The sequence below is a fragment of the Pseudorasbora parva genome, chromosome 3, assembly GCF_024679245.1.
Source record: "Pseudorasbora parva isolate DD20220531a chromosome 3, ASM2467924v1, whole genome shotgun sequence".
NCBI lineage: Eukaryota > Metazoa > Chordata > Actinopteri > Cypriniformes > Gobionidae > Pseudorasbora > Pseudorasbora parva.
In genome coordinates, this window is record NC_090174.1 from 6,228,430 (window position 1) to 6,289,377 (window position 60,948).

At 40.5% G+C, this 60,948-nt stretch overlaps 3 protein-coding genes and 1 pseudogene across 7 annotated transcripts; all 4 read left to right on the top strand.

Annotated features, from left to right (window-relative positions):
- Positions 1 to 27,847: 27,847 nt before the first annotated feature.
- gsx1 (GS homeobox 1) lies at positions 27,848 to 29,586 on the top strand. Its single transcript, XM_067439902.1, has 2 exons — positions 27,848 to 28,627; positions 28,741 to 29,586. Exons 1-2 carry the CDS (start codon positions 28,249 to 28,251, stop codon positions 29,091 to 29,093), a joined length of 732 nt encoding a protein of 243 aa, XP_067296003.1. The 5' UTR covers positions 27,848 to 28,248; the 3' UTR covers positions 29,094 to 29,586.
- Positions 29,587 to 37,263: 7,677 nt separating this feature from the next.
- Positions 37,264 to 47,099, top strand: abhd10a (abhydrolase domain containing 10, depalmitoylase a). Of its 2 annotated transcripts, none has more exons than XM_067437679.1 (5): positions 37,264 to 37,437; positions 37,986 to 38,169; positions 42,065 to 42,176; positions 42,453 to 42,590; positions 45,056 to 47,099. In XM_067437679.1, exons 1-5 carry the CDS (start codon positions 37,353 to 37,355, stop codon positions 45,395 to 45,397), a joined length of 861 nt encoding a protein of 286 aa, XP_067293780.1. In that variant the 5' UTR covers positions 37,264 to 37,352; the 3' UTR covers positions 45,398 to 47,099. The 2 variants fall into 2 exon arrangements, with proteins under 2 accessions (XP_067293780.1, XP_067293781.1); XM_067437680.1 differs by lacking the exon at positions 37,264 to 37,437 and adding an exon at positions 37,553 to 37,740.
- Positions 47,100 to 47,867: 768 nt separating this feature from the next.
- On the top strand, positions 47,868 to 59,585 carry LOC137070491 (uncharacterized protein C3orf85-like). Of its 4 annotated transcripts, XM_067437684.1 has the most exons (7): positions 47,868 to 48,841; positions 50,063 to 50,158; positions 54,047 to 54,101; positions 55,380 to 55,459; positions 55,565 to 55,689; positions 59,074 to 59,159; positions 59,252 to 59,585. In XM_067437684.1, exons 4-7 carry the CDS (start codon positions 55,414 to 55,416, stop codon positions 59,325 to 59,327), a joined length of 333 nt encoding a protein of 110 aa, XP_067293785.1. In that variant the 5' UTR covers positions 47,868 to 48,841; positions 50,063 to 50,158; positions 54,047 to 54,101; positions 55,380 to 55,413; the 3' UTR covers positions 59,328 to 59,585. The 4 variants fall into 4 exon arrangements, with proteins under 4 accessions (XP_067293785.1, XP_067293788.1, XP_067293784.1 ...); XM_067437687.1 differs by lacking the exon at positions 50,063 to 50,158 and having other exon boundaries at positions 47,891 to 47,912; XM_067437683.1 differs by lacking the exon at positions 47,868 to 48,841 and having other exon boundaries at positions 49,806 to 50,158.
- On the top strand, positions 49,022 to 49,138 carry LOC137072206 (5S ribosomal RNA; annotated as a pseudogene).
- Positions 59,586 to 60,948: the final 1,363 nt, after the last annotated feature.

Consider the following 60,948-nt stretch of genomic DNA (forward strand, 5'->3'; position numbering starts at 1 on the left):
TGTAAACATCGAGACAGCATATATAACATCGAAAGATTTGATGACTGAGTAAATCCTGCGTATGATGCCCAAGTTGCACGTTTTTCTGTTGGACACCTGCATAAGGAATAAGTGTAATTTACTGTACGTAAAACTCAACAATCATGCTGATCCGTGTGGATAGATGGTAGTGCGGTATCTAACACAATTATGGTATTCGTATTTAAAGTACACGAAGAACATGCTACACATTGAATAACTAATGCAGTTTGCACATTTTTTGGTTCGCTTGTGAGTCCAAATACTCAATGGGGCCGCTATCCTTGAGTTTTCATTTGAATTTGCGTAGGTGTTTGTATGCACATGACACACTCTCCGTACAGCCCTCATCTCCAAGACACAACACGCACTCTCAAATACGCAAAAAAAGTGAAGGATGGGTGACTTTTATTGGTCCAGCAATAAAAGAGTCTGATGAAAGAAGAAAGGGTCCAAAAGAGAGAAAGAGGCATTCAGAGGGAGGGGCAGAGGAGTGTGAAACAAGGTCTCATCCATCAGTGGTGTGGAGGAGCGACATTCCAGCACTGTTAAACGGGAGGACACACTCACTCACTGCCACAATGGAGGGGGGGCAGCTGGGCTGCAGCTGGGAGGAGCGAGGAGTCAAAGCACAACCTCCCTCACCTCCTTCTTTAGCTTTCTGTTCTTCTCACAGCCAATTCAGCTAACTCTATGGCCATGACCAATGTAAATTTCAGATGCTCAAAGCATGCATACCAGCAATAGGCTCTTTGAAGACTTTGATATTTGGCTTTTGGCTGTCTTTGCTGAAGATTCTGACTTTCAGTCAATGGGATTGTGGCTTGTTGATTGGCTTGGTGCTTATTATGCAGTTGTTTGTGTGTATTTTAGAAGTACCTTTGGGAAATGTCCTCCCATCTCTCCAAATGTTGCATTTGCAACGAGATTCCTTGTTTCTCCTCGTCTCACTCTCTTTAGCTCCCGTCCATCGTTTGGAAAGCCGATTCAGCCGACTCTATGGCCATGACCAATGTAAATTTAGGATGCTGAAAGCGTGCACGCTGGCGACGAGTTCTTTGAAGACTTTGATATTTAAGTAAGCATTCTGGTCAATTGTATTGGGTTTGATGATTGGGTTAGTGCTGAGGTTTGGATAGAAAGTTAAAAGTTTATGTCGCAGTGTTATGCAGTTTTTTTTTTGTATGTTTTCTAGATCGAGAATTGAAACTTGTGACCGAGATTCTTTTCATTTGTCCTGATTTCTCACTCCCATCGCTCAGTGAGCCGAATCGGTTAACGCTATATAGACATGACAGTGACGTCAACTTCAGACATTCAGACGTGCTTGCTAGCAATGGCCTATTTTAAGACTTTGATATTTGACTTTTTGCTGGGGTTTTTTGAGTATTGTGGTGTGATGATTGTTTTTCAGGTGAGATTCTGTTCAAAATCTTGTAAGAGTCTTTTGTTGGGTTATTGTAGAACCAACACTGGAACATTTTATTTCACCTCTATTCACGTTGTCTATGAGATCAAGATGTTTCTCTCGTTTGTCCTTATTTCTCAGTCTGTAAATCCTGGGTTCAGCTGTTTAAAAAGTTTAATTTGAAAATCTCATGTTTTGCTCTATAGGATCATCTATACTTTTGTGCTGGTTCTTCAAAGCGATATTGGATTCCGTAACGCTGATCCAGATACAAAGTTTTGCAATTGATCAAATCTGGATTATCGTTGCTCTAATAAAGCTATATGTCACAATATAGGCCTAACAGGTAGGATAGTCAGAGTAAATGGTTTTTAAAAACATGCAAAATCATGTGCGTTTTTATTTATTTATTGGGGAAATGTGTTTCCATCTTAGTTTATCTGCATGTCTTTCTTGTTTATGTGCATTTTAAAGGCGGCATGAAATCAAATTTTACAATGTGTATTTTTATATAGAATATTGTAGTTACAACAAATGTTACTATGAATGATTTATCTGTGTACTTCATTCATTAAAAAAAAAATATTTACCCTTTTAATCACATACCTTAACCTTAGCCTAGAAATCTAGACGCACCCTAGCGGCAGCAAATCTAATCTGCCGCGAGTGTCGTCTAGCAACTCTCAATACCCTTCTGAGCTGTAAATGCCAAACTCTGGACTGGCCAATCACATTGTGTATAGAGTCGGTGGGCGGGGCTTAACATAGTGACGGCCGAGTTGCGTTTGCATGCTTCTAGTAAACACAGAAACTGGCGAACGCCGGCGGTCTTTCGAATCAGCTTTGACCGCGACTCTGGAAGACTTGGAGTTAAGCTTTTCTCTGAGAAAAGAACAAAGAACGGCACTGAAGGCATTCTTAAGAAGGGAAGATATGCTCTGAGTTTTGCCGACTGGTTGTAGCGCTATCCTATCGCGTGCAGAGGGAGTTTGAAAGACAACCGTTTATCCCACCCCTCGGATTGAGCCCTGTCAATGGTGAGTTTCCAGACCAAGCATCTTGATGTCAGCTTGTCAGGCTACATTAACCTCCCATCGCCCTTCAAAACGACTTCTCTTCTCTCCTGTCATGTGCTATGGCGCGAGGGCGGGGCTATCGCGCTCTGTCTCATTTCTGCCCCGCCTCTCAGGCTCAGACGCCTGTCGCTGAGGCCATTCAAATCGGACTCCATTTTGTTAGCAACGCCCAACTTCCAACGATCCAATCAATTCCAGGAGGATTAAATCAAGCCTAATTTTCGCTTCACTCGGATATACATCACAATAAGGAGAAAAAGACGATCTCAACTTCTATTTCATGCCGACTTTAAGAATGTATGCTCATCTTGGTGTTTCTTTCCAGCGTTTTTTTTTTAATTTTATTAAATGCAATAACCCAAACTTCTCATGAAAATATGTGGATGGAGACAGCTATTGTGGTCATGGAAATTCTCAAATAATGCATACCAATGAGGGGCTCTTTAAAAACCTTTTTCAGTGATTGAATCATGTGGGTGTCAGTAAATTGGTTTAAATGATTGTTTAATGGTTGGTTTGGTGTTAAAAAGCTAAACCAAGTTATATCATACAGTTGCCTGTGTAAAAATTAATCTTGGACAAGGTGAGTCCTTTGCACTGCCGTAGGACCAAGATTCCTCTTGTTTGTCTTTCCCTAACTCGTGTGTGTGTGTGTGTGTGTGTGTGTGTGTGTGTGTGTGTGTGTGTGTGTGTGTGTGTGTGTTTGTGTGTGTGTGTGTGTGTGTGTGTGTGTGTGTGTGTGTGTGTGTGTGTGTGTGTGTGTGTGTGTGTGTGTGTGTGTGTGTGTGTGTGTGTGTGTGTGTGTGTTTGTGTTAATGTTTTGCCAATCTGAAGAGTGATTCCTCAGCTCTTGGTGATGAGGGACTGGTGGATGTATGTCTGTGCATATTTAAGCGAGTGTTTGGTCAAATTGTAGGGAGCAGGTGATGGCTTTTTGGAGTGCACCCTTTCACACCCCTCTTATTTTGCGGTTGAGCAGCGTGAAGAGGTGGGAGAGGCAAAGGGCCTCCATCCTTCTCTCTCATGGGGCTGCACCTGCCCAAAGAGAGAGAGAGGGAGTGTGTATGTGTGTCTGAAGCTAAGGGTGAGAGAAATGCTGAACTCTGACCAACTGACCTCAGAGCCTTGCTAATGGCAGCCTGCCCTGCATAACTGTAATGCACACAGATGTGCTGATCATGTGAAGATTAACCGATGCCGTACGTTAAAGTGATTTTAAACAGGTAAGAGATATTAAGCACAACAGGGAGCAAATCTCTGAAATCTATGGTAAAGTACTGTAGCATACAGAATCTCATGACTCATTGTTTTTGTTTGTTTTTTAAAAGGGGACATCAGCAATATGACAAAAGACACCAATGTTTAAAATAATTGCATGATAGAAATCAGAACAGTCAAGTCTTCTGCCAATAGTAATGTTTTATTAGCCAAACTGTTAGCTTATTAATAACCAGTCGCTGTAGAACTTAATATATACACTGTAAGAAAAAGGCTGTAAAAAAGAAAGGTAAAAAGTTGCTCATTGAGTGTTTACATTGATTTAACTCATCAAAATAAGTTACGGGTCACGCTTTAGTTTACAGTCCAATTCTCACTATTAAATACACCTTTTGCCTTGTTAAACTCCTATACTGCTTATTAATAGTTAGTAGGGTAGTTGTTAAGTTTAGATATTGGGTGATTAAGGGATGAAGAATATGATCAAGCAGAATAAGGCATTATGTGCTTTATACAAACTAATAAACAGCCAATATCCTAGTAATATGCATGCTAATAAGCAACTAGTTAATAGTGAGAACTGAACCCTAAACTAAAGTGTTACGGCAACTTTTTAAGTCAGTTTTATGTCATTTAAGTTGAAGAGACTTAAAGTGTTAGTTCACCCAAAAATGAAATTGATGTCATTAATGACTCCCCCTAATGTCGTTCCACACCCGTAAGACCTCCGTTCATCTTCAGAGCACAGTTAAAGATATTTTATATTTAGTCCAAGAGCGTATCTAAGTGAATGCACACTATACTGTCGATGTCCAGAAAGGGAATAAAAACATCATCAAAGTAGTCCATATGAGACATCAGTTGGTTAATTAGAATCTCTTGAAGCATCGAAAATACATTTTGGTCCAAAAATAACAAAAACTACGATTTTATTCAGCATTGTCTTCTCTTCCTTGTTTGTGTTCAATCCTCAAATAAAGATTAAAACGGTTGTGAATCAGTGAATCGATCAATGATTTGGATCGCCAATGTCACGTGATTTCAGCAGTTTGGCACGCGATTCGAATCATTGATCGATTCACTGATTCACAACCGTTTGAATCTTTATTTGAGGATTGAACACAAACAAGGAAGAGAAGACAATGCTTTATAAAATCGTAGTTTTTGTTATTTTTGGAACAAAATGTTAGCCTGATGTGGTCATACTCAATTCTAGTCAAAATATGAGTCTGAAACTGCTCTATTGGGCTGTGATTATGGGGCGTGTTTCAACCGAACCAGGAAAGACATCGACTGGATAGACCTACAACCAATCAGAGCAAAGGAGCAGGGGGGACATGAGGACACAAATGTGTATAATGACATGGGTATGACACAGGTATTACAAGGAGAGGGTGAAATATGAGGACATTGGCCATGTTTTCAAAATGCTTATAAATCATATAGGATGAGTTTTTTTGAGAAAGTAAAAATGCAGAATGTTTCCTGTGATGGGTAGGTTTAGGGGCAGGGGCAGTGTAGGGGGATAGAAAATACGGTTTGTACAGTATAAAAACCATTACACCTATGGGGGGTCCCCACAAAGATAGTGAACCAGACGTGTGGGTGTGTGTGTGTGCGTGCGTGCGTGCGTGCGCGCTTGTGACTCTCTAGCTTCGCCCACTACACGCCTGGACAAGCTCGATTGTTTTCGGAAAGAATCTGTACAGCGTATCTGTCTGTTATAAATATGATAAACTAATGACTTTTCAGAGATATGAAGGAAGCAATACTACTCTATAGGGCTCAAGATTAACACGAGACTGGCAGAAACTGTGTGTGTTATGTACCCTTTAGTTTAGGCGAACTACAGTACAGTCCCATGATTTCAACATCACCACCCTTAAGCTTCAGTCAACTCTTTCAGTCTGTATTTAAAAAAAAAAAATTACCTTGAAAGTTTGGGCCCTATTTTAACGATCTGAAACGCAAGTGTCAAAGCGCGAAGCGCAAGTAACTTTGTGGGCGGGTCTCGGCGCTGTCGCTATTTTCCCGGCGGGATAAATGGCTCTTGCGCCCGGCGCAAATCTAAAATGGGTTGGTCTGAAGTAGCTTCATTATTCATAAGTGTGGTTTGGGCGTAACGTGAATAAACCAATCAGAGCGTCATCCAACATTCCCTTTAAAAGCAGGTGCACAAGTTCCATTATTGATTGCGATTATTATGGCGTATTTACCAGGCGCACGCCAGGAGCGGTTCACAGCCGACGTGACTGATGTTCTTGTAAGAGCAGTGAAAGACAGATGTCCTTATATACATATATGTCTTGCCACTATTGGGCAAACAGGTCTGATCCTTAATTTCTACAATTAGCCTGAATAATTTGTAAGCTAGATTTATGCCTATTTTTGCACATCTTCGTGACATACCACAATGATTTCCGTCATCTCATGTGTTAATATTATTTTAGTGTAACAATTTATGATTTGCAAAAATAGCTGTTGCATCTGCGTAGATTACATGAGCAAAGTGTATGCGCGTTGTGCACGCTATACATTATGGTCAAGCATGCGCCCTTAAAATAGCATAATGAACAACGTGCCACTGACTTTAGACTAGGTTTTTTCTGGTCAGTGGCACAATTGTTTAATGGAACAGCAAAATAGCACCAAGGATTGTTTGCGCCGGAACACGCATCTTTTTTTGCGCTGAACCGCCCAGGGAGCGCAAGTTCATTCACTAGTTTAGCGACGTGCTTCTGTGGAGGGAAAAGCGTGCTTTGCGTGGGTGCAAAATAGGAATGACACATGCGTTAGTGTACAAAGTCAATTGCGCTGGGTGCAAAATAGGGCCCTTTGAGTTTTAATCATCTTAATAATATATCTAAATTTTGACGTATGCTAGACAAATGCAGAACAGTGCATTCATGACCTTAAGGCTAGATTATTGTAATGCTCTACTGAGTGGTTGCCCTGCTCGCTTAATAAACAAACTCCAACTGACTGTCAAAAACTGACTGTCAACTGGTTGTCAAAAACGCAGCAACTAGGTTTCTTACTAGAACCAGGAAGTATGACCATATTAGCTCAGTTCTGTCAACACTTTAAAATGAGTCGATCTTGTATAACTTAAATGAAATATACAGTGAACTTGGATGTTTAAGTAATTTCAAAAATTGCTTAACTTATTTTGATTATATAAGGCAATGAAAAAACATATAGAGATTATAGAGATAAACAGACTTCCCACATATAACCAATGTAATTACAGTCTTTTTGAGGGTCACTGGGGTGTGTGGTGTGCAGTACTGGAGAATTATGATTTACTCAAGTTTTATTGCTTCTGTTCAGATATTTAGGGATTAGGGTTTACCAAAACTTGCTTACAAAAAAAATGGTCATAGTCATCATTCAAGTGCACGTTTTGTTTGTAAAGTGGACAGTACTCTCTGTGTGTTGTTTCTCTGGTGTGGTCTGTGCATGAGAACGCTGGCCGCAGGATACAATACTCATTTATAAGGTCTGTCGTTCTCATGATGGGCTGTCATGGCGATGCCGGCGGCTCTTGTTATGTCAGACAAACTGGGTACAAATGGGGTATTATTTGCCACACAGAGGTCCGTTCGGGCTTCATCTGGATCTGGGTCTGTGTCATTGCACCCCTGGTCTACTCTGGTCCACTGAAAGCTGGTTTCCAGGGTGATATAGAGGAGGAGGGGGTCGTCAGTGCCCCTCCTCAGGACTGCGTCCCGCCGCGTGTCGACCCCTCAATAGAGCGCATCTGCAGAAAGGCAGGGAGCCTCTGCTTTTGCCCACTGACCCGTTCATACTGCAGCCACACAAAAACACACCCAACAAATTTTATACCCCAAGCACAGGCCTTCCCTGCAACACCGCCTGTTGTCATAACTCAACACACACACGAGAGAGAGAGAGAGAGAGAGAGAGAGAGAGAGAGAGAGAGAGAGAGAGAGAGAGAGAGAGAGAGAGAGAGAGAGAGAGAGAGAGAGAGAGAGAGAGAGAGAGAGAGAGAAAGCGGTTGCCCTGGTCATTAGTAAAGGGGGAAAAGTCAGATGCAGGAATGAAAGAAACTAGGGAGAAAAAAAATCAAAGGAAAACTTAAACAAAAGGCAGCTCCAAAACACAAAACACTCCATGGAGATTTGGGAAGAAAAGGGGATATTGGGTTATGAAAATGAATCAGGGGGCTTTTATTGCACATGCAAATGGGGCTTTTTAGTTTTCTCATTTATTACCCTGAGAGAGAAGCTTTCAGGCCGCTGTCCGTACAGCCATCTCTACATCGACTCTGATATACACAGCCCAGCTATAGCACTGCGCTGGGAACTAACATTTTGTCAAAAATGTGTGTGTAAAATAATATGAAAATAATATATTTGCTTTAAAAAAAATAATAGACAGTTCACCCAAAAACAAAAATTCTATCATTTATTCACTCTCATTTCATTTCAAACCTGTATGACATTTTCTTCTGTTTAAATGATGACTGAATTTTCATTTTTGGGTGAACTGTCCCTTTAAGAGATTTATGTAAGTATATGGGTGAGGCTAATTAAATGTAAAAACTCATGTAAAAAATATATATATATATATATATATATATATATATATATATATATATATATATATATCATCTTTTATTGAAAAAATTGATCAAACTTTGATAATTACCTTAACCTTTAACAACTGAGAAGATGAATTAAAATTTTATTAAAATGGCCTGTCATATAGGTCAAATTGACAATATAGCATATACGAGAGTCAAATTGGACAACTACAGGATCTCAAGATCACTAATTTAACAGTTCATCTATTGCCAAAATCATGAACAATATAGATATACATGTATTGAAAATATTCAAATCCAGAATCAGAATGCTTTTGTGCATAAAAATGTCTGTCAAAACCAACACGTTGAATAATGTTCACTAACTTGGCAACGTTTTTCAATTCAATTGGCATTTATTCTCTTTAGCACGCAATGTGAAGTATTTCACTCAGTTCCCTGATCATTCTGACTAATACATATGTGAGTTATGTCTTATGTATGTTATCGTTTCTGAGAGACAGCATGCTGAAGCTGCTCATTTTCTCCTTCTCAGAAACTGATGGCGCAGTCCAAACATCCGGTCGTGTGGGTTTGAAATGCGTGAACTCACTGGACCTCTGCTTCTTGAAAATACTGTGTATTGTTCATGTTATTTTTTTGACAGACATCGTTGTTGGGATATTCAAATTAATTAAAAAAAACAGATGCCTCATAAAGTAATAATTATATATATTTTTAGCCGGCAAGTGTTCGGTGAAATAATCGATGCCCATGAGTGTGTTATGTCAATGTTTTTTTATTTCTAATATATGCAGAATGTAGATTTTGACAGACATGATAGCATGCGTGAGGTGTAGACTGTTTGATTTTTTTATAATTATAAAACGGGTTGCACTTTATTTCGATGGTCTACTTTAGACATTCTACTAACTGTAACCTTGCAACTACATGTCAACTAACTCTCAGTAGAATAGTATTTGTTAGATTAGGGTTAGGTGTTAGGGTTAACAGATGAAGCTGGCATGTGCAAAGTTTTTTACAGTCAGATCATCAAAATAAAGTGTTAGAAGATATTAAACAGGCAGTCTACTAATACTCAAATGAGAGTTAGTTGGCATTTAGTACCAAAGTCACTTAGTTCTATAGTATGTCTATAGATTGTATACAGTGGAACATCAAAATAAAGTGTTACCATAGACATTCTTAATGCTTTTTGTGTAGTTCATTGTACATATTTTACAGAATTAAATGTATTTCGTGGCTCAAACTAATTACATAATACTCAAAGACTGACATGTTTGGCTTGTCAAAAATGTTACATTTAGCTGTCGCAGTTGACTAAAAAAAAATCAGGGAAGGAGTGGTTTTGATGCACATTTTTTTTTTATTGCCTCTTAAACAATAATCTTTTATTTAAACCAATGAAAATGCAGACCCATTGTATCAGAGGCCAGCTAGTAGTTGCTGTGTGATTAATGCTGTGTTCACACTGCCTGATTTTATCCCCAATTTTTAATCGCCGACAGGTTTTGTGCAATCCCCGACAATTGCACAAAATCATAGGCAAATCAGTACTCGTGCACGCGAGTGACAATCATGTGAATGATCAAAGACGCAATCAGAGAGAATCGCCGTCACCCACAAGATATTTGGCATGCTAATGCCGAGTTCACACTGTCCGATTTTAGCCCCGATTTTGACTCGCCGACAGGTTTTGCGAAATAGCCAAGAAATGCCCGAAATCATAGGCAAATAGGTGCTCGTGCACGCGAGTGACAATCACACAGTGTGAATGATCAAAGACGCGACCAGTGAGAATCGCAGACGAGTCGCCGACGCCCACAAGATATTTGGCATGCTAAATATCTGGACCTGTCGGCGATTCATGCTGTGAAAATTACATCAGCGATTACCGACAGCCAATGAGAGAGTGAGATACAGGGCAGCAGAGGTTCAGGGAGGAGTTATAGACAGATTATCAGCATTTTAATAGATATGTATTTGCAATTCTATCAAACAGAAACAAAGCCCAAACATTTGCACGTCCAGCCGCAGCAGCAGCACATTACAAAATGATTTATTTACCTCAAACTCTCTTTGCAGAACACAATCCTTGCTCCCTCTGTCTCTCCAACAATTTCCTCCACCACAATCTTTTTTCTTCTTCTCCACAATTTGGAGCAAACTTTTTGCAGTTTATCATTTTTAATAACAATTCCAAGTGTCGCGCGAAAACTCTGGTGTGACGCACGTGATCTTGTGTTGTTTATTTGTCACATTGCAAGTGTTTTTAGTTGGGGAACATAGTTTGCGCACCGGAGAGAAAAGAGATTGTTCCTCTTATAAAGTCATGCAGTGTGAAACCTCTTGTCTCTGATCCATCGTGCAGTGTGAACACAGCAGTGACTGAATGATACCCCAGATAGTCATGCAGTGTAAAAAGAGCAGTGACCCGAACAGTTTGAAAATCGTACAGTCTGAACTCGGCTTAAACCTCACTCCTCTGATCTCAAAAGACTCTAGCGACTAATGCTAGAGCTTGGAGCATCCGACTCTCATGTTGGTGGACCCGGGTTTGAGTCCCGCTTGAAGCAGGCGGTTCGAACAGGAGGGGTTACACCTGTGTTACTAATAATAATAATAATAATAATTCATTACATTTATATAGCACTTAAAAGCACTTTACATAGAAGGGGGAATCTCCTCAACCACCACCAATGTGCAGCACCCACCTGGATGATGCGACGGCAGCCATATTGCGCCAGAACGCTCACCACACACCAGCTGAAAAATAGTGAAAAATCACTTTTTAAAGCCCATAAATCACCCAGTGTTCAGAGTAGTTCCCTCTGTCATTATGAAAATATACGAACAGGCATAGTATGTATAATAAACATTTTCAAATGTTTTGAAGGAATTTTCAACAGAACACAATATGTGTTTTCAATGATTTTATGCATGCGAATTTCATATTAATAAATTGTGTAATATCACATATGTATATATAATAATCCGAATTATATGCACCCTGCTAAAGGTAGAACTGGCATCGGCCACTGATACACCCATTTCTGTATCACAAGTTTAACATTAATTTTGGAATTAAATAATGCTCCTTTTATTAATTCTGCATTGGAACAATAACAGCTCCCAAATGCCCTGTGTTATGCGGTGAAATTTAACACAGGCAGTGTTGGTGGTAACGCATTACAGCCAGTGTTGGGAAAGTTACTTTGAAAAGTAATGCATTACAATATTGTGTTAATCCCTTAAAAAGTAACTGATTGTGTTACTTAGTTACTTTTTGAAAAAAGTATAATGCATTACTTCTCACTTGGGCTGGGCTGAGTTGAGCTTGTTTTATTTTTGGGCAAATGTAAAGGCGCTTTCACATCAAAACTGAAATAATAAGGCCGAAGGAAATGTAAAATCATGCGTGTACAGTACAGCAAAAAAATCGTCTCGGTTATGTATGGTAACCCTCGTTCCCTAAAGGTCTGGACTTGTCTATGGAAGAAGGCTCACTGGGGGAAATGCATATTTGCGCAGGCCCCGGGGCCAGCTGTATGCCAGCGGATCCGTGCCGAGGGTCCCCTCGGTCAAAGAAAAAAACAACTGGGAGTGGGCCGGGGCAGCAAACAGGTCTACCTGTGCGGCCCTGGAGCAATCCCAAATCAGCTGGACCACCTGGGGATGGTCTCCACTCTCCCGGAAGCACTGGCTGTCGTGAGAGCTCGTCGGCCGCACGATTGAGCAGGCCTGGAATGTGAGTGGCACGAAGTGACCTCAGATAATTCTGACTCCATAACAGGAGGTGGCGGGCGAGTTGCAGACCACCCTGTTTGTTGATGTACGCTACGGCCGCAGTGCTGTCCGTACGGACCAGAACGTGCTTGCCCTGGAGCGGCGTCTTGAAGCGGCTCATGGCAAGACGAACTGCTAACAACTCTAGGCAGTTGATGTGCGATTGCAGTTGAGGCCCCGTCCACAGACCTGAAACTGCAAGCCTGTTGTACGTGGCACCCCAGCCGGTGGATGAGGCATCCGTGGAGACAATCGCATGCCTGGACACCTGTTCTAGGGGCACCCTTGCCCGTAGAAACCCAGGGTCCGACCACGGGCTGAAGGTTTGGCGGCACCTCAGTGTGACTAAGACACGGAGGGATCCGCTGTGCCACGCCCACCTCGGGACTCAGCCGTGTAGCCAGCGTTGAAGCGGTCTCATATGGAGCAACCCAAGCGGCGTAACCACAGCTACGGATGCCATATGCCCCAGGAGCCTCTGAAATTGTTTCTGTGGGACCGCTGTCCTGTGTTTGAATGAATTCAAGCAGTTCAACACGTACTGGACGCGCTCCTCAGTGAGGCGCGCTGTCAGGGCGACCGAATCCAGCTCCATACCGAGAAAAGAGATCCTCTGCGTCAGGCAGAGTTTGCTCTTCTCCCAGTTGACCCGAAGCCCCAACTGGCTGAGGTGCTTGAGCACCATTTCCCTGTGTTTGCACAACTGCTCTCGTGACTGAGCTAGAATCAGCCAGTCATCGAGGTAGTTGAGAATGCGAACACCACGCTTTCTCATGGGAACAATGACCGCCTCCGTGACTTTCCTGAAGACACGGGGCGACAGGGAGAGCCCGAAGGACCTTATACTGATATGCTCGTCCATCGAACGCAAAGCGTAAAAACGGTCTGTGTCAAGGGAGAATCGAGACATGAAAGTACGCGTCCTTCAGGTTGATCGCTGCAAACCAATCTTGGGAACGGATGCACCTGAAGATGCGTTTCTGCGTTAGCATTCTGTACGGTAGCCTGTGAAGGGACCGGTTCAAGAACCGCAGATCCAAAATTGGCCGTAACCCGCCACTCTTCTTGGGTATAATGAAGTACGGGCTGTAAAAGCCGGTCTTCATATTGGCTCGATCGTGTCCTTTGCCAGTAGGACTGCGATCTCTGCCTGAAGCACCGGGGCGCCCTCCTTCGACACAGAGGTGAAGTGAACGCCCCTGAACTTGGGGGGACACCGGGCAAACTGAATCGCATAGCCGAGTCTGATGGTGCGGATGAGCCAGCGGGATGGGCTGGGGAGCGCTACCCAGGCCCCCAGCGACTGCACCAGCGGGACCAACGGCACCACAGACGTACCCGCAGCGGGGCAGCGCAGCGGCATGCAGGGACCCGACCCGGACGGCGCAGAGGCGGCCCATGGTCGGGTCTGCATGCACGTGGCAACACTTACCTGCTTCAGCTGAGGATTGGCGATTGGAGAGGCACCTGAGGGTGACGAGGCATGGAAGCTTCAAACACCACCAAGCGCGCCTTCTTGGCACCCAGAGATTTTGGAAACTACTCTTTTTGTGAAGTTTTGGGTACCACTGGGGCCAGTGGCGGGACAGATGTAAATGTCACAGGGGAGCCCCCCGGCCCTCCTCCGGGGGGAGGAAGTGGTGCTGCTGCCACTTCCTGTCGAGCAGGATCCTCCATCTCTGGGTGGCCCGTCTCGGGGTCTCTTACGACAACGCTTGCCACCTGGCTTGGCAGCGGCCTGAGCGGGCTGGATGTCCTTCCCTCAGCGGGCTCCACGCCTACGCCCGGGTGGAGGCTGCTGCTGGGCTGCGGCGGGAGCAGGGGTGGCGCTGGGTGGGCGCCCTCGGCAACGAGCAGGCGGAGGTGTTGCCAGCAGGCAGCAGCGGACCGCCGGGGCAGGATGGCCTCCGTCTGCTTCTGGGCAGCCGAGAACTGCTGGGCAAAGCTGAGTCCAGGAACCGGGTCTTATCGGTCTCCCTCATATCGGCCAGGTTGAGCCAGAGATGCCGCTCCTGGACCACCAAGGTGGACATCGCCTGGCCAATAGCACGGGCGATGGTTTTCGTCGCCCGTAGGGCGAGGTCCGTCGCCGTCCGGAGCTCTGGGCCAGGACTACCCTCGTGCATGTACATGAGCGCCTGTGCTTGGTGCACCTGCAGCAGCGCCATGGCATGCAAGGCAGACGCGGCCTGGACAGGGGACCTATAGGCCTTCACGGTCAGACATGAAGAGAACCTACAGGCCCTGGACGGGAGCTTAGGGTCCCCGCGCCAGCTAGAGGCGGACATCAGACACAGTTGCATCGCGACGGCCCGCTCCACCGGCGGGAGACACTCATACCCCCTGGCCTGCCCGCCGTCAAGGGTAGTGAGGGGGGAGGAGCCACTAGGTCGCCCACGGGCGCTAAACGGTGCTTTCCACGACCTAGTCAGCTCCTCATGCACCTCCGGGAAGAAAGGCACCGGGGCGGGATGCTGAGAACCAGCACGGCCCGCCCCGAGAAACCAATCGTCCAACCTAGAAGGTTCGGGACGTGGTGGAGGGTTCCACTCAAGCCCGACCTTTTCGGCGGCCCGGGAAAGCATAGCGGTCAACTCCGGGTCCGACTCGATTGTTGCCACTCTCCCAGAGGGAGGCAGTACAGCCGAATCTTCATCCCCAGAGGACTGAAACTTCCCCTCCGATGCAGTGATCGACATCGGCTCGTCCGCGGGTGCCCCAAAGGACACCATCGGCCGCGCAGGTAGGGGGGCGACGGGGTCCTCCGGAAGCACCACCGGTTTTGGCGCTTATGAGGGATTAGGGTCCCGCAGAGGCTCACTCGATGGGTTTGCCCTAACCGTGATCCTCAGGTCACCCCGGCAATCCGTCAAAGTAGGTCTGTTCTGCTGGGCAGGAATAGACCTAAATCGAATTATGGGTAGGGGGACTCCACCTTCCTGAAGGTAGGCGAGTCTCGACCTAAGCGCCGAGATAGTCATGTTCCCGCAGTGAGAACATGAGCTATCCACAAATGCCGCCTCAGCGTGCTCTAAGCCCAGGCACGTGATACAGCTTTTGTGACCGTCAGCAGGCGACAGGGAATGACCGCATCCAGAAACGCACGGGTGGAAAGACATCCTGAAAAGGACGGCACGTCACCCGTGTAGCTCTTTTGTGAGGAAATTTGCTCTTTTAGTGCTGAAGCACCCAGGAATCGACCGCGGCAGAATAACAGGGTTTGTATGCAGCCTGTTTCTGCTCTCACCAGAAAAGTAACACGCCCACCGAACCAACTGTGTTTGGTGTGTGTGTTGTGTAATTTGCTCAGTTTCTCAGTTTGCTGTGAAAACAGCAGCTCTCTCAGCAGCAGTGAGATCGCGGTCGCGCTGTCTTGTGCCGTCTGGCCAACACAAGAGCAATTTCCCCCGGCATACGCTTTCTCTCTCTCTCTTGCAGATAGAAGGCAGTCAGATGCTTCATCAACGCCGTTCGGCTCCGAAGTGAATGACAACAGTGCGTGGCGATTGCTTCTGCTTTATACCCGCGGAGCGGGGCGGGGCGGGGTGTGATATGCAAAGCACGCTCGCCAATGTTCATTGGCCCGTTTTCTATATCTCGAAGCTGATAGGGGCTCCCAGAAGTGATCCCCGTTGAACGTGAACGACTGAAAGGGAACTAAAGTCATTTTGCTGATGGTTTAACTGATTCATTGAAGGTTTGCAGTAAGAACATTGGTCAAGAAAGTAAGATTAAATGCATTAAAATGTTTATTTGTATTTGAAAAGTGTATTTGAAAAGTAACTCCAATATTTTTTTGTAAATTTAAAAGCCCTTTAAAAGGGACCTCAATGTCTATGGTGGTGACGGCCTTGCAAGTAGGGTACAACGGGGCTAAAGGCTCCACGGGGTAAATGGCACCTTTGATTTTATTTTCCTCTAAACCAGGCAGCTAGATGGCCCTTTCTAAAACATCCACTTTTCAAGATGCATGTGGAAATTTGTCTGATCTTTGAGGTGATCATGGACAGCAGTGCAAATGTTGTTCTGTACTCATTTAAAGGGATGATGAATTGAGAAATCAACTTTCCCTTGACCCTTTGATATTAAAAGGTCTTGGTAATATAAGAATATCCTGTAAGTTTCGGAACTGAAAACTTCCTTGTTAGTCAAGGAAAAGCTTTTACACCAGGCCCAGAAAACAAGGCTCTCAAATCAATGATGTATTAGAAGGGGGAAACGCCGCCTCTACAGATAAATGTGTAAGCAGCTTCTGTAGCCCCGCCCACCAACTGGTGGAGCTAAACGATCAACAAACATGCCAAAGATAGCAAGATAATCATTTGTAAACAAGACACAGGCTGACACTGGATTTGCAGACATTTGAGATTAAAACACAATGCTGTGCTTCTATATTGGATCCAACAGGAATGGTGCAACACATTTATGTGAGTGTTTTTTATGTGTTTTTTATGTGATAGTATTGCATTGTTACAGATTGTTTTAATTATATGTACGCGTCTAACAGAACATACCTTAGCACGCTGTTAAAGGCTGAAGATTTTTTTTTATTTGTTGGTTCATTGCGATTCGGGATCAGACTCTGACATATATGGGGCAGGGCTCGCAAAGCCCAGTGTCCCAGGGCTGTGTGTTTTCGAGACGGGCTACCAAAACGTAAGCACGTCGGCAGGGCGGTGAATTTTTAATAGTAAAATAACGTTAATTTCTTGATCTGCGTTGTTCACTCTCTTGACTTGATATTTGAAGAGTGCGTGTGCTTGTGTGTGTGTGGTTTGTGCTTATATCCACCGATTGGGCAGGCCAAGTAATAAAAAAATAAATCAATCAATCGCAGGTGGATGAGAAATAAATCATTGTGTTTGTTTGATAAATACGTTTTGAGAGCCCTGCCAGATAATTATTCCGGTTGCCGCTTTCAAAACAGACTCCGCTCTATAAGTGATTGCAGTACCAGTTTTGACCACAATCTTACATACCCACCCTTTAATATAATATTTGATGTTTTTAAAAATGTTGTAGATTTATGTAGCAAATAAGAATTGCTACAATTATTAAATATATATTTTGAGACAAAAGTATTCTTTATGATTTTCAGTTTTGTTCAAGCTAATTAAAGCAACAGTTTTTCAATAACAGCAGAATGTGTAAAAGTATGGTATTTTGGGTAAAAGGCACCATATTTAACATGATAAACAGCCGCTGACTTTTCCATTTGTTGAAATGATATGGTTAGATTCAGATTGTGAATATCATATTTTAAGTTGGATGTCGACCTTAGAGATAATCACCATATTTATATTGAAATCATCCCACTTAAAAAATAACTTTAATCACATAATATAATGAAATATAATTTATTGTTACTACTGTAAATCTATATTAAATTTGTACGGGATCTCCTTCAATACTTTCAGAATAAATGATTGTGTTTCAATAATACTAGTTCAAACTTTGCTTAAGTGATTGTTTTGAACAAGTATTAACTTAGACAAAATAAAAAACATATAATTTTACCGAAGGTATTTGTGCATTTATTCGATTTTTAAACCAAATTGACTACTTTTATGATTCATTTTCACACTAAATCTGTTGCTCCATAACATTCAATACAAACATATTATTTTCTTTTTCTGCAATACACTATGGGAGTATTGAAAAGCACATATTTCTTAAGGTGCCTTTAGCCCCATTGTATGTCAGAAACTGATTAATTAATATTTTCAGGTTTTCGGGTAACCTACAAAAGTACCATTTTTCTTTTTCTTTTTTATTTAGCAGAAATGGTTCTTTAAGTAACGGCAGATGTAAAAACAGTGAAATCAATTGTTTTAAGCGTGGACATCAGACAGCAGGTGATTCGAATCAAACTCCCTCCCATCCGTCACCCTTTATTCCTATCCTGTACCACCCTTTTGATCCCTGTTTCTACTCCTCCCACCATCTCTTCCCACAAGAGGAAAAGAATACGTGCGAGGAAGATGCTGCAGGACAGGTCATTAAAGGAAGATTTAAGGAAATAAAATAAAAAAGGGACATGATGAGAAAAGTCAAACCCAGCTTTATGTTTGCCACAACCATCTGAAGACCTTCTCAGACTGGCTTTGCTTGGCCAGTCACTCTTAAGAGGTGGAAAATGTGGTTTGCATTCCTTGACTTTTGTTGTGCGGGAGTATTTTGGGCAGTGAAAAAGGAACTGGCTCAAATTGGGAGAACAATAGTGAAACCTCGGATGACAGGACCATCACTGCCGTCCTCAACACTTTGAACAATCTTGTCAATGGGGACACTGAAGAGGTCTGCATTCTAAACATTGTCACATATGTGTACAAACCTCTTGAAAGAACTTTGCTGACCTGCCTATCCGCCTTTATGGGGGTTCAAATGGCAAAACACTTTCTTTGTGTTGGAGAGTTCATTAAATTCATTGGTTTGACCCACCATTTTTTTAAAGACCAAATGTCCACTGAATTGGAAACTAACTTCCATGGATAAAGACAAACCCCTTTTGAAGCATATGTCAGAGCTTTTAACACAAAATGGGGGGAAAAGATGACTTCTCAATCCTTGCTGTACCATAACAAATGGATTCACATCAAATGACAATTCAAATACACAATGAGATATTAAAATCGTACGCATGAGCTAATAATCCAACGGTAGTTTAAAAAGTTATGTTGGCTCCTAATTTGATATTGATAGTATATCAAGATTTTTTAGCAAAGAAACTTTGGCACTACTAACAAATTATTTATTTTTAAAATGAGAAAAGGTCAAATTTTAGATTAGGGTCCAATTCTCACTAACTAACTACAACTTTTGCCTCAATAAACTCCTAATTACTGTTTATCAATCATTAGTAAGGTATTGTTAAGTTATATTGGGTAGGTCTAATGGATGTAGAATATGACCGTGCTGAATAAGGCATTGATATGGGCTTTATAAGTGCTAATAAACAGCCAATATCCTAGTAATATGCATAATAAACAAATAGTTATCAGTGAGAAATGAACAAAGTGGTACACTATTTGGATAGTTAAGAAGCACATAAAATGGCAGAATGTCATTGCATTACATACAAAATATCAAACCAAGCAACATCTGCAAACGAATTATTCTAAAACCGTTTTTAGAGCAAAACTTTAAGTTTCTGTGCAATTTTTGCAATTGCTTTTAACCAACTCGTCTCAATGTATGACGTTCACACAGAAGTCCTAGCAGGGAACGGACCGTGGACATGTTCCATTTGACAACCAGAAATGTACAAATTTCAAAACACAAAACAAAAAGTGTTCAAATCTTCATTTTCACATATTGTTGCCAGAAAAGTGTTTTTGCCAGGGTTGGAAAGAAACGGGGGATTGGGGCAAAAATGCTACTTTTTAATTTGTTTTCTTTCTTTTTCTTTTTCTTTTTGTTGTATAGGCCTAGTTAAAGCTTATTTAAATGTGCACCAAAACAATGACAAAATTCGCATTTAGAAGATAAGCGTTCAAAATGTACAGTCTCTCACTTCTGCCAATACGGATTAATGATTTTGATGACATCATTCTGCACTTCAGCTTCTCAACAGATTTTCTGTCCAATCAAATTCTCTCTAGAATCTGAAGCCCCACCCCCAAAGTTATAAACAAGCTGCATCTGAAATCGGTCACTTGTTCACATATTTACCATTTTCTACATGATGAATGGCACATAGTGCACTATATAGGAGATAGGGAACGATTCAGACAGTGTTAAAATGCTTTTCATTGGGGAAAATTAAGTTTGGTTTCATGTTACTGTCACAAGAAAAGCCACAGCTCTGGTCCAGAGACACGACAGCACAGAGCGGGTCATGTGATCGAGTCAGCACAGCGTCAGACCCATTTGAATTCTGCACAGAATGCTGTATTTTGAAGCGATATGGAGGAGACTAGGAGGATAAACTGTTAGAGATTAGGCGGAAAAACTGAGGCTTTAACAAGCTCAACATACTGGATGAGCTGTGATATAAACTAAACACTATTGGCTATTTTTTTTAAAGGGGAGGAGCTGTTGGATATGTCCCACCCTACTTCAGGGGTCCTTTTAAGGAACTGTATGTAAGAAATGTATTTCAATTAATCATAAAATGGCCCTGATATGTCACTAGACATTAAGAAATCATGTTCATTTCAAATGCTTATATCACTGATAACAGTAGTCCGGTCAGGATATTGTCATTTAAAAGTTGTTGTTGCAGCCCTCAACTGATGTTGACATGTTGTGTTTTGGCCTGAAGCTCCGCCCTCCACCTATCGACCAATCACAAAGTCAGAAGGGTGTCAGATCCGGGTTGCCAGATTTGCTCTAGCTACCACAGCTACAGATCTACAAACGTTCCTGCTGATCCTGCAGCCAATCTGGCAACCTCGAGTCAGGGGGAGGGGGAGAGGGGATACACCGCTCTACAGTCATTTGAAAGTGATTGCAGTACCAGTTTTGGCTACAACCTTACATACACTTTCTTTATCACATGAGCAAGAGTGTAGTTTTTCCCAAATATCAGCATTATTGTAAATGGGATGTTTTTTTCGCCGAAATGTTCCGAAAATGGTTCTAAATAGCAGAACAGTTGTGTCTCCGGGCAACACAGTGTTGTTTTGTTAAATAAATATGCGTTTTAAATGAATCGGTTGAGCGAATTATTCAATGACCTATTCATAAAGTCAGTGACTGCATCTGAATATGCATATTATATCAGTACTATAGAGTAGGCAAAAACAGAATCCAAAAGGAGCAGTCCAAATTCGTAGTATTCATAAAAGAGTAGGCAAAAAGTACCCGGATGACCTACTTCTTCTGGCGAGATTTTGAAGTGATCATACGATGAACAACGCCTGGCTTACAGTCACACCACACACATTCATTCTATACGTATATACAACTTCATTTTGTAACAGTTGCAAAGTAAATACTTATTCAAAACAAGTAACTACACAGAGATAATGTAATATCGAACACATCCTGTCAATTGCTTAAAGGTGCACTATGCAGCTTTCGTTAACTGGAGGGCTCCTATTCAAAACAAATCGTAGTTTGATGACGCAAAGTGTGAGCGCAGCATCTTGGGAGATGTGGTCTTCTCAACACAGCCGGTGGAAAATAGGACTCGGGCAGAAATCACGTTGCTGAGCACAGCTGCTGGAGCGATTGTTAAACAAATACCCGCCTCGCGAATACCGGGACTTTTATTATGACGGGACGTGACACATTCGCCGGGCGCCTGCACAGATCCGCTCTTCCGGTTATGATTTTGAGGTAATGCAGCTCTGTTTATCACATTAGATACATTTAAGTGTGTTTAAAATGATGTTATGACGTTACTCTGTGCATTCACTTGTTCACACTGCTAAGAGTAAAGCGCTCCTGCGAAATAAAAGCCGAAACCGAGGGTAGCGCAGATATGACGCAATTGACAGGCGACTCCCTCAAATGCAATGCTGAAACGTCCTGGTCCTTAGTTAAAATAGCAATTTTCTCACAATTTACAAATAGTTGGAAACTTCTGGGATATTGTAGGTACTCAACTGAACAAAATATATAACACCGGCCTAGTGGTTTTTTGATATTTTACTGCAAAAATACTACATAGTTCACCTTTAATTCCTGAAGGAATCAGCTGTTTTTGACAAGGTCCGTTCACACCAAGGACGATAACAACAAAGATAACAATAAATATATAGTTTTATAAATCATTCTCAATATTAAAGAATAGCAGAGCTCACACCACAGATATAACGATAATGCCACAGATTTTTTTCCACCTGATGAACGATAAAAACATGGACAGTCAGCCAATCAGAATCCATCCAGCTGTAAGGAGCTCGAGCATTTATAGTGACAGACAAGCACGCGCTGAGAATAAACAGAACCATATCTACTGGTGTGGATGGTAAGGGCCCTATTTTAATGAACTGAGCCCATGGTCTGAAGCAGGTCATGACGCAGGTCAAGTCAAATCACCTTTATTTATGTAGCGTTCTTACAATGTCAGTTGTTTCAAAGCAGCTTAACAGTGTTAACAGGAAAATAATCCAACAGAATGATTTGGCTGTACTGCACTTTAGGTTTGCTAGTTTACCTAAAGGTCTGCGGTCCAAAAGGGTTGGAACGGTGACTTACTCATTGCTGCCACCTACTGGTGGTTTTAGTTTAATATTTATAAACACGTAATTTTTTTCCATCATTTCATATTTCTATATTCAAAATGTTATATTTAAAACATTATTATTCATGCCTTTTTAATTGCTGTGTAAATGCCCACTGAGCTGCATTAAACGGCTTTAAACACTAAATGGCACTTCAGATGCTGCTTCTGCTCCACCTCTGCAGTGCAATAATGGATTTTGTTGGTACTGATTGTATTAATTTGGTAACAGCCATATATTGTCTTATTATTGTAATTAAATGTATGTTTAAATTTTAAAAAATGGCATTAGAGATCATACATTTAATAAGATTTTTTTTTTTAAACCTCAAAAAGGGAAATAATGCCCCTGCAATTTAAGTGGACAGATCCTTCTTGTAAATAATTTTCTCATTATCTTATTTACTGACATGAATGCTGAATGCGTTTTTTAGTGCCAAAATACTGACGCTGGAATGGTTGAATGGTAAACAGGTTAATACAACATTGCATCTGCATTGCCTTGCAATTTGATATTACATAAATGAATAATTACGTGTACTTAACTTCAAATGAAAGCTTTTATCATCAATAAATGAAACGGTCATTATTGGGCTAAAACTAAGAGAAATATCTTTGAAACACAATAATGGGTGCACAACTGATGCTTATATGCATATTTTACATGCTTTCTTACCATCTGGTGTTTGGTTGTGCTTGTATTAGTCAAATATAACAATATAACACCGGTCTCTCAGTTAGCTATAATGAACTGCAACAAGGGCTGGTGGCTGAGCAGCATATGAAAGATACTTTTCAGCCCTTTTCAGCGCCCATCCCTTATTAAAGCAGGGGAACCTGCAGTCTGTGTCATAGCCCTAGGGCTAGATCTAGGAGGGGGACCCATGCGCAGACAGCCGCAGCGCCCCGTCCAGCGAAGGCAAATCCCAGTGGGACTCTAAATCCTGTTTCACTGTTAGCTCACGACAGATCCCTCCATACAGACAAGTGGGGGCGACAGGACCAGCATGCACTTCAACCTGTCTCTAACCAATACAGTCTCCAACCATGAATAATTCACACCATACGGAAGCCATTGACCCCCAAACCCAATGAACTTAATGCTCACTTAATTTTATTTTATTACTCACAATTGAGAGGGGAGAAAACAAATGGTGTGAAAAAGGAGCCCGGTGAATCTGGCAGCTGCAGGCCTGCAGAACAAAACAACATCCCAGAAGAGCCCCAGGCATGACTTGAGTAGCTAAATGGGGTTTTATTATTGATATTTTCAACTTTTGTCAAGGATGAGGTATGAATTCATGAGGGTGGGGATTATCAATGATACATTTATTTGTTGTTTAGCCATTGTCACTTCGGTTCTAGCCATGGACGTTACAGCTATAACTGTCCTCTTATTTTATTGGATTTATCGGGTAACATTTTATAATAAGGATGCATTTGTTAACATTATAGTTAATGCATTAACTAACAAAGAGCAATACATATAATAATACATTTATTAAAGCTGTTCATTATTTGTTTCTTGTTGTAGCGCATTGACTAGTGTTAACAAATGCAACATTTGATTTTAATGTATTAGTAAATGATTAAATTAACATGAATTAAGATTAACACATGCTGTAAAACCTTATTGTAAAGTATTCAGTTATATTCAGTGATTCTGGACATAATTAATTAAGCTTTCTAAAAAAACAACTTGTAGAAATTCTGTGCTTTTTTTAAAATTTGGTGCTCAAAGATTATTTTGTTGGCATCCCATATAACAAACGGCATAATGTTTTGGTACATTTTTGTGGCTCTGTGCAGATGATTATAAATATAGCATAACACAATAATCCAAACTATGCTACTTCATAACCATGCCTATCATCACGAATGTTGTTCAGAAAATAATTTCACACTATCCAGGATTTATATATTTAATAAAATATGCAGATATACTATTTATATGCATAAAAAGTGCCAAACGTAGCCCTTGACGCACTTCATAGGCGACATTGTATCACTCAACAGTTTGCTTGCGCTTAAAACGGGCACCTCTGGAGGGCAGTGTCCGTCTCCTCCGAGGAGGTCAAAGTTATTTGTCGGTCTCCAGTCGAGAGTACAAATGAGGATGAGCTTCCCCGAGCAGAAGCGCTCAGTCGCTGATAAAGAGATCGCAGGTGCTTCGCCATGGCAACTACTGGGACTCTGAATCAAAAATGGGAAACTATTTTAGAGTAAATTACAACGGGGCTAAAGGCACACCGTAAGAAAAAAAAAACCGTGCTTTTTTATTACCCCAATAGTGTATGTGAACATTTATAGAGCAACAGATTCTGTGAGAAAATAAATTATAAAAGTAGTTTATTTTGCTTAAGAATCTTATAAACGCATGAGGTGGCGAGATGGGTCTTTTACACACGGGAGCAATACTTTAGTTAAAATAATATGTTTTTAATAATGTCTAAGTTTGTTCAAAACAATCTCTTAAGCAACGTTTGTTTAAAAAAAATCGATTTTTTTCAATAAATATACTGTCAAGTATATATGTATATATATATATATATATATATATATATATATATATATATATATATATATATATATATATATATATATATATATATATATATATATACAGAAACACAACTATTATGAAGGAGATCCCTTGAATAAAGATTTACAGTATCCTAGTAACAGTGAAGGATATTTAGGATTTTTTTACTATTACATTTTTAAATATGATGGATTATTATAAATATGGTGATTATCTATAAGGTGGTTACTCTAACCATGTTTGTACTGTTTTCTGTTTATTTTGATGTTCAATAAACATGCTGTCATTAAAATATGTTAATATAAAATACAGAAACAAAATTATTATAAAAAGTAAAGATTCTGAAAGTATTGAAGGAGATCGCATATTACTAAAGATTTACAGTAAATTATATTTTGTTAACCATTATATTTTTAATACATTGGTTACATTATGAATATGGTGGTTACCTCTAAGGTGGATGTCCAACTTAATATATAATATCTAGCCCACAGGAAGTCATGTCCACAAATGAAAAGTCAGCCAGCTGTTTATTATCATTATTTTGCCTTTAGCCCTAAATATTATACTTTTACATATTCTTCCTTTATTTAAAAAAAAAAAACTGTTGCTTTCATCACCTTGAACAAAACTGAAAATATTTTTTCAGAAGACATTTGTCTCAAAATATTAAGAATTATTGCCTTGCAACATTTTTTAAAACATCAAATATTAGATCAAAATAGGGCAGAATCCACTTTGCGTAAGGATCAGCCAATTTTTCATGTGCATCTTGAAAGTGCAAGTTTTTGAGCCATCTAGCGGTTTAGAGGAGAATAAAGTCAAAGGCGCCTTTTACCCCGGTGTGCCTTCAGCTCCGTTGTACTGAGACTTGGTTACATAGTCTAACTAACTAATCCCCAAAGAGACTCTAATGGCTGTAATTGATGTTATCAAAATAAAGCAAAATATCTTGATATTAAGCCCGCTTTACATTATAATAACATCATCAAGCAATTTGGTAATTATTGACTTGAAATAAAACAAGGTCTGGTGGGGCACGGGGAGAAGCTCACTCTCCAATTAGTTAATGGTGAGCGCCTGGCATGCGGTGTCGAGGAAAATGAAAGGCTTAATCCCCCATCTCACCATCCCTCTTTCACTCCCTATCGGATAACAGGCTCTTGTCCGTGTGACTCTGTACCTGCCGCTTGTTTAAGGGTTTAATTGCTCCTAATTTGTCCGGCAAAGACCTACTATTACGGTGCTGCAAAGTTGCAACCAAATTATACCCCTTATGTGAGTCGAGTGGTGATTCCAGTGGAGTGAGGATTGGTGGGAGGGAGCGATAGACGAGGGTCCCTCGTCATTTTCCAGAAAATAAAACAAATGGCCTGGGCCTATACAGTCCATTACCAGGCTCGGGGCTTGGTTCTGAACACAAGAGCTTTCTATTAGGCGAGCCGGCTCGGTTCCGGGGATGCGCATACAGCCAGTAAGAGGGCAAGAATAATTGTTGCATTTGTCAAGAACCATCAGTGGAACCCGGATTGATATTAGCCATGTTAGACGTATATGTTTAGGTCCTGCGTGTAGCTCTGATACGCGAGAGCACGGTGTCTCCATCATCATCCATGCACCGTAGCGCGCATTCAGAGATGATCAGAGCTTTCACAGGTTTGCAAACCTGTTGTCGAGTTGAAAAAAGTATGCGTATAAAGGATGTTAGTTAACTGTGCGTAAACAAATCGACAATAAGATTGGTAACCGCGGTGTATGTTTAGCCTCCATGTAAATTTGTCATGGGAATGATGGATTAGTTTAGTGATGTTTCGCTCTCTGTGTTAATTGCACGTACTATATATATTATGTCTATAGGTAATGTGTTAATATACGCGCCATTTAGTTAGTTATTATTTTGAATTTTCAAATGTATTCCAAATAGTACGTTCGGCTAAATCCACGTTTCGCTGTTTACTTGCACATTAGAATCCCCTTTTCCTTTGAACATCTTGTTTAGCAAACCTAAAGTGAAAGAAAATGTTTTCCTATTACTTAATTCAATCAGGGCGCGGCGGGCAGGGGCTTTCACTCGCCGTGCATTCGGGCCCTCACTGACAGAGTCGGCTTTGTGCCACTTTGTCCGCCGCTGTCACACACTTTAATTCGAGCCTTTCTCTCTCGCATTGAAAACTCTCCACAATGACATTCAATAAGGGCTGGGAGAGTGAAAACCTGGTTATTTTTATATATTCCTTCCCGGACTCTGCGGGGGCCCGCGCGCAGGAATTAATCACTGTTTTTTAACCTCATCGCTTTGAGGTTGTGACGCGACGCGTCCTTTTTTTAACACACAGAGAGAGAGAGAGAGAGAGAGAGAGAGAGAGAGAGAGAGAGAGAGAGAGAGAGAGAGAGAGAGAGAGAGAGAGAGAGAGAGAGAGAGAGAGAGAGAGAGAGAGAGAGAGAGAGAGAGAGAGAGAGAGAGGAAATGATAGCCTTCCTTTGACTTAGAACTAATATTTTAAACAAGTCTTGTTGTAAAAATATGGTTTTATTGACACTCGAAAATGTTCTGTTCGACTGTGAGTCCAAAATAGAGGATGTATCAAATGTATTCCAAATAGAACGTTCCACTGAAATAGTATCAATTTACATGTATCATTTTAGTATCTTCGTTAAACAAAAGTAGGCATATAGGCTACCTGCGTAAAGGTAAAATAATAGAAACGCGTCTAGACTTGGAGAGAGAAAGAGTGAAAAAGTGAAAATTAACATCCCAAATGAAAATATATGAATTAGAATTTTTGCTTTGTAAAGTAAAAGTCCAGTTTTAAAAACAAAACTTTTATCATGTTTTGTCAGCTGCGTTCTATATCCACAACTAAATAGACGCAATCTCGTTTTTAGAATACCCCTCAGAAACAAGTCCTATAATTGTTATAATTCTTAATGCTGATGGGCTGAGTTGCAGGTGGAACCGGGCCGATGAGCCTCGTGACGCACGTCATATGCACCGAATGCCTAATGAGTTCACGCCGAACAAATGACGAGCCTCTTTGAATGAAATTAATTAAAAGAGCAATAGTGTCCATGTGATCGCGTGAGAAAGAAAATAAAGTTTAAAACGACACTAAAGAGTAATAGTATAAAACGAGGGGCATTTTTAAAGGGAGAAGGGGCAGTACCGCCTCTTGCAGTGTGGGTGGGGCTGACAAGAATAGACTACATTATGCAGTTCATTTAGTTAACAAGTGAAATAATAGGGAAGCGTGCAGAGTGAATGCCGAGAGAAAAGGCACAAAACCCTATTGAGAGCTCTCGGCGTAACCGTCACATGGGCGAACTGGCTCTCCAACTATTTAAGCAGGAACACTTTCTCTTCAGCACCATTCTGCCATCCAGCCTTAGGTACAGATCCAGGTACGAGACTGACAGCGAGAAACTTTTGAAAACTCTTAGGTGAAGAGACGCAGGGCTGCCAAGATGCCGAGATCTTTTCTTGTGGATTCCTTGATTTTGAGGGAGAGCAGCGAAAAAGGAACCGAGAACAGCCCGCCGTTATTCCCTTACGCGGTGCATCCGGCGCATCCTCTGCATGGCCTCTCCGCCGGCTCCTGCCACTCTCGAAAAGCGGGATTGCTGTGCTTTTGCCCGCTGTGCGTCACATCCCAGCTCCACCCGTCGCCTCCAGCGTTACCTCTCCTCAAGGCTTCCTTCCCTGCCTTCGGCTCTCAGTACTGTCACACCGCGCTATCCAGACAGCACTCCGCTTCTGGCGGCGTAAATCTCAACAGCGGCTCGGGGTTATACCAAGCCACATATCCGGTTCCAGATCCGCGACAGTTCCACTGCATATCCATAGGTAAGTTGCGTCAGTCGTAGCATCATAAAAAGTCAACTTTTGTAAATTCTTTTCTGTTTTAATGTCACCCAAATCAACAACTTTAATTGAACTTGCTTTATTCTTCTCAACAGAAAATAACAGCAGTCAACTGCAGAGCAGCAAGCGCATGCGCACTGCGTTCACCAGCACGCAACTCCTGGAGTTGGAAAGGGAGTTCACCTCCAACATGTACCTTTCGAGACTTCGGCGCATAGAGATCGCAACTTACCTCAATCTGTCCGAGAAGCAAGTCAAGATCTGGTTCCAGAACCGCCGCGTCAAGCACAAAAAAGAAGGCAAAAGCGGCTCCCACAGGACGGGCGCGCACAACTGCAAGTGCTCGTCGTCCCTGTCCTCCACCCGGTGCTCCGAGGAAGAGGACGACCTTCCCATGTCACCCCCGACGTCAGAAAAAGAGGACGCAGATCTGTCCGTTAGCCCGTGAACTCTTTGCGCATTGCTCGTGACCGCCACCTCAACAGACTCTGTGCGCCACTGACTCCAGTGGGATCCTGAATGCAGCCAAAAAGCGACGCGCGCGCCGTCACCTGTACATAGCGAGAAAGAAGAAGAAGAAAAAAGAAGAAGAAGAAACTTTATATATGTTCGGGGTCTATGTATCCCTTTAATGTTGTATATTTGTATACATGTTCTATGTTTGTAGTTTTTTCTGAAAACAACTTAAGCCCGTAGTTTCGCATCCAAATACATTTCCTGTCACCAAAAGATTTTAAAATCAGTCCAAAATGAACAAAGCTGACTGACTTTTTCATTTGTATTTGTATTATTTTTTAGAAGATATCCAGAACTGTTGCTTTGTTTGTATGGATGGTGAGTACAGGGTAGCTTTAAGCACATTTTGGGGACAGAATGGAAATATGGGATGTATCTGATGTATACGTCACTTCAGTGACAGAATTTGTTGTACTTTTATTGTAATGAGAATATTTATTTATTTAAAAAAATCTTAATGCTGAAAATAAAGAATATTTCTTAGTTACACAATGTGGTCTCGTATCATATTATCCAATACAACACACACGCTGGGTGAACCTATCATATTCAATTAAAAGTGACTCATTACTTTTCCCCCTTCTTTCTAATGACTGATCATTCTAGAGATTATAAGGCTCTATTTTCTTTCTTCAGATTTTAATAATATTCTGCTTAAACTTCCTCATTTTAGCGTCAGACAGAAACTTTCTCTAACGTGTGACAATTGGAAAAGTGTAAGTCCGAGATAATATATTGGAAGTCCTGCGTGCATCTTCGTGCAATATTGAATACAATCAGTAACAAACAAAGCACGTCTCCGCAAAAATAAGCAAACATATGCTTAATCATGATTGCAAGAATGTGGCACTTTAAAAATGCCATATGGGACTGCGGTGATTATTCAGGGGAAAGTATCCATTAAAACATGCCCATACAGGATTGTAATGTTCTGCAGTTTAAAATGGATTTATTTTATATATAGCATCATGTATGTTTTCATAGAAAGTCTTCGCCAAGCGAAGTAAACCTTAAGGCGTAGGCTAATTGAATGCTCACCAAGAAGACTAGCGCGTGTGGAGCGCGCGCCAACAAATTAAAAAAAAAAACATTTATAATGTCTTTAAAGGGACGTGTCTGTGCTAGTCTGTCATAGATGGCCGTGTTGAAGTTACGATAACAACTGATAAAAGATTTGGCGTTTTAAAACACTGAGAGTTTGGGTGCGCGGTGAGTCTAAATCACAGGATCACCGCGCTCCTCTCTTTACAACTCAAGTGCATCGGGATCGATCTCCGTCAAGAAGTCCAAAGAGACGCGTATTCATCGGGTTCCCTGTGGCATTCCCTGGGGACGCAGCTGAAAGCGCCTGGTGTCCCCCAGGCGCGGGGCCTCTCCGTTAAACACTGAGCCCTTTAGCGCACGGTTCTTAACAGTCTCGTGAGAGCGGGTTAATAAAACCCAAAGTAGTGTATTAATACTCAGACAATAATGCGCAAATGAATAAAATATGCGAGTCAACGAGACAGATTAATCGATGTTTGTATTTAAATTTATTTAAAAGGGTCTAAGCGGACACTTGGTGACGATGATAGTGATTAGTGTGTGTGCTTGTTGCGTTTAATAAAACGATCCTTTCAAAACTTGTATATCCTAATTTGTTCTTTGTAATAAAATGCCCTTTTATGCACAATGTCTCCAAAATAAATGTCATTGGTGTCGACAGCAGAAACTGCAATGCTAAAAAAATATCATGCAGGTTCTGTGAAAAATAATATATATATATATATATATATATATATATATATATATATATATATATATATATATATATATATATATATATATATATATATATATATATATATATATATATAATGTAGGCCTATACGTAAAAAAGGCAATTTCCCATGTATTTGTATTTTTCATCTTCTTCATGCGCACCAGAGCTCAGATTACATTTTTTTTTAGCAAAGCGCATTCTTGGATGCAGGACTCGACGCGCCCCGCTCCATTATACCATGGCGCTTTAAATCTTCATTTCAATAATTGAATTGGTTTTAAATGTTATTTCCTTTGCTGGGAATTTATCATCAGCTATCGGTGTCAACAAAGGCTCTGGTAAGATCGGGCACATTTACTAAATTATTCCAGTCATTGTGTCTTCTTGGAAACGCTCGTTTAATTGTTCACTTAAACATTTTAACAAAACTCTAATATTTGCATTTGTGAAGATATAGGATTAGGCCATTTTGTTAATTGCACCATACAGTCTCATTTTGCACCGTGCGTTCTCTGCAAAGCGCCCTTTATCCGTTCAATAGCCCGGGGGTATGCGCGCCCTGGGGGTGTTTTAAGCCTGCATGGTGCTCCAAATTCTCAATTTATTTATTCTTAATTTTGCGCCGATCAATTCATTGAAGCAAAAAGGGCTACAGTGTCTTTTTAGGGGAAGAAAGGCGAATTGTTGACGTGACCCTGACAGGGGCTGCTGAGAGGGCTTGCCTGACGCTCGAGGGCCGCTTGAGTCAACAGACCCCCATCTAGCAGACTCGCCCTTGTCTTTCTTCCAACTAATTTTTCATTTACGGCTTTTCTTAGACTTGTCTCTTATCTATCAGATTAAAAGAGCAGCTTGTAACAAATCAGTCTGCCCGATTTACAAGAGCATTAAAAGCGGACAAAAGAGGCAGGCCGTCAGTACCTGAGTCTGGTAGACGGTGAGGCGCTGCAGCTGATTCGATGAGTTGAAAATGCGCACGAAACAAAATACTTGAATCCTGAAAAAGAGCCTTTGTATGTTTCTTTAGAAATCAAGCAATTCTGCATGACAAAGGACAATTAATAAGCCGTCTTTTCACGACCAGCAGCTGGTTTCCCTGTCAAGGAAAGTTGGAAAAAATTCGGACTGAATGCGCGCAAAAGCCCTTTGCGCGCAGACAGCTACCCAAGGTGACCCATTTGGCACAGTTAAAATAAGCAGGCTGAGGCAAAAGCGAGGGAACTGTCAAAAACATTTAAGCTGGAATATCTTGAAATTGCAAATCCCTTTATGTGGAGGGACGCTGCCGATCTGGGTTAGACGTACAATGGAGGTGGTTAAGTTGGAGAGGCTTTGGAAACGGACACGTGGCCTCTCAATGAGAGCTTCTTGGGAATCGCGTGGCTCGCAGCGCGTCTACAAACTTTAAACGAGCTTTAAACTGGACGTTTTTCTCACATTCTAAAAGCACAATTTAACTAGTTAAAAATTAAAAATTAAATTAAATTAAAAATTAAATATAATATGTCAACGTTAATAAATGTAAATTAAATGCTTAATCCCCACGTGGCTCCCTTCATCATGGTCCTTGTAAAAATCTATACTTTGATGTTTTTTTATATATACAATAAATCCCATGAAGTGAGGAGTTTAAACAAAACTCGTACTTTTAATTCAACATCAGTTATTTGGGTGTAAAATAGTTTAAAAAATAAAAATGAGATTTTCTTACTGGAAAGTTTCTGGGTGCGGAACGTTTTAGCTAGGAACATTTCGAAGGGTTTTTATGCATATACAGTCCATTTTCAACGATAATCAGCCTTTGTTTTTCTTTACTTTTGCTTTATATGATATCTCTTTGGAATAACTTTTGAAATAAAGCTATCGAGAACAAATGGGCATACATTATGTTTTAGGAAACAATAAGAGCATTTTTGTTTATCAGCAGCTTATCGTTATTTTATCCACGTTTGCGCATGCCGAACTAAAAATCATTAAAAATAAAATAAAAACAACAACAACAACAAACATTCCCAGCACAAACATAGATGCCACGGTCTCACGACGAAAAAGACAAGAGCGTGACAGACTTAATACAGAGCTTGGCATTTGAACTTAAAATGAATTCAGGGAGCGTTTTACTCAGTATCACGCAGTTTGATGTTGTTCATGCAGAATTGAATCACTCCATATCACAGAGACAATGCGAGGGAGAGAGTCTGCACCTGCAATGTCAAGAGGTCGACAAATAATGAACAGGGCTGACTTAGAACTGCGCTTTCAAGTGTTAACTCTTGTAAACTGATATAAAGAGACAAGACATACAATAATGCAAAGGGGAAAAACACTCGCGTATCCGCCTGTATGTTTTCAGCGGCGCTTTCCAAACTTTCACAGCCTTCTAAATTCTCTTTTTGATTGAATTTTGCACAGTTAAACAGTTCCAGCCACCTCCTACCCCCGGTGCCATTGATGTCTTTCTGACCTGATAAAATGCGCTTGGCTGCCGTCAAATGGGCCAGCTTTGCCTGTTCACATTTAAATATGGGAATTAGTCATGAGCCCTGTCACAAGCAGCAGAAATTGCTAAATTGTTGGCCTCTTTTCAGCGACGAGAGCGCTGGGGTCTGCATTCATTAGATTGAATTTAGCGTCGAGGTGAGAGACCTCTGTGGCTGTCTTTTACCGGGATGTCATAACAAGGAATCGTTCTGGAAATGAGGGGGCGTGCACGCGCAAAAGCGAAGAGGAGGGGGTCGTCGTCGTCATCGGGTCATGTTTTTTTTTTTTTTTTTTTTTGAAGATGCATCATTTCGGTTTGAAGCGGATTCTGTCATTTAGTTAAACAAATCATCTCACAAACACTTCTGAGGGTGGACACAGTGTATTAGCGAGGCATGGAAACACAATTAATGTAGCTCATGTCACTTTCAAGAGCTTTTGATAGCCTACCGACAGTTAGATATCATCCACTAAATCCTAGCAACCACATTTTTTATGACAAAATGTAGCCTATATTCAGAATTGCAGATCGCCACATGTCACGGTCAGCCACTCCAGAAAATTCTCTCTCCATTACGAACCGTCCCCGGGTTTATAAAGTTACTTTTGCAACTATTAAAAAAAAAAAAAAACATTAATATGGGATATTCTTCAGACTTACCCCTTTTAACCTTTAAAGTCTACGTCATTATATCCTTTTTGTTTTGTTTCATGATAGGAAGTTTCTAGTTGTATTGTACTTTCGAATAACTATAGCAACTTTGGCGGAAAATATGATTAGTCATAGTCATACCGAGGCATAAAGGTCCGTCTCTCCTCTCCTGCTGACTGCCATTCATAAAACCACAGGGTAAACAACCATTTCAAACTTCACTTGCATGTAGACATTAAGTGTTTCTATAGGCTATAGATAGAAGTATAAACTTAATTCAGGTATTTATAGATAATGATTCTAACTTCTAGCATCATGTTTTGAGCCTCATTAATGAATGAGCATGCAATACCTATAGCCTAAATGTAGCCTATATATCTGCCAAACACTATATTTCTAGTAGGGAAATAAAGTGAAAGAATTACTTGAGCGTTAATAGGCTGCCTTGCAGTGGCCAGTCTGTCCTGCTCAAGCGAGTGATGAGCGTTTGCTGATGCAGTGGAGTTACAGCGTCACCTGATGGTGAACACAAACGTTACATTCTGTGAACAAGCTGCACAAAAACACGTTTCAATTAGTTAAGCAGATCTATCTATCTATCTATCTATCTATCTATCTATCTATCTATCTATCTATCTATCTATCTATCTATCTATCTATCTATCTATCTATCTATCTATCTATCTATCTATCTATCTATCTATCTATCTATCTATCTATCTATCTATCTATCTATCTATCTATCTATCTATCTATCTATCTATCTATCTATCTATCTATCTATCTATCTATCTATCTATCGTCTGTTAGTCATATTTTTTTATTTAAGATTGTCCATAACTTTGTTGAGTCAATTATGTTACAACGTAGATAGTTCTAATTTGATACCAAGACTGACCCGTGTTATACTAAATCTTACAGTTTTTTCTCTATTGCTTTGACCATTTTTTCCGAAACAGTAATACAATTCTCTAAACTGTAAGTTAAATTGTCACAACTGTTTGCTGGAACATCAGAACTCTATTGCATGTCTGCAAAATGTTACTCACCCAAAACATTTGATTCATGCTTTAAAACCTAGTTTTTGTGTCATTGAATTGCCCAATCCCACCAAAAATGTGTTAGATGTTTTGCACCATGGAAATACTTGTTATGCACTATATATATATATATATCAGTTTTGTGGATCACACTGAGCTTTTTACTGTAAATTCAGATTCTGACAGTAGGTAAAATGTGGAAAGTTAATGCTTGCTGTGTTACACAAAAAGGAAAATATACATTTGTATTTATACAGTACATTTTTGTAGAAATGTGTATATGTAACCTGAAAATGCTTGTTATTTTTTACACACTCTACATCTCCCCACAACACCACCTCACATACTTTTGTGTTTTCCTATTGCGCTTCCATGGCCAGCAACGGAGAAGTTTTCGGTTATGTGTAACATATTTCTACAAAACTAAATGTACAATATGAATATATTCACATTCCATTCCCAATCCGTTGGGTTTAATGTGGCCCACATTTTCAGCTGTAACAGCTTCAACACTTCTGGGGAGGCTTTTCACAAGGTTTAGGAGTGTGTTTATAATTTTGACCTTTCTTCTATAATTACAATTGTAAGGTCTTCTGCTCATCCATGTCTTTATGGACCTTGCTTTTGCACTGGTGCACAGTCATGTTGGAACAGGAAGGGGCCATCCCCAAACTGTTACCACAAAGCTGGCAGCATGAAATTGTCAAAAATGTTTTGCTATGTTGAAGCATTAAGAGTTCCTTTCACTGGAACTAAGGGGCCAAGCCCAACCCCTGAAAATCAACCCCACACCATAATAATCCCCCCTCCACCAAACTGTACACGTGGAACAATGCAGTCAGGCAAGTACCGTTCTCCTGGCAACCACCAAACCCAGTCTCGTCCATCGGATTAACAGGCAGAGAAGTGTGATTGGTCTCTCTAGAGTCCAGTTGCGGCGTGCTTTATACTGCTGCATCCGACACTTTGCATTTCACTTGGTGATGTAAGGCTTGGATGAGCTCCACGGCCATGGAAACCCATTCCATGAAGCTCTTTACACACTGTTCTTGAGCTAATGTAAAGGCCACACAAAGTTTGGAGGTCTGTAGCTATTGACTCTGCAGAAAGTTGGTGACCTCTGTGCACTGTGATCCTCAGCATGCGCTGACCCCCCTTTGTGATTTTTACATGGCCTACCACTTCGTGGCTGGATGGCTGTTGTTCCCAATTGTTTCCACTTTGTTATAATACCACTAACAGTTGACCGTGGAGTATTAAGTAGTGAGGACATTTCACGAATGGTCTCATTGCACAGGTGGCAACTATCAAGTTACCACGCTTGAACAAAAACAATGGGATTTTCATTCACCCATCAATTTTTAGGTTTCAGGATTTTTTTAAACCAGACTTTGTATAAAGATGATTATCAGCTTATGAAATATATAATGGAATGAATTGCTATACCATTTTATTTTATGCAACATGTGGGTAAAATGGCCGTACATGGGTTTTCCAATTCAATGCAATGTATCTATACACTGTGACTGGATCTTATTTGCATATTAATGTGTTCTTGGAGCAACATGTAATGAAAAAAATATGTGTAATAATTGGAGTAATAGTTGGCAACATTTTCATAATAATATCTAATATTGATATGTAATTTCTTACCCTATTCAATTGTCTCCTAAAATGCCTGATGGACATGCTGTGAGTCTCGCTGTCCCGCTGTTTTGTAACAGAAAGACATATTTTGATTAGAAACCCCATAACATTTTCCTGATATGTTTATTTATAACTAACAATTCGAAAATTTGTCAGCTTTAAATAATATTTACAAAATACTAGGCCTATATTTCCATAAGTAAATTTATATAATTATAATTATATAAATTTGATAATTCGGTTATTTTTAAATGTCAAGTAAAAGAACCTCTAAACATTTGGTATTTTTGAAAAACCCTGAATGTGCTCTTTATATGACATCCAGATTATGTCCTCGTACGAGGACAGTGGCACCCAGGAGGATAATATGGGAGGTGAGGGGTGGGGAGAATACTATGGAAGTCATTAGGGCCCATCATCAATCATGCCATCCACTGTTTGGCTACCGACATTCTTCAAAATATCTTCCTTTATAATGCAGCCGTGTTTGTGTTGCAGTGGCGCTCCACGGCAGCAGGCGGCAGTGATTTGCAGTCGGGTCTCCGTCTACTTCAGGACACTATTCAGACTGGATTCTTGTGTCACCCTCTCCGCAGAAAGCGGGGCAGTATGGCGTCAACTGTGCTCAGAAATTGCTCAAAGCTTCTTAAAATAAACGTCCGGAAATGCACCATTCTCCCGCACGCGTCTACGGGTAAGCAGAGTCCTTACGAAACGTGATTATGCAAGAACTTCGATGTGTTGAGGCCAGGGGGCGTAGATGTCGGAGGTGTGGCCATCATGCTCAGTAAAGCACAGCTGCACAGGCGATAACATTATGATGTTTTGATGTAACTCACAGTTATCGATTTCGTAATTTAAGTTCAAACTCAGCTAAATTAAAGCGATATCAAGGCGGAAGAGTGCAATCCTGCATTTGAGATGGCAGCTGAAACCCCGGAGGAGAAATCATTCGTGTTTGGTGTCCTATCTAAGCGCCACCAACGACAAATAACAAGTTAATTCGTTTTGTTGTTGCTGAAATAAAGGGAGAGAAAGTGATATATACACACAGAGCAAGACTATATATATATATATATATATATATAGAGAGAGAGAGAGAGAGAGAGAGAGAGAGAGAGAGAGAGAGAGAGAGAGAGAGAGAGAGCGGAAGCACACTTCTGTTTGTTAGGTATACTTTGCTTTCAGGTTTTAATTCTGCATTTTGAATAAAATTGCACATTGCATTTTCCTTTGTTTTAGGTGTTCGACACAAGTCCACAATTCAATATGCCACACGGCCTGATCTGCCAAAGCTGGCCTACAGGAAACTGAAAGGGAAGAGTCCTGGAGTGGTTTTCCTGCCTGGTTTTGCCTCACACATGGGTGGACAGAAAGCAGAAGCATTAGAGGAGTTCTGCAAGTCTTTGGGTCACTCATACCTCAGGTATCTCACTAGGATGGACATTCTGAATTAATACAATTCAGGGCTCTACGCTAACTTTTTTCTTGAGGAGCACTTGTGCTCCTAATTAAAAAAAATTAGGAGCACATTCAAAAATTTAGGAGCACATTCTAATCCATCAAACACATTCCAATTATAACTTTCCCATTACAGGACGATATTTGTCCTTTAATGTCCAGGGGAATTTTTACCATTATAAGAGCAATGTTTTCTAATCTTATTAAATGTATGCATCATCTGTCAATTTCTTAAATTCAACATAATTCTGACATAATATTATCATTAACTTCTGAGCGTACAGCACAAATACACACACACACACACACACACACACACACAAAAACAGAACTGGACTTCATACAATCAAACACCTATGCATTTAATGCATTAATGCATGGGTTAATGTTGTATGAATGTTTTACATATACGTTTTTGAATTTAGAAATATGTACAAATTAAACTTTAAAAGTTTAATATTTTAAATAAAAAGTCCATGCAATGTATAAATATGAAAATAAAACCGCCAGTAGGTGGCGGCAAGTCATTCAGTCAATAGTTCAAAACTAGTAGTGGGAAGTTCGGATCATTTTACTGACTCGGATCTTTGAGTCTCGTTCAGCAAAATGAACGAATCTTTTTTCGAGTCATTTTGAGTCATTTCGTTCATTTCACCAAAATGACGTTAAATAGCCCAACACATCTAGTACTTATGAAAATGTTGATTACATTTTAAAACTACATACAAATAAACTATAGGGTACAGCAACCAAAGCCAAATTATAAGAAACTGAAATGTTTAATTAATTGATTAGTTGTTGGGTCAGGCTATTGCAGTTTCTCTGTTAGTTCACCTCACCTCCTGATCCAAAACATTCTTTCTCTTGCAACTTCATATTTATCACGTTTGTTTTCCGCCTCTCGTGTCTTCGAGCTCCTCGAGACGTTAGCTGTCGACTCGTCTGTGTCTGACTCTGATCAGATCTGGGGGCTGGGCCGCCCGGACCGTGCGTGACACAGGTCCGGAAACAAAAATGATTAGTTCTTACGAGTCTTTCGGGTTTGAGTCTTTCGTTCTTCCTGTTAGTCCCATAGAGTCTATGCTTTCAATAACGGAAACAGAAAAGATTAGTTCTTTTGATCGAGTCTCGGGTTTGAGTCGTTCGTTCTTTTGTCACGTGACTTGTCACCGTATAGAACACAAGTTCACAACCTTTTTAGTAAAAAGCACGTAGTTATTTATTTTATTTTTTATATTATTCTCAGTTAATATCAGACATATACAAATATGGGAAATATATTGACTATTCAAGTGTAACATCACAAATTCAATTAGACTAATTTTGAATCAACTGTGGGTGGGTGTGTATATATATATATATATATATATACATACACACACACACACACACACACACACACACAGCATGTGACTGAAAGCAAGAACGAAAGACTCAAACTCGAGACTCAAAAGAACTAATCTTTTCTGTTTCCGTTACTGACAGCATAGACTCGATGGGACTAACAGGAAGAACGAAAGACTCAAACCCGAGACTCGATCAAAAGAACTAATCTTTTCTGTTTCCTTTACTGACAGCATAGACTCTATGGGACTAACAGGAAGAACGAAAGACTCAAACCCGAGACTCGATCAAAAGAACTAATCTTTTCTGTTTCCGTTACTGACAGCATAGACTATATGGGACTAACAGGAAGAACGAAAGACTCAAACCCGAGACTCAAAAGAACTAATCATTCGGAGATTCAGAGCTGATTCAGAGGCCATATGTTGCGTAATGCGCATGCGCGGTCAACACAAAATGAACGAATCACTATCTGAGACAACTCGGTAGTCCCGAGTCATAATAAAGATTCGTTCAAAATGAACGAATCGTTCATGAACGACACATCACTATTCAAAACACAAGATTCATTTGAATCGAATCGCTTGGAGATGCGAATCAGTTCTGGTGTGGCTTTGATTTTCACATGTTGTGGCTAAAACATTGTTACTTAATATCAACTTGTCTATTGGATTTTTGTACGAGATCAGTAACACACATGCAATCATGCCAAAACTCGGAGCTATAGCAAGCCGTAACTTTTGGCGCTCTGGCGCTTCATAAACTTCATAAACAGAACCGCATGCGTCTCGCGGAAGAACATTGCTACCGGATCTACTTCTCTCTGTTTGTGGTGAGTCATGCAGATATTGTGCTAATCCACAGCGGGAATAATTTATTTTGTGTGTACAGTGATTCAGAATAAGACGACAACCTGGTTTGGAGAAAATCTTCATGATATACTTGCTCATTATTTAGTATTTTTTTAAACAGCATGTGTGATAAAGATTAACTCAAGGGCTTTTGTAAATGTATTATTAATACATTATTGTTTGATGGCATTTATGCCCCAAGCATCAACTATTTTATGAGCGTGTTTTTGATAATCCAAATGTGGCATTTCCAGTTCATTTTGATTTGGCTGTAAATCAACAGCGCGAGGCGCCTGGTAAAGTGCGCAACTGCGCATGGCTGCGTCATCACACACGTTTCACTTTGTAAACAATTTTTGTTTGAGGTGTAGTCCGTCGCACACGTTTTTGCACTTCTTCTGCTGACTGAAGGCATGAAACGCAGTTGATTGCAGTAGGAAACGTAGCCTATCAGTTTCTCACTGTTGATTCACTCAGTGTTGTAGTTTTTATTCTGATTGTATTACACATCCATTCATGAGAATCGATCGGGTCACTCGCACCGGTGCGCCTAAATATTTTTTCACAGTCGCACACAGTAATTTTTAGCCGTAAATGCGCCCAAAATGGGCGTTATGTAGAGCCCTGCAATTGAGTAATCATTGATTGCGTAAAAAAAAAAAAAATTATATGGGGGGATCACAGATGCATGAAAATGACTAAAAACGCTGTATTCTGCTGCCAGGCCAGTAGTTGGCAGTGTCACTTTGTAAAAAAACACTAGCTACACGTCTATAGACTGAACATGTAATGCACATGAGGTCACCGCTTTTTACAAATTAGTTTTTTTGTAGTTTACACAATAACATTATCGTTTTAAAAAAAATTGTGTTTTCAGGCCCCGAAAGAGGTAGAATATGCATTTGACCAGATTGCTTATATGACCGTCTACTCGCCACCTACTGAACTAATGAGTAAACAATATGGGATGCGCTTTAGCCAGACAAGATTTATCTTTGGCGGCTGGAGACCCGAGTTTAGTTTTAAGATGAAAAATGTACCAAGCACAAAGTTCTCTCACCATTTCTGAGTTCTAAGAATTTGGCATGATCTTGCGGCTTTAAGATTTTGTCTATTAGATTGAAATATCTGAAAAATCCTATATATTTACCCTGCCATAGACGCTCCCCTCACTTACTCGTTTCATTTGCTCTGGAGGAATCTTGTTGCTGTTACAGAGCTTGAATTTTGGTGTGGGATTGCATGTATTGCACATAATTTTTACATTCCTACAGATTTTGTATTCACACCCAATGTTTCGTCCACGTAAAGCTGCCTCAGTACTAAATTGAGATCTTTTTTGCTGCCTATAGTGCTAAAACTACACTAAAAATACACACAAAAAAATGTCAAAATGCTGGTCTTGGCGAGCATCTGTAACGGTATATTGGATCCGTGTGTCAGGTCTTTAAGTGACAGACAAATTATGGGATAATGTTAAAAATATCTATATGGAAATTTGTATCAATGGCAAGATTGTGGCCTGTGAAAATGCTAAGTGTCTAAACCACTAGCCACAGTGGCAAAAAGTTACTGTCAAGCTCTGAGTATCAGTGTACAGTGTTTTCTTTATCCACCTTGACATTTTAATTTTAATCCTTCTGTGATACATTTTTCTTATTTTAGGTTTGACTATTCTGGTTGTGGGTCATCTGAAGGGGAAATGGGTAACTACAACATTGGTGCCTGGAAGAAGGATGTACTCTATGTGCTGGATGAACTAGTAGAAGGGCCTCAGGTGAGTGGATTAACAGCATCACCACATTGGAGAGTCTTAATTAATTGAATTGTACAGGAATCATTTATTGACAGATGTACTTCAGATCCTTGAATACAAATAAATCAAATTATATAAATAAACAAAGTGAAATCAGCCCTAGTATAGACTTTTGTATCCTTCATATAGTTTTTTCACTATTAAAAGGTTCTGAAAAGTGTCTGGAAGATGACGTTTTTTCTTCTTTTCCAACTCACACACAAATTGGTGATTTCTTGATTGTGTCACTTGCTCAAGATCCTGGTGGGCTCTAGCATGGGAGGATGGCTGATGTTGCTAGCCGCTCTTGCACGACCAGAGAAGACGGTTGCTTTAGTGGGCATCTCAATCGCTGCAGATCACTTTGTCACAGCCTACAATGCCCTACCAATGGAGGTGAGAAAAACGTACAAATTGTGTAGCATCACTATTACTCTAGAGCGCCTACTTTGTAGGCCTACCTGGAGGTTAGCATCACCTAGTTCCCTCAACAAAAAAAACCCAATGGCCTGGTTTCACAGAGAGATCTTAGAATAGGGCATTTAATTAGCTTTTATATATGTGCCTTAGAAAAAATATATATTTTGAGATCTGAGACTAGGCTTAAGCCTTGTCTGTGAAACCAAGGGGAATTTTTCCATTGGCTTTTGGATTAGTCGGTCTGAGAGAAGAGGATACAGAGGATAGGACTAGATGGAGGCCGATGATTCGCTGATGGTTCCCCTGAAGGGAACAGCCAAAAGAAGAAGAAGAAGAAGAAGATTGGCTTTTGGATTATTGCAGAAAATAAGCTCTGTGACCAACAAAAGTATATGCTTCTTACGCATTTTGTTCACCATGATAATCATCTCAAATTAACACAACTTTTATGTATTTTAAAGCCTAAATTCAATCGGCAGAAGTAGAAAAAAAATGGTCATTGACAATTCACAGTGGAAAATGTTTTTAAATGTGAAAGCGACTAGTGAGTAGATGAGTTAATCTGTTCGGCTGATAACGTTTAATGTTTTGAGGTAATGACAACCTCTGTAGTGGCATTTAGACACTTGTTAGCAACTGCCTTTTTCATGACAAGTTAAAGCTTTTAAAAATCACAAGGTCTTTCAACCTTTTCAACCTTCATAATATATTTTTTAAGACTCTTGTGATGATACATCGACTTACAATAGGTTGAATGACACGTCTGCCATAGCCTGATGGGGTCTGTATCGTTTTTAATCGTACTTTTAAACTTCGGGTTTCGGGTAGTAACCCGAGAACAAAAAGAACTACAAAATTCGACTGCTTTACGGCATATACATCACTTCCACCAACACCCACACTTCCTTAAATTCGGACGTGCGAGCCCAACTTTGTTCGTTGGATAATATAGTCATGTCCGAAGCAGCAGAGACAAATAAGAAAGAAAATGTTTTGTTGGAGGAAAGCAATAAGAGGAAACGAAAAAGTGATGGGATTAAAGGCAGGACGAGGATCTACATGTGACCAGCGTTTGCTCGTTGGCGTGAGCTGAAGGAGGCGTGCCCGACCGATGCTGTCCTGCTTATGGTGATTACCTAGCACTCAAACATTGAACTGAAGTATCATATAGATTCTGTAAAACGGTAACCAATAGACTACTATAATGACGCTGGCTTGTAAACGTGAGCATCGTGATTATTTGGCGTTTGAAAAAAATAAAACCCATGAAATGATATTCATATGACATGCTGAAACATGCCACTGACTGTAACGTAACCTGGGATGAAGACATTTCACACGCGACGCCAGAAGAACTCTGAACTCCTCCTGCAGTGTCCAGGGGAACTGTTAGTGCTGCACTAATCCGCGGGACGCCTTTATGAAGTTATTTGGCCCGCACCGCACCACTGTATATATTTTTACAACCCGCCCGCACCCGCGACCATTAAATAGACATACGGGGTCCGCGGGTTATGAGACGACCCACGCATCACTAGTTCAGGGCTATCAGGGTTGTCATGTCAACAAATGCACGCGCGATGGCATCCCCTGTTGTAGGATGACAGATCTTACGACAGTAGTTGAGGACATTATTTTTTCCAAACTGTAGGGGGACCCCGAGAGCAAAAGTAGCCAAGTGCGGCTTTAATAAAATAAATAACAAAATGTCCAATAAAGCTGTTCTGATTCACATATAATAACAGAATGAGTATGATATAGTAACTGAATGTTAATCAGCAGTCCAGAAATGCACTACATTTAGTGCTAGTCACTTTTTTGATGAAAACCAAGTGTAAAGTAATCTGTAATCTAACGACAAAGTTGCTACATTGATGTTTTTTATGTTGTAGAACAAAGTAGTGAATATTTTCTGCTGCTCACTATAGACTTTATTTCAGGTACTTAACCAAAAACCTATTAAAGGGGCCATGAACTGCATTGCTTTATAATGTTTCCTGTGGTGCACTTTTAACGTTTAACAATTTTTTTTATTTATAATTTAGAAATAAAAGGCAGTTTTCCTACCCTGATTAGATTTGACCTTAAATTTGACTGAAATTGAAACTGAATTTTGAATCGTTTAGGATATTTTACTCTCAAAGTTAACTAACTATGAAAAGTGTTGATTTATGACATTATATTAAGATGGTTGCATAAAAGGTTGCAGTGATGAGCATTGTAGCCGATCACAGACATGTTGAGTGCATGAATGCAGTGATTTCGTCATGGAAACCTGATTTCTGTGCTCTCACGAATGGTTTTCAATTTAAAATGAAACGAGAACATTTAAAAATATATATTATTAATAGGATTATTTTCTCAATTTTTGAGGAGGCAATGCCTCCCTTGCCTCCTTATAGGAAATGCTCCTGATCTATATGTTCTTTCCCTTTCATTAGACAAAGAAGGAGATAGAAGAACAGGGCTTTTGGAAATTTCCTACCAAGCACAATGAAGAGGGTTTCTACACTCTAAGCAGGGACTTTCTGAAGGAGGCGGAGAACCACTGCATACTCCAGAGCCCCATCCCTATTTCCTGCCCCGTTCGTCTGATTCACGGCCTCAAGGACTCTGACGTACCCTGGCACGTCTCCATGCAGGTTGCAGAGCGGGTCCTCAGCAATGATGTGGATGTCATCTTTCGCAAACATGGGCTTCATCGCATGTCAGAGAAAGATGATATTAAGCTTGTGGTGTACACGATTGATGACCTCATTGACAAATTGACCACGTTAGGGTGAAGAGAACAATATGAAAAATGGACCAATTGGGATGGGATAAGCAGTGTACACAGGTGTCAGGTTTCTGGTAAATGTCATAGTGACAGAAGACAAATTGATCGAAAGGGATGTCAACCAAAAGTGAAAATTCTAATTTCTTTTCAGAACCATAGGACTTCTTTTGTTCCACGGAACACTGTACAGTGACCAGGTGCTGCCATGCTCCGAAAAAATCTATTTGACTCATGTGCGCCATCCCTTCAAGTCACCTGAAGCCATACAATAGATTTTGTGTTTGTGTGAGCCCTTTCTAGTATCTCCCAAGTAGTAAATTCCTCATAACCCAATGCAATGTGCCAAGTTTGAATATGCACAAGCACTAATGAAATTTAAGAGCTTTGACAACAAGGCCTCATTTGTTAATATTAGTTAATGCATAAACTAACAACGAGCAATACATATTTTACAGCATCGATTAACTTGTTAGTTCACTGTGCAATAACTAATGCAAACAGATACATGCTGAGATTAATATTAACTAACATTAATAAAGGCTGTAGAAGTACTGTTCATTGTTAGTTCATGATGTTAACAAATGAAACCTCATTGTAAAGTGTAAACTTCACTTCAATTTCCCATCATTCTTATAACCTGTAAGGGCCTTTTTTAAGTTTTGCTAGCGTAACACCATCTTTAATTTCATTTGGTGAGGGTGTGGTTGGACAGTAGCTGAAAGTGTCTGTGCCTTGCATTTTAAGAGTCTTTTCCTTTAACGCCTTTTTTATTATTTCCAGTAGGACACACTTCTGAAGAACACTGTCATTTTCAAATGTTCATGCAAAAAGTGAATGGAATGGCTAGTTCTTTTAATATAACAAGGTATTAAGTTAATGGGACAGCATTTTGAATTACTGTGCACAGACAATGAAAAAAATACTAGTAGATCACTTTGTTGTGCTTTAGACCAGTGGTTCTCAAACCTGTCCTGGGGACCCCTCACCACTGCACATTTTGCATGTCTCCCTCATCAGACACCCAATTAAAATCTTAGAGTCTCTACTAATGAGCTGATGATTTGAATCAGGTGTGTTTGATGAGGGAGACATGCAAAATGTGTACTGGTTGGGGGTCCCCAGGACAGGTTTGAGAACCACTGCTTTAGACTACAAGATTGGTGAACAACACGGTAGTGTTATATAAATCCATTTATTTGGAATGGAAAAAAAGATTCACTGACCTTCGTGCTTCAACACCTGGTTTTTCGTCCTGCACTGATGCATCGTTAAAGAGCCTAATTTCTCTTCTGTTCTCCTTTTTATATATCTATATATACTCAAAAAATACTATATATTTTTTATCTCTTTGTTTGTTTGTTTTTACTGCCATCCGTGGTTTTATATTTGTTTGAGTATCCATGATAATGTGTTGGTGATTCTTCTAGTGACAGATTTGATGTCTTCCTTTTACCTCTGAATTTTTGGTGCGCTAATATATCCCCACAGATTACCACAAGTATTGTCACCCTTCTGTTTGTCAAAATTATACATTTATTTATTTATCTCATTTATTATGTGATAAAGCCAGATGCGTGATTATGTGATTACATGCAAGCCAGATTTCTGTTAGCTCATGTTATACAATTTAAAATGCAGCATATGTCATGTTTCCAAATATGTATAAAAATAGGTCTTTTCATTATTAAATTGGACAGTGTGAAACCGCAGCTTGTCTGTGGCATTTGTTTTTCTGTTTCTTGCTTGTTGCTTTAAATGTGTGATATATCCTAGTCAAAAACGTTGACTCTAATTTTGTGAATTCTCTACCTGTGCGCTGTACTTACTATTTTAGGGATTTGACCAAGTGATGTTTACCGTTAACAGGTTTTTGTAAGGCTTATGTTTATGGGTAGGTGTATCAGGTAAACCCTGTGTAATTTTTCCCTTTATGTCCCCACAAAGATGGCAATATTCAAAATCCTTGTGGGGACATTTGTTGGTCTCCATGAGGAAAACAGCTTATAAGTCATACTATGTGTTTTTTTGAAAATGTAAAACTGCAGAAAGTTTTCTGTAGGTTTAAGGAATAGAATATACATATCTATTAAATATTACCATAAAATGTAGAAAAATAATGTGTGTGGGGGTGTCAAAATGAGAGTATTTTGTATTATCCAAAGGATTTAAGAAATGTATTAGCAATAATATAGTGGCCCCAAGTTGTTGGCCATACTCAAAAATATGTGCTTGTGTTTGGAATAGTACGTTTATAAAGCAAGGGACATTTGCACATAAATGGAACATCGTTTTTGTTTTTTTAAACCTAAAATTTTCTTTGGGATAATGTCTGTCAGGATAAACCAGACTCAAGACAGATATAACCAATCCCAACAGTTGTTTATTGAACGGATGGGAGAATGGCACATTCAAAGTCTTTGAATGAATGCAGGTGGATAACTTGCATTTCTTTTGGTTGTAGGTTGAGAATGGTGATGATGACGGGGGGACCTGGATGAAGCCTACACCTCTTTACGAGCACGGTGAGTGTACAGATAATCTTATTCTACAGGTTTCAGGCACAAAGATGAAGGAGATTGCTGGACCAGTGGCGACCAAAGAGTCTTAGAGCTGGGTGGGACTAGTGGCCACAAACAGGATATGGATTGAAGTCAGACCAGTGGCAACAAAAGAGACTTGGAGCTGGACGGGATCAGTGGCGATGAAGGAAACTTGGAGCTGGGTGGGACCAATGGCAACAAAAGAGAATTGGAGTTGGATGGGACTAGTGGTGAAGAAGGGGATTTGGAGCTGGGCGGAACCAGCAGCAATGAAGGAGTAGACTTGGCTTGGATATAGGAGGGCATCAGGGAGTCTATCGTATTAATTGTGCTAATAGGCAGCAACTGTACTCCAGGGAGGGGGACATTGTTGGACATTTATTGACATAATTCCACATCATCAAATTCCACTCAAAATCCCCACTGGGACAGCCATGGGTGCAGGATCTCGCACCTGGTTAGACACAATGACTGGCTAAGGCGCTGGGTGAGTATGGCTGCAGGCTCAGGCTCCGGGTTGAACTTCTCTATTAGCGTCAGGACCATGGCATTAGCTCTGGGTCTGTGGTGGTCTCTGTCTCTGTGTTGGGTTGGTTAAGGGGCAGTCTAGTTTTTAGGTGGGTGGCGTCTCTGAGATAAAGACAGACAGCATCAGGAGGATCGTGTCTTCATCCACTTCTCCTAGCTACTCAGCCTTAGTACATATTTTAGATATCATTCCAGGGTACAGGTGGTAGTTCCTGCTGTTAACTGTTTGGAAGAGATGATCATTCAAATCACTCCAGAAGACAGTCTTTAGGGTATTGTCAGTCTAAGACACCAGGTGGGAAAGCTTGAGGAACTCCTCCACAAAGTCTTCTAGGGCGGCCATCTTGTGAGAGAGAAGAGGAGCAGGTCAGTGGTGTGGACAGGTAAATATGCCGCTGGGTTCATCGCCATTAGATAGGGGGAGTCGGGTTTATTCTGACAGAAGGCCAGACACAACTTCAAAAATCAAAATTCTGTCATAATTTACTCGCCCTCATGTTGTTTCAAACTTGTATTTTTAATTTTAACCAGTTTCTTACTTTTGCTGAACACAAAAGAAGATAACCAGCAGCCATATCACCCTGTAGCCCAAGACTGGTTTCCCACTGAAGCTAAGCAGGGCTGAGCCTGGTCAGTACCTGGATGGGAGACCAACTGGGAAAACTAGGTTGCTGCTGGTAGAGCGGTTTATGAGGCCAGCAGGGGGCGCTCACCCTGTTGTCTGTGTGGGTCCTAACACCCCAGTATAGTGATGGGGACACTATACTGATAAAGAGCACCGTCCTTCGGATGAGACGTTAAACCGAGGTCTCGACTCTCTGTGGTCGTTAAAAATCCCAGGATGTCTTTCGATAAAGAGTAGGGGTGTAACCCCGGCATCCTGGCCAAATTTGCCCATTGGTCTCTGTCCATCATGGCCTCCTAATAATCCCCATATCCTGATTGGCTTCATCACTCGGTCTCCTCTCCACCAATCAGCTGGTGTGTGGTGGGCGTTCTGGCGCAATATGGCTGCCGTCGCATCATCCAGGTGGATGCTGCACATTGGTGGTGGTTGAGGAGATTCCCCCCTTCAATGTAAAGCGCTTTGAGTGCCTTGAAAAGCACTATATAAATCGAACGTATTATTATTATTAAGATATTTTGAAGAATGTTTGTAACAAAGGAGATAGAACAACCATTGACTACCATAGTATTTTTTCCCTTCTATGGTAGTGAATGGTTGTTCTGTCTGCTTGGTTACAAACATTGTTCCAAATATCTTCTTTAGTATTCAGCGAAAGTAAGAAACTCATACAGGTTTGGAACAACATGAGGGCGAGTAAATTATGACAGAATTTTGATTTTTGGGTGAACTTTCCCTTTAAGTTGTTGGTCTGACCTTCTGTCAGAATAAACCAGACTCAAAGACAGACATAACCAATCCAAACAGGTGTTTATTAAACTGGTAGTAGAATGGCTCAGTTCAGGCGAGTGAATGGCACATAAACAGTCTGTGAATGAACTCTTGCAGTTCTTTTGGTTGTAGGTTGATAATAGTAATGATGACGAAGGACGTGGATGGAGTTTATCCTGGTTCTGATTGGAATGCTGATTGGGAACAGGTGCAGGTGGTGGCCGAGTGAGGGACAGGAGGGATGCTTGGAAATGTAGTTCCTGACTGAACTGGTGAAGATGGCAGATGGAGCTTATGTGATAGTGTGAGAAGTGTGCTACTTCTCAATAAATGCTATTTGACTTGATATTTGGTACATAATCCAATGACATTCATGTATCGTAGAGTCTGGTTTACATTTCTAGATACAAACCCGATTCCAAAAAATGTGGGACATTGTACGAATTGTGAATAAAATCAGAATGCAATGATGTGGGTGTCATCAGAATACAACATAGATGACTTATCAAATGTTTAAACTGTGATTTTTTTTTTTAATTTTAAGCTAGAAATAAGTGTTAAGATTTAAAATTTCATGGCATCAACATATCTCAAAAAAGTTGGGACAAGGCCATGTTTACCACTCTGTGGCCTCCCCTCTTCAGTTTATAATAGTCTTCAAACGTCTGGGGACTGAGGAGACAAGTTGCTCAAGTCTAGGATTAGGAATATTGTCCCATTCTTGTCTAATACAGGCTTCTAGTTGCTCAATTGACTTATGTCTTCTTTGTCGCATCTTCCTCTTTATGATGCAGCAAATGTTTTCAAGGGGTACAGATCAAGGGCAGTATTCGCAAAACATTTTATCCTACCACTGAGTTCTCCTAAATGATATTTTTATTATATATATATATATATATATATATATATATATATATATATATATATATATATATATATATATATATATATATATATATATATATATATATATATATATATATATATATAAAATAAACCTCCATTTTGTTGACAGTTTATCAGCATCCCTTCTCCACATTTTGCTTTCTTTTTTTTTTTTTAGTTCTAAACTTACATATGGGGGGGTACTCTGGGTTTGGGCCAAATTCCGAGCTCGAATTCCTCCCCCCGGACAGCACGCCAAATACGCATTTAAATTTACTCTCTATAATTATATGTAAGTGTGAACTAGTGAAATGCCAGTAAAAGTTCTTAGTTATGAGTTTTCTCCTAAAACCTATTCTTAAAGCTTCTGAGAGCAACTTTTACTAAGGAATAGTGAGAAGTCTTAAGCTAAGAGTAAGGGCAGGGTCGACCTCATTGCTATGGGTGATGTCATCACGCTTACTAATTATGCCCACAGTGGTTGGCTGATAGTTGAGGGGTATCTGTCATTGATTTAATTATAGAAATGTTTTATTGAACGAGGTGTCATGTTGCTATATTCAGATAAAATGTTTAAAATAAGAATGTTGATATTAAAATAAAGATTTTAAAAAGTAGGCCAAGTGTCACTAATTAAACTAGTATATGTTTAGCTTATTGTCAGACTCTAACATGTTTTCATCTCAAGATATTGCAGAATTCAAGTAAAAATTATGTTTTATAAACAAAGTTCATTAGGAGCAAGTTCAAACTGTCTTTCTAATCGAGATGAGTTATTTATGCAAGAGCAGGTATACACAGCTGAGAGCCGACTCACCTAACATTAGTAACCTCCACAGTTTTCTGCATCCCTTTTGTTTTCTGATTTAGAAGCTAGTTTTAGTGCTAAAATGCTTTGTGAAATACTCTTAAAGCTTAAATTTAGGAGTTCTAAGATTAGGACTAACATGCCCATTATTTTTAAGAGTCTTAATTTATTCTTAATTTAAAATCGGCAAGTTAGGAGCTACTTTTAGCCTTAAGATGTTTTGTGAATATGGCCCCTGGACTGGAGGCTGCGGCCATTTCAGTGCTGGATCCTTCTTCTACGCAGCCATGATGCAGTATGTGGTCTGGCATTGTCATGTTGGAAAATGCAAGGTCTTCCCTGAAAAAGATGACTTCTGGATGGGAGCATATGTTGTTCTAGAACTTGGCTATATCTTTCAGCATTGATGGTGCCTTTCCAGATGTGTAAGCTGCCCATGCCACACACACTCCTGCAACCCCATACTGTCAGAGATGCAGGCTTCTGAACTGAGCGCTGATAACAACTTGGGCTGTCCTTTTCCTCTTTAGTCCTGATGACATGGCGTGATGGCGTCCCAGTTTTCCAAAAAGAACTTCAAAGTTTGATTCGTCTGACCACAGAACAGTTTTCCACTTTGCCTCAGTCCATTTTAAATGAGCCTTGGTTCAGAGAAAACGCCTGCTCTTCTGGATCATGTTTAGATTTGGCTTCTTTTTTGACCTATAGAGTTGTAGCCGGCAACGGTGAATGGCGCGGTGGATTGTGTTCAACGACAATGTTTTCTGGAAGTATTCCTGAGCCCATGTTGTGATTTCCATTACAGTAGCATTCCTGTATGTGATGCAGTGCCGTCTAAGGGCCTGAAGATCACGGGCATCCAGTATGGTTATGGCCTTGACCCTTACGAACAGAGATTGTTCCAGATTCTCTGAATCTTTGGATGATATTATGCCCTGTAGAGGATCATAACTTCAAACTCTTTAAAATTTTTCTCTGAGAAACTCCTTTCTGATATTGCTCCACTATCCTCTGCCCATGTTGACTTCTGAGAGACACTGTCACTCTGAGAGGCTCTTTTTATACTCAGTCATGTTGCCAATTGACCATAGTACATTTACCTTTTCCGGCCTCTTATTGCTACCTGTCCCAACTTTTTTTGGAATGTATAGCTCTCATGAAATCCAACCTGGTCCAATATTCAATAATGAGCATGACATTTTAAAATGAATCGTTTTCAACATTTGATATGATAATATAGAAGTTATCTATATTCTATGGTAAACAAATATAAGTTTAGGAGATTTGTAATTTATTGCATTCCTTTTTATTTACAATTTGTACAGTGTCCAAACTTTTTTGGAATCGGGTTTGTACTGTGATATCTATGATAGATAAAAGTTTGGAGTAATTCAGATGTTTTAATGTTTTTGAAAGAAGTCTCTTATGCCCACCAAGGCTGCATTTGTTTAATGAAAAATACAATAAAAACAGTAATATTGTGAAATATTATCACAATTTAAAAGAACATGGTAACTTTATTTTAAAGTGTCCTTGTTACACGTTACTGTAGTTACTGTAGTAATAACTATAAATTAAATATCCCTAAACCAAACCTAATCCTAACCCTATAGTAAGTACATGGTCATTATTATTACTCAGTACTTAAATGCATAATAACACTGTCACACGGACACCTTAAAATAAAGTGTAAGCAAATATATATTTTTAAATGTAATTTATTCCTGTGATGCAAAGCAACATTTTCAGTATGTTTACTCCAGTCTATAATGTCACATGATCCTGATTTATTGTTATTATTATTATTATTATTATTATCATCATCATCATCATCATCATCATCATCATCATCATTATTATTATTATTATTATCAACACTGTTGAAAACAGGTTTTGCTGCTTTATTTTTAATGAAACCTTGAATAAATAAATATAATTTTAATTTTATTAAGCAAGGATGCATTAAATTGTTTAAAAAAGTGCCAGTAAATAAGTTCTGTTTCAGTAAATTTAACATTCTATTCATTAAAATTTTGTGACAAAAAAATGTATCACTGTTTCCACAGAAATATCAAGCAGCAAATAATGATTGATATTCATAAGAATAAGAAATAATTAATATTTGAGCACTATAGTAACTAGTAATATCTGAGAATCAAATCATCATATTATACTGATTTCTGAAGGATGATATGACACTGAAGACTGGAGTAATGGTGCTGAAAATGCAGCTTTGATCACAGGAATAAATTACACTTTAAAACGTATTCAAATAGAAAACAGTTATTTGAAATGTTTAACAATATTACTGTATTTTTGATCAAATAAATGAAGCATTGGAAACATTTCAAAAATCTTAAACTCACGTTAAACTGATATATTTACTGTACTTATGTAAATGTTATTGCTGTTCTATGAATAGTTGATTCATTGGTCATAGTTCCCACAGAGTTGTGTATTCAGTTCTGAAAGACTCTCCTATTCCCTCTCACACCACAGCCCTAAATTCTAGCAGCTGCCTCTCTTGATCCACGCTCCGCAGACTTCTGCACAGGTAAAACTCACAGCAATACTCTAAAACTAGCGTTTCAGCAAACCTTGTGTAAAATGTGATAGCATAGGTCACTTTGAGTTACCTTTATACAGGTTGTGAGGCAAAGAATCTGGACCTTGGTGCCAATGGCTCTATGATTTCTTATGACTTAAGATGCTTTTGAGAAACAGCCTTTATCATTTGTTGATGTTTTCAATTATTTAGCAGCTAAAAAAATCTAGCAGGTGTTTTTTTTTTTTTTTTGCATGTAGGTACGACTTATAGTAATATTTTAGACTAAAGTTGCTTATGTTAGTTTTTGTTTAATGTTTCCTTTACTTTTCATAAGTACTTTGTTTGAAAGCACTGTATTTGTATAAAACTCAAATATTTAATAAACTTTAATATTTTAGGCAAAATTAGGGGTAACACTTTACAATAAGGTTTCATTTGTTAACATTAGTTAACCTTCATTTTCCTAAAGGGATGTCCGGAGGGGATATTAGCGTTCAGTGACACTACAAGTTTGATTAAACCATTTTTACTTTATAAAATGTATTTTGAGGGAAGAACAATACACTAAACTTAGTTAAGGTATTTATCTGACTAAATTATTTGGCAAAAAAAAAAGGCAAACTTTGGTTATAGGTTTAATTTTACGTTATAAAAAATGCATAGAAAAACAAAAAAAAATCATACACTGACTACATAATCAGTTATTAATATTTTGTTGGTTCTCTCTTGTTTTTGCATGTGTTCATAATTTAATCTTTGTATAACAGCCTGGACAAAAATTATGTCTGCACAATTTTGCATGTTTCATTGCATTATTATTGCAAATAAAACAATTGATTACCAGCACAAATACAAATATGCCAAAATCTTTAACCAAATTTGAATATTTGGTTAAAGATCATAGACCATGACATCCCATTTGGCCTCTATACTGTGCATTAGGTAACATGAACAACCCGATCAGATGTAAATTGCTATAAATAATTTAATGTCGTGGAATGTATACAATGAAAAATACTTAATCTTAGTTTATTTCAACATTTACTAATACATTATTAAAATCAATAATTGCATCTGTTAATATTATGTAATGGTACCGAGCTAACATACACTTACAATGAACAGTTGTATTTATTAACATATGGTAACAAATATTAAATACTGTAACAAATATAATACTCATTGTTAATGCATTGACTAAAGTTTACTAACAGAATCTTATTGTAAAGTGGGTTTTTTTAATTGAAAGTAGATATATTTATGACCATATTTTTTGTATTTTAGAGAGCACAGAGATATTTTCCCTGCTCGTGCACAGATGAAGAGCATGAAGCATATAGTGATTCTGATGACTCTCATAAGTGGTGAATTAATGCACTTTAATTTTGCTTCATAAATTCATGTGGAATTGTTTTTGACTCATACGTCAACAAATGAATAATCGAGTTTTCACCATGGTTTTCACATAGGTGTGTTCACCGCTCCATTTCTGAAGGGGGAGCAGGCTACAAAGTTTTTCCGTGTAAAGAGACAGTCTGCCTTCTGGGATCCCAGTTATTCTCAGAACCAATGGGGTTACACCATTCAAGAGCAGGTGAACACTAGCGATCCATCCACAGTCTCAGATTTGATTTGAAAAAGGTTCAGGTTCATGATGTCATTGACATTAAGGTTCAAAATGTTTTAAAGGTCATGCAGACATCCCAAAACTTTTGGCAATATGAAAATAATGATTTTTGAACAATCAATCCCACTTTTTTGTAGCCTGCAAAAGGTTATATTTGTTCTATTATGAGGTTCTAAACCTTTTGTTATATTTGAATTATACAGGCATTATTTACTTTTTTAATAAGGTGCAGTAAGCAATTTCTAAAAAACTGACACCCCCTACTGCTGATTGCTCACTCTCTCTCCTCCCCCATCATGAGTGGACACGCCCCCTACTGCTGATTGCTCACTCTCTCTCCTCCCCCATCATGAGTGGACACGCCCCCTACTGCTGATTGCTCACTCTCTCTCCTCCCCCATCATGTGTGGGCACGCCCCCTACTGCTGATTGCTCACTCTCTCTCCTCCCCCATCATGTGTGGGCACGCCCCCTACTGCTGATTGCTCACTCTCTCTCCTCCCCCATCACGAGTGGACACGCCCCCTACTGCTGACTGCACACGCTCTCTCCTCCCCCATCACGAGTGGACACGCCCCCTACTGCTGACTGCACACTCTCTCTCCTCCCCCATCACGAGTGGACACGCCCCCTACTGCTGATTGCTCACTCTCTCTCCTCCCCCATCACGAGTGGACACGCCCCCTACTGCTGATTGCTCACTCTCTCTCCTGCCCCATCATGTGTGGGCACACCCCCTACTGCTGATTGCTCACTCTCCTCCGCCATCACGAGTGGACACGCCCCCTACTGCTGATTGCTCACTCTATCTCCTCCACCATCATGAGTGGACACGCCCCCTATTGCTGATTGCTCACTCTCTCTCCTCCCCCATCATGTGTGGGCACGCCCCCTACTGCTGATTGCTCACTCTCTCTCCTCCCCATCACGAGTGGACACGCCCCCTACTGCTGATTGCTCACTCTCTCTCCTCCCCCATCACGAGTGGACACGCCCCCTACTGCTGATTGATTACTCTCCTCCGCCATCACGAGTGGACACGCCCCCTACTGCTGATTGCTCACTCTCTCTCCTCCCCATCATGAGTGGACACGCCCCCTATTGCTGATTGCTCACTCTCTCTCCTCACCCATCATGAGTGAACACGCCCCCCTACTGCTGATTGGCTCACTCTCTCTCCTCCCCCATCATGTGTGGACACGACCCCTACTGCTGATTGCTCACTCCCTCTCCTCCCCCATCACGAGTGGACACGCCCCCTACTGCTGATTGCTCACTCCCTCTCCTCCCCCATCACGAGTGGACACGCCCCCTACTGCTGATTGGCTTACTCTCTCTCCTCCTCCATCACGAGTGGACACACCACCTACTGCTGATTGCTCACTCTCTCTCCTCTCCCATCACGAGTGGACACACCCCCTACTGCTGATTGCTCACTCCCTCTCCTCCCCCATCACGAGTGGACACACCCCCTACTGCTGATTGCTCACTCTCTCTCCTCCCCATCATGAGTGGACACGCCCCCTACTGCAGATTGCTCACTCTCTCTCCTCCCCCATCACGAGTGGACACACCCCCTACTGCTGATTGCTCACTCTCTCTCCTCCCCCATCATGAGTGAACACGCCCCCCTACTGCTGATTGGCTCACTCTCTCTCCTCCCCCATCATGTGTGGGCACGCCCCCTACTGCTGATTGCTCACTCTCTCTCCTCCCCCATCATGTGTGGACACGCCCCCTACTGCTGATTGCTCACTCTCTCTCCTCCCCCATCACGAGTGGACACGCCCCCTACTGCTGATTGATTACTCTCTCTCCTCCCCCATCATGAGTGGACACACCCCCTAATGCTGATTGCTCACTCTCTCTCCTCCCCCGTCATGTGTGGGCACGCCCCCTACTGCTGATTGCTCACTCTCCTCCGCCATCACGAGTGGACACGCCCCCTACTGCTGATTGCTCACACTCTCTCCTCCCCCATCATGAGTGGACACGCCCCCTATTGCTGATTGCTCACTCTCTCTCCTCCCCCATCATGTGTGGGCACGCCCTCTACTGCTGATTGCTCACTCTCCTCCCCCATCATGTGTGGACACGCCCCCTACTGCTGATTGCTCACTCCCTCTCCTCCCCCATCACGAGTGGACACGCCCCCTACTGCTGATTGCTCACTCCCTCTCCTCCCCCATCATTTGTGGACACGCCCCCTACTGCTGATTGCTCACTCCCTCTCCTCTCCCATCACGAGTGGACACGCCCCCTACTGCTGATTGCTCACTCCCTCTCCTCCCCCATCACGAGTGGACATGCCCCCTACTGCTGATTGCTCACTCCCTCTCCTCCCCCATCACGAGTGGACACGCCCCCTACTGCTGATTGGCTTGCTCTCTCTCCTCCTCCATCACGAGTGGACACACCCCCTACTGCTGATTGCTCACTCTCTCTCCTCTCCCATCACGCGTGGACACACCCCCTACTGCTGATTGCTCACTCCCTCTCCTCCCCCATCACGAGTGGACACACCCCTTACTGCTGATTGCTCACTCTCTCTCCTCCCCATCACGAGTGGGCACGCCCCCTACTGCAGATTGCTCACTCTCTCTCCTCCCCCATCATTTGTGGACACGCCCCCTACTGCTGATTGCTCACTCCCTCTCCTCCCCCATCACGAGTGGACACGCCCCCTACTGCTGATTGCTCACTCCCTCTCCTCCCCCATCACTAGTGGACACGCCCCCTACTGCTGATTGCTCACTCTCTCTCCTCCCCCATCACGAGTGGACACACCCCCTACTGCTGATTGCTCACTCTCTCTCCTCCCCCATCATTTGTGGACACGCCCCCTACTGCTGATTGCTCACTCCCTCTCCTCCCACATCACGAGTGGACACGCCCCCTACTGCTGATTGCTCACTCCCTCTCCTCCCCCATCACTAGTGGACATGCCCCCTACTGCTGATTGCTCACTCCCTCTCCTCCCCCATCACGAGTGGACACGCCCCCTACTGCTGATTGCTCACTCCCTCTCCTCCCCCATCACGAGTGGACACGCCCCCTACTGCTGATTGGCTTACTCTCTCTCCTCCCCCATCACGAGTGGACACACCCCCTACTGCTGATTGCTCACTCTCTCTCCTCTCCCATCACGAGTGGACACACCCCCTACTGCTGATTGCTCACTCTCTCTCCTCTCCCATCACGAGTGGATACACCCCCTACTGCTGATTGGCTTACTCTCTCTCCTCCCCCATCATGAGTGGACACACCCCTCTGCATTTACAATGATATGAGGAAAGTTAATAAAACACATTACAATATAGTGCAATAGATAAAGGAATGTGTCTAATGCAGGCAAATGAATACTGGACTGACTTGAGAGCAAATGCTCAATACTACATGGACATGGGAAACCTGGTATTCGACCATTCTCTGGCTGAGTGAGTATCCTAAGTTGTCTAAATGATAAGATTGCGAACACAAAAGTACAATGCAATAAAAAAAGAAATGAACGTCTTTTTTCTCTCCATAGTGAGAACAATAGGCTCTACATGGATATGCTGAGGAATGTAAGAGCACAGCTGGATGCACACACAGGCCAACAGTGATTGATATGGACAAAACCATTGACTGATGAAGTCAATGGAGAGTGCTGAGGCTGCTTTGCTGATCTAAGGGATGTGAGCAGGACAGCAGCCAATATTCTTTGCTATAGCAATAGAGTTCTCTCAAAGATTGCAATTAGTTAGTTTGCAGGAATGCTTTTTAAACACTATGCAGTATGGAGGACTGGGAGAGCTACTTAAAAATAAAATAAATAAAATCCATTATTGGTTTAAGTAATTATTAAATATGTATCAGATAAACAAAATTGATTGGCAAATGCATTTTTGTAAAGTTATTTTTTAATGCAAAAAGATTAATTAAAATAATTTATTTAAATATTTATAATAAATATTTAAATAAATGTTTTTATTTTTTATTTATTTTTCATTTTTATTTTTTTCATGTTAAAAATGTTTTAATTGTTAGTTGATTTCTTTTTTCTTTCTTTTTTAAGTGAATTGTGGCACTTTTAGCCTTTAATATAGCTGAAATATTCTGTGGTGTGACATGCTGTACTCCATTTAAAACTGTTTTAAACATGGCAGACTATAGTTATTATACAGTTCTTCAGATTACACAAAATACAGTTATGGTCAGAATTATTGGCACCCCTGGTAAATATGATCAAAGATGCCTGTAAAAAAAAAATCTGCAATGTTTATCCTTTTGATCTTTTATTAAAAAATGCGCAAAAAATTCATTGAAATAAAGAATTGAAAGTGGGGGTAAATTACATTTTGAAATAAATGCTTTTCTCCAAAACACATTGGCCATAATTATTGGCACCCTTTTATTAAATACTTTTTGCAACCCCCTTTTTACCCGAGATAGCACCTCCGAGTCTTCTTCTGTAATGCTTGATGAGTTTGGAGATCATAGACCATTCCTTCATCCAGAATCTCTTCAGATCCTTCAGGTTCTCAGCTTTTCTCTTCAGCTCATCTCTCATCTTCTAAAGGGTCCAGGTCAGGGAACTGGGACGACCACAGCAGAAGCTTCATTTTGTGCTCAGTCACACATTTGTGTGTTGAGTTTGATGTTTGTTTTGGATTGTTGTCCTGATTGAAGATCCAACCACGGCCCATAATGAGATTTCTAGCAGAAGACGTAAAGATTTAGATTTTTTATTGGTAGGTTTTTGCTAGAAACCATGATACCATGTATCTGAACAAGATGTCCAGGACCTCCAACAAAAAAAAAATAGGCCCTCAACATTAAAGATCCAGCAGTATATTTAGCCGTGGGTGTGGGGTACTTTATATCCCTGTTTGTACTAAAGCCATCTGGTGGATTTGCTGTGAAGGAGCTCTTTTTATAGTTTCATCTGATCACATCCAGGTCCCATTTGAAAATTCCAGTCATGTCTGCCAACTGAATATGCTGGAGATTGTTTCTGGATGAGCGAGGAGGATTTTTTTCTTGAAATCCTCACAAATAACTTGTGGTGATTATAGGGGTTGATTTTTAGTTTTTTTTGTTTAGGCTTTCTGACCCGAAGACTCATCTTATCTCTGCAATTCTCCATCTGTGATCCTTGAAGAGTCTTTTTTCCACTCAAATGCTTTGATTGACTCTCTCTCCTCCCCCACACTGTAAAAAATTATTTAGAAAAAAAGTTACCTG

What these genes read in the sequence shown, in the direction of transcription:
- gsx1 (XM_067439902.1), top strand. Translation starts at nt 28,249, where the DNA reads ATGCCGAGATCTTTTCTTGTGGATTCCTTGATTTTGAGGGAGAGCAGC. An exon ending in GTTCCACTGCATATCCATAG is followed by an intron (nt 28,628 to 28,740) that starts GTAAGTTGCGTC and finishes TCTTCTCAACAG; the next exon opens with AAAATAACAGCAGTCAACTG.
- abhd10a (XM_067437679.1), top strand. Translation starts at nt 37,353, where the DNA reads ATGGCGTCAACTGTGCTCAGAAATTGCTCAAAGCTTCTTAAAATAAAC. An exon ending in TTGGGTCACTCATACCTCAG is followed by an intron (nt 38,170 to 42,064) that starts GTATCTCACTAG and finishes TTCTTATTTTAG; the next exon opens with GTTTGACTATTCTGGTTGTG. An exon ending in AACTAGTAGAAGGGCCTCAG is followed by an intron (nt 42,177 to 42,452) that starts GTGAGTGGATTA and finishes CACTTGCTCAAG; the next exon opens with ATCCTGGTGGGCTCTAGCAT.
- LOC137070491 (XM_067437684.1), top strand. Translation starts at nt 55,414, where the DNA reads ATGAAGAGCATGAAGCATATAGTGATTCTGATGACTCTCATAAGTG. An exon ending in TCTGATGACTCTCATAAGTG is followed by an intron (nt 55,460 to 55,564) that starts GTGAATTAATGC and finishes GTTTTCACATAG; the next exon opens with GTGTGTTCACCGCTCCATTT. An exon ending in TTCGACCATTCTCTGGCTGA is followed by an intron (nt 59,160 to 59,251) that starts GTGAGTATCCTA and finishes TTCTCTCCATAG; the next exon opens with TGAGAACAATAGGCTCTACA.